Genomic DNA, 54,922 nt, shown 5'->3' with positions numbered 1-54,922 from the left:
GTTCACGGCATCACTATCATAGTCAAACATTTGCTTGCCTTGTAATAATCTAGTATTATTTCTTCAGCGAGAGTATGATTTATCATCTGATTTTTGGATAACCAAGATACTAGAATTGTTCACAAGACTTATCCCTTTTTGAAGAAACTCATTCACTCTATGCACACAAAAGAAATTTATGAGTTGGTTCCTGTAATCCGAAAGCTTGGATTACAATGGGATAGTCGTGTGACCAATTCCTATAATGCAAATAATTCCTGTGCAAATAATTTTGGGATAATGGTTGGGTTTGGGATTCCCATCTTGTAATCCAAAAGCTTGGGTCAATGCAAAGTGAAAACAGGCTCAGCCCTTCAACTCAGATTACATCAGTAATCAAAACATGAAAAAACATTTCTCATTTATTTACAATGAAACAAAGAAACAACTTCTATTTCAGAGTACATCCACCATCAAAACACACAAAATAAAAAGAAATTTATGAGTCTCAAACATAGCTTCCTAACTTAGAGCATATCCACCATCAAAACACATGAAATAACAATTCAAAAACACACAAAATATAGCTACCCATTTCAGAGTAACTTAAAATACATACACAAAATAACTTAAGACACTAGTCTGAAATCGCTTAGACAATAGAAAGTAACATGAGACAACAATGGCAACAGCCCAATACAGATTGAGTAGTGTGCATTTCTGCCTATTTTCAGCATCTTGTTTCCGAACCTCCTCGAGTATATTGCTTAACATCTTCTTGATCGCATCCGCTCGTTTTCAGAACTTAATCTTATCCATTTTCAGCTCTTCCTCCTTCCTTAATAGTTCATTTTTTATTTCTTGAATTTCTTGCTCTATGTCCAAAGTACCATCCGCCCACTTGAAGAACTTGCAATATGGTAAACCCTGCTCATTTTACACATTTAAAAAAATGTTAGATTTACTTACAAATAAACGTGGGACTATGATTACAGGTATTGAAACGTTTTACCTCATTGTTGTACTTTGGACAGCCTAAGAAGGGTCGTCCTGGATTTCTGGGAGTATTTGAGTATCTCAATGTGACCTCAACCTCACAGAAGCAAAATGGTTGACTCGAAGTACGTTTACCAATGGATGAAGAAGACGAAGGTGATGATGACATTCTAACATGAACCAGAACAAAAAAATTTATGAACCAAAGAGAATATCATGCAAATAATATCACTTCAATCTCATTTAAACATATTCAAATATATCCAAATGAGCTTATAAACAGAACAAAGTAATTTATGAACCAAAGAGAATATCATGCAAATAATATCACTTCAATCTCATTTAAACATATTCAAATCTATCCAAGTGAGCTTATAAACAGAACAAATAAAATTATGAACCAAAGAGAATATCATGGAAATAATATCACTTCAATCTCATTTAAACATATTCAAATCTATCCAAGTAAGCTTATAAACAGAACAAAGAAATTTATGAACCAAGGAGAAGAAAAAATAAAACTCAATGTCAGTTGGACACTTTGAACTGCATTCATTCTCAATGCTGCATAATTAAAAACCTACAGACGAAACAATGAAAGAATAAGATTCATTCACCAAAATAAATATCACTAATATCATGCAAATAAATAAATAAGATCTTTCCCCACATATCAAAGGGGGAGCTTACGTAGCTTGAATGGGTTCTCTGGCCAATTGCCCAGTGCCCAAATCCGAAGTCTAAAAGTTGGGGTTTTAGGGTTAGGGTTTGGGTTTCAGGAGTTAGGTGTAGGTTAGGGTTTCGGGAGTTAGGGTTAGGGTTTCGGGATCAACGATTTTGAGGAGGAACTAGATCTATAGATGAAACAATGTCTCTTCTCCTTGAGGAAGGAGAACAGACTTTTGCAGACAAAAACTGAGGAGGGAAAAGGGAAAAAATCTAACAAAACTTGTGAAATCGAAAATACTAGGGAAAACCCACACTGAGGGGAACCCAGACTTGCGAAATCTACAAAACTAAAAGAGAACCCAAACTTACGAAAGATAAAAATCAAGAAATCCAAAGGAGAACCCAAACTTGCGAAATGAAACCGAGGAACTGAAATCTTGGATCTATGAAAGAAATGAGAAAAAAAAAAAAAAAAAAAAAAAACAAGAAGGAAGCACCATTCCAACCCAGAGTAAGGAATCAAGTAAATCTTCGTGGGGATCGAAGGGTTAGGGTTAGGGTTCTTCGTGAGTATTAGAGGAGAGATGAGAGGGAAGGGTAGATGGAGAAGATGAGGGGAGACAAAAGGGTGAAGTGTTTGGACAGAAGTATCGGTTGTGAGCATTTTTCTTCATAATCGTGGGAATATACCACTTCAAATACGCATCGTTTCATTAATCGACTAAGCCACGCCTAGGTTCGTTTTCATTTCATGAAACGGTCATTTCATTAATGCCACGTTGGACCACGACCACGCCGCCGCTTCCCAAAGCGACTGTAAATGGCATTTTCCTGAGCGGTGACTGTAGAAGGACTCTAAAAAGGTGCAAGAGTGATTGTCTTGCCTGTACCATTCACCATTGCATAAACGACAGTACATATAGCCTGTATTTGACCTACCTAGCAATAGTGCACCTCAATTATGCAAATGTACAAGGTCATGTGTGCCCTGGAAATCATTTGCTAATATGAATATTGCCACCACTGACACCTCCCAACACAGCGTGCACGATAAAGACAAAAAGTACAGAAAATTTCAAAAATAAAAAATAAAAATAAAAAATAAAAAATAAAAATAAAAATAAGAATAAAAATAAAAATAAAAATAGAGAAAATATATTTGTACAAATAAATTGTGCAATCGCCGTATAATCGTAGTGAAAAAAAGTGAACAAAATATGAATTTAAATAAAAAAATTTAAATTTTTAAAAGTAAATTTTACTCTTTTTTAAAATAATTACGTGATATTTATATACTTCATAATTATATGTAGAATTATTAATAAAAATATATATCAAGAACCACAGTATTGAATTTTACTAACAACCATTTTTTCCCAAGACAAGACATGAATTACTCGTAAAAATATATATTAAGAACAAAGTATTGACTTTTACGAATTACTCGTAAAAATATATTGAGAAATACTAAATATACGAATGAAAAAGGTATAGATGCTTATGTACTGACATGACAAGTGCTTTGTCAGCTTTGTATTTGAACTCTTACTAAGGGTAAAAGTGTAACATCACTTTGAAAAAGTTCTCTCACGTCCTTCCCTCTCTCATTCTACATCCTCTTAATGAAAAAAGCCACTCTTCAGTGAGTCTTCTCCCATCTTTTGTTTTTGTTTTTTTGTTTTTTGTTTTTTTTTTTCCGAGAAGAAGTTGGACGTGGTGGCGGCTAGAACTTGGTAATGTTTTTTCTTCTCTACCCTTACAAAAAATTTTGGGTTCTTGAAACACTTTAGATGGATCTATGTAGTTTCAAAATTTTCTGAAAACCCTAGATCCATCTGTGTTTTATTTTTTGTTTGATTTCAAAAGTTTGGATTTTTGAAAAATTTGATCTATGTGATTTCAAAATTACTTCTTGTCAATAGTGGGAAAGCTCTTCTTTAATCAATAGTGGGAAATGAGATATGTTATTGTTCTTTAATCAATAGTTGGAAAGCTCTTCCTTAATAAATTTTTTCTTGTACTTCTTGTCATCCTTTTTACCTTGTGGTTTAATTTTCATTGATGTGCATGTATGTGGGTGCATGTTCTCAAGCACATGTAAATCAACTGCATCTTTCTGGGGTGGTGGATAGAAGATCAAGAGGAATGTCAAACTTGTACATGTGTGAGCTTCAAGATAATGTGTGGGATGACTTTGGTGAGAGTGACGATCATATAGTGCTCCATCATGGCAATGAATGTGAGGATCAAATTGCTGTACAGGGTGATAACTGAAGTGTGCTGCAGGGTGATAGCTTAAGTGTGCTGCAGTTGAGAAAAACTTGTACCGTTGTCCACTCAGTAACATATCCCTAACAGATAATGATCTCGGTTTTATTGGTAATGTAACTTGGTAAAGCTTAAATCGTGTACTTTGAGAATGTTAAAGCTTAAATCATTTAATGTTATGGTATATAGTTGATTTCCAAGTGAGAAGTATAACCTCAATTCCGTGTTCTTGAGTTTATTGTTGAAAACTGGATCCCTCCAGTGCATGATTTTGAGGTCCGTTTAACTCGATGCATTCTTTGCAATAATTTTGAGCTGAATGCATGTGTGTGTTCAAGTATAACGGTAGAAAGTGTATACCTTCCATCGGGAGAAAGAGTTGCATTGATCTTTGCCTTATATCCGAATCTCTCAATTGGTCTTGCCCTAAGAACATTAGAAGTGGTTGATTTAGCCGTGCCTTGATGTACACATGCGAGAGTGAAGTACCTTAATTTTCCATCATTTCCAAGTCTAGAACTTCTTTTTGACGCCCCAAACCCCTGAGTTTTTGCATATTTTTGTATAATATGCTCTAACCTCAGCTTCCGAGGCTAAGGTCATTTCGACCTTTGGTTCTTCAACCACTTCTTGTGTCCCAACATTAACACCACGATTCTCATCATCGGTGCAGGGATCATTTGAATTAACAAAATATTATAAATACCATATACCTCACTATAAATAATCATCAAATATGCATAAATAAAAAAATTGAAGCCTCCATGCCAACAAATTTAAAATTGAACTAGCAATTGACCCAACCGTCAGCAACTTAGCACACCTAGACTGGCAATGGCAAGAACAATGCTTAGAATATATATATATATATATATATATATATGTTATAAATGATTTCAGCTTTTACCATTTTAAATATATAAAATATTCATACCATCAACATAGATTTTGAGCTTCTTTTATTAGGAAGCACAGAAAATAGTTAGATTTTAATATTGTCACTATTAATCACTTCTAATCTAGGTTTTTATCATTGTTAATGGAGCTAGCTTGTGGGAATGGTCTGTAAATTCGTGGGGATAATTATATTTTACAAAGTATTATATACATGAATATGGTTATGGTCTTAATTAATATTACATATTATCTTTTCATGAATATTAGATTGTTTTTCATGTTCATAGTTGAAAAAAATTAGATTATTTTTCATTGACAACATAGAAAAAGGAAATACATAGAGTAATGAAACAAATGGTTCACCTGAAACAGAGAGCACCAAAAATATGGAGTCATGGAGAGCACCAATTACTTCAAGAAAAAGAAAAGAAAGCACCGATTACTTCAAGAAAAAGGAAGATAACCCTTGTTTTTCAAAAAGTAACACCAGAAAATGATGCTCAGAGCAAATAAAAGGATTTGGGTGAAATCCAATCTTCTCTCTCTGCACTAGGGTTTTGGCCGGGAAATAAAGAGCCGGCTATTGAAAAGGGGCTCTCTCTCGTCGTTTTCGTTTTGTTTTTATTTTATTTTATTTTATATAATAAGAATGACACAGCACGTTTTTGCTACGTACCGGTACCAGCTCTCAAAAATATATATCAAGAACCAAAGTATTGACTTTTACGTACAACCATTTTTTCCCAAGACAAGACATGAACCATCAAGGTTAAACTGGACGTTCTCCTCCAAATTTTACAAAGAGAAATGATATGTGATTGTAGAAGCGTAACATAATTATTTAAAATAAATAAATAAATAAATAATTTATAGAAAAAATTTAATTTTTTAATATTTAATTTTACTATCTTTTAAAGCAAATTTATTAATTTAACAATTATACATAATATTACTCCTTTTAAAAAAACAACCATTTTCACGGATTGCCTAATATCATGAAATTATTGGCAAACTTGGCCCTCCAACATTAAACTTTAATTAGGGATGAAAACGGTCCAGTTCGGTCGGGTTTGGTCCGGTCCGATTCGGTCTATTATTTTTCTCAGACCGGACTGGACCGAACATCTAGTCGGTCCGTTTGGTCCGGTCTGCATTCCGTCCAGTCTCGTTCGGTCGGTCCATTTGGTCTGATCAAAATTTTTTTTATTCTTTTTTTATTCTAAATAAATCAATTAAACATTTTATTTAAATTACTAAATTAAAATTAAGTAAATTATTAATATAGATTATGTAACTAACTCATTAAAAAAATATTTATATGGTCAATGATACATATTATAAATTATATATACATACATAATACATATTATAAATTATATTTATATATAAATTACAATATATATATACACTATATACATATATACATAATGGGGAATTGGTATTAGGTTAGTTAATTTATAATTTACCAATGCTTTATATTTACTTGCAACTTAGGTATTTTATAAAAAATTTATCTAATAACTTTAATTAAATATAGATGTAGATGTTAGTAATTAGTTAATGGTGAATTGGTTATAAGTTAATTGATAATATATACTACTTAATTAATATAATATTATTTTGTAATTACATATTTAAAATTTTATATTATAAATGGGAATAGATTAGATGAAAATTACATAATTATTATATAAAATAATATTATAAAATAAAAATATATATCTTTTTAATTAGGTCGGTTCGGTCCACTTCGGTCCGAGGAATCGTGGACCGTGGACCGGACCGAACTAGTTCGGTCCTAGGAATCATGGACCAAAACCGAACCCCACGTTTCTTAGTCCGGTCTAGACCGGACCAAACCAATAGGTCCTATCGGTTTTTTTGGTCCAGACTGACCGTTTTACAACCCTAACTTTAATAGAGAAAAGGTACAAAGGGCTGCGTTTATATGTTAAGTTAAGTAATAAATATTAATATTTTGTTGATTTTATTGAGATCGATTTAATTTTTTTAAGTTGAAATAAATATAATTTTTTAGGTTAAAATGTATCAAATAGGTTGAAATAAATTTAATTCTTTTATGAAAAGTTGAAAAAGTATTAGATATTATCAATGATTGATTTGAGATGAGTTTATTTTGATTCAACAATCAAATACAACTTTAAGGATCTGTTTTAGAACATAATTATTCTCAGATATTCTTATATTACTTTATTATTATATATAAATTATTTATTATTATTTTACTATTATTTATAAATTATTTTATTATTATTATTATTTATATTTGAAGTATTCTTTAGTCTCAAGAAAAAAGCTTAATTGCCATAACTAATAACTTATCTATTTTTAGAGAAGAGATGAGTTGAGATTAAAGATGAAAACTGAATAAAATATTATTAGAATATATTGTTTTGATATTATTTTTATATTGGAATTTGAAAAAATTGTATTGAGATGTAAAAAAGTTGAATTATTTATTTTATTTTATATAAAAATTTGAAAAAATTATAATGATAAGATAAGATAAGATGAGATGAGATAAGATAAAAATTTTTAAAAAAGAGAACGAGGCAGTCACTAATAAGTTAAATAGTTATAATTAGTTTCCCTATTGGCACTGTATTATTAGCGTAAAAAGAGAATGCATGGACTAAGGCCACCATATAATCCAGTATTGGAATCCACAATAATTTGTTTCTTTGAAGAAAATGTATCTGTGCCCAGTGGTATTTTGGTAGGCTCAACCCAAAACATGGGTCCGCTCCTGCATGTAAACATTCAATGAGATTAATGTATCTAACCATATTTGATTGAGAATTGATACATATATAAAAATAATTACATAAAAATAAATTTATAAGCTGATGTAGTTTCATAAAATTCTTTAAATTTTTATTAGATTTACTTTATAATAAAAATAATTTTATAATATAATGTAACGTACCAAATCTAATCAATTTATAACTTTATTTTTATATAATCTCATTATGTATAAAATATTTTCCTATTTTAAAAGCTAACGTGCGAACTACAGCCGTGTCCAAAATCCTTCACCTATCCGGCTCGATCCCAATATCGGTCATATCTAGGACGCAAATAATTAAAAATTTATTGAATGCCCGTTCTCATGTTTACCAATAAACTCCTTACTTCATGACTGAATTATTAATTGGACATATTTCCGATTTTAGGTTTAAAAAAATCATAAAAATAGTTTTGTAATAGAGGTTATTATGAATTTTGAAGCAGTGACAAACTCTTTTTTTTTTTATTTCTTTGGTGCAAGTCATTTATCTTGTCTGTACCATTCTACAATGCAAAACGAGTAGGACGTACAGCCTGTCTTCGATCGTGATGTTCCAATAGGCTTACTGGGAGTCAACTATATCAACCAAGAGGCCATAAATACGGTTTCACTTTATCCACTTCCTTCTTGAAGAAAAACATGGCTGATCCTGTATCTGGCCTCGCTGCTAGTCTCTTGCAGAAATTAGGCTCTCTAGTTTATCAAGAGTTCTGCTTGGCATGGGGCATCCAGAGCGACCTGCAAAAGCTTGAGAGCACGATTTCCGACATTAACATCAACGAGCTCTTGGATGCTGAATACAAGCAAGCAAGCAACCCCATGCTGAGGAACTGGCTTGGGAGGCTCAAAGTTGTCTTATCTGATGCAGAGGATGTGATAGATGAAATTGAGTACAAAGTTTTTAGGAAGCAAGCGATTAGAGCATACGGAAGCACTAGTTCAAAGGTACGACATTTCTTTTCTTCCTCCATGGCACTTTCATCCCGTTTAAAACTCTCTCACAAAATCAAGGACATTAGAGAGAGGTTAGATGCGATTAATGCTGGTAAGGATCAATTTAATTTTACTGAACGGCATGAAGACGTGCATGTCATGCCCGTATGGAGGGAAATGACCCATTCTGGTGTTGAATCATTGGTCATCGGTAGGCAAGGGGATAAAAAAAAAATCATAGAGCCTATGATGGAAGCCAATAAAAATGTTAATATCATTACCATAGTTGGAATAGGAGGTTTGGGGAAGACCACACTTGCCAAGTTGGTCTACAATGATGAAGTCGTAGTTAATCATTTTCAATTAAAAATGTGGGTTTGTATCTCTACAGATTTTAAAGTTACAGAATTGATGGAAAAAATCCTTAAATCTGCTTGCAAAGGAGTTGATAAGAATTCAAGTACTGAAGATACATTGCAGACTAGTTTGAAAGAACTTTTAAAAGATAAAAAGTTTCTACTGGTCTTGGATGATGTTTGGAATGTAAATAGAAATAAATGGGTTGAATTGATAGATTTGCTTAATGGAGGGTCCCATGGAAGTGTCGTTGTTGTAACGACACGTAGTCACAAGATTTCTTCCATTTTAGACCCTATTTACACACATTCTTTAGATGGTTTATCAAAAATAGAAAGTTTGTCTTTGTTTGTGAAATGGGCATTCAAGGAAGGAGAAGACAAACGACATCCAAACCTTTTATCAATTGCAGATGAAATAGTGGAAAAGTGTAAAGGGGTTCCATTGGCCGTAAAGAGTTTAGGTGGTCTACTTTATTCGAAAGTTGATGAAAGGGAGTGGAATTTGGTTAGAGATAACAATATTTGGGAATTAGAAGAAAATGAAGGAGGCATCTTACCTGCATTGCGATTGAGTTATAATCAAATTCCAATTCATCTGAAACGATGTCTTGTGTATTGTGTTAATTTTCCAAAGGATCATGAATTTTTTAATATCCGTTTAATTGGACAATGGGTGGCACATGGATTAATCCTCCGAATGCCAGTTAACAAAACACAAGACTTGGAAGATGTTGGAGACTTGTATATTAAAGAGTTAATGTCGAGATGTTTCTTTCAAGATTTTGAAGAACAGGAGTTGGGCCTGTATTCCTTCAAAATGCATGATCTTGTCCATGACCTTGTGCTCTCTATTGCCCATAAAGAGTGGTTGGAAATAGACTCTAACAACAAAAAAATTGCTCCGACAGTTCGTCATTTGTCAATTTCATACAATGGTCTACAAGTTTTAAAGTCTCTGAATAAGTTAACTAGTGTGCGGACCATCATGTACCGAACCAAACCCCATGTATTCTCAGTTGAATCATGCATAAAAAAATTCAAGTCTTTACGAGTGCTTGACATACATAATTCAGATTTTAAGAATTTGCCAAGTTCCATTGGTACTCAAAAGCATTTGAGATATCTCGACCTATCTAATACATCATTAATGAAGCTTCCTAATTCCATTTGCAAGCTACACAATTTGCAAACATTGATGCTCGGTGGATGTGTCAACCTTGAACGACTGTCCAAAGATATACGGAATTTGATCAACCTTAGGCTTCTTACAATAACAACAAAAGATACATGCCTGCTCGAGAATGGAGTATGTTGTTTTAATTCTCTTCGGAGTTTATTTGTGGCCTATTGTCTAAGACTCGAATGCTTGTTTCCACAAATGGACAGGTGCCTCACCAACCTTCGTATATTGGTTTTTGTGGGATGTGAAAGTTTGATCTCCTTGCCACCTATTATCAAGCACCTAACTTCCTTAGAGTCATTGTATATTAATTATTGTAACGAGATGGATTTGACAGGAGGAGGAGAAGATGCACAGGATTTCAATTTGAGACTCCAAATCTTGGAGATAGAAGGGTTGCCAAAGGTGGAGGTTTTACCGGAATGGCTCCTAGGATCTACAAACACTTTAAAGGAGCTATATATCAAGTGGTGTGGAAATCTCAAGGCCTTGCCAGAGTGGTTGCCAACTCTGAAATCACTTCAAACATTGGTGATCACTGATTGCGATGAGTTATCATCTGTGCCGGAGGGAATTAATCATATGAAAACATTAAGAAAATTGATGATTAAACATTGTGCTCAACTTGTTACTCGTTTAGAAGACTGGTCCAACATACCAGAGTTCGAAGTACTTGGTTGTATAAACGTTGAAGATGAAGAGGTTAGTTGATTTTGTTTTCTTATTTTGTATGAAAAGAATTAAAATTGAATGATTTGATTAGTGAATGATCTATTAAATTAATCAAATTTTATATATTTATATTTGTGCATTTGCAGCTTCCACCTTCCGTGAGCCACGAGTAGTCCCAATGCCAGATTGAACGTATGAATTAGCTTTGTTCGAATTTAGATACATATATGGCTCTTCCTTAAATTGCATTAAGATATGTAAAATACATAAATAAATACATGCAGTGACGTGTGTGTATAAAGTGTGTGCGATAGTTAGTTGGATTGGTGGATATATGTATTTGCTTCCATATATGTTATTATTGCTCTATCTATCTATCTATCTGTTCGGTAAATGCATGTGGGGAATAATTTTATTATTTCTTTAAAAAAAATCCAATTTCCATTGAAGAATTAATGTCCTGAATTGGTTTGTAACTTTTTTTTCTGAAAGATAAGTAATTTATATATGACTTAGATTAATAAGTAATTAATCCAATCTCAATTTGAAGCTTCTAGTAACAACTGCAACTCGGTGTAACAGAATTAAAGATAAATGCAGCAATAAATTTTTTCTGAATATACTTGAATTGAATTGTTTCTCAATGAATAGTACAAGGAGTCTCGGCTGCCTTTTATAGGCATATTTACAATGTAAATATTAAGGATAAAAATGTAAAATGAAATGGAAGTTTGTTACAACAGACTTTATATCAGAGAAAAAGGTAGAATCTTCTAGGCTTGCTGAGGTGGATCGGGAGGTTTTGGCAGCTTGACACGTGCGCATATTTTATCTTGCTGAGTAAGGTTGATACGCCCCCTCGAGTTGGTCGAGGTGTACAGTCAAACTCGTCCTTAGTGTAGAAAATCGATTAGACATTAAAGGTTTGGTAAAAATGTCTGCTAGTTGATCCTTGCCACTGCAGAATTTAACTTGAAGCATCTTAGCTGCCACTCTTTCTCTAACAAAGTGAAAATCAAGATCCATATGCTTTGTCTGAGAATGATAAACAAGATTAGCCGTGAGATAGGTAGCACTTAAATCATCACACCATAAAACAGGAGGCTGAAATAATGAGAAACCAAGTTCTTGTAATAAAGTATGTAACCAAATGAGTTCAGCAGTTATATTGGCCATAGATTTGTACTCTGCTTTAGTGCTGGAATGAGCCACAATGTGTTGTTTCTTGGAGCTCCAAGAAATTAAGTGATTACCCAAAAATATACAATATCCTCTAGTTGATCGTCTATCATCGGGATAACCTCCCCAATCACCATCAGAATAGGCATGAAGAATAGAACAAGACTTGTTTGTAAAAAATAAGCCATGATTAATGGTGAACTTTAGATATCTAAGGACTCTTTTGACTGCTGTCCAGTGAGATGCTTTCAATTCATGCATAAATTGACAGACTCTATTTACAGCAAAAAAAACATCTGGCCTTGTTAAAATTAAGTACTGAAGGCTGCCAACAACAATCTCATCTGTTACTACTTTCTTCATTGTTGCCAGGCACTCTTCAATTATGGTGGGGTAGGAGGTAGTAAACATATCCTTGAAAAACAACTGGAATATCTGACTAATTGTTCGGGGGTCCTTTGTTTCTTGGCCAGAGCTAGATAGGATCCTTGCTATGGTATTGGTCTTCCTTCTTTGGTTTGCACATTTGTAAAAAAAGGCTGTGTTTTTGTCACCTTCACTTAGCCATTCCTATTTGGCCCTCTGCTGCCATTTCAAGTTCTGATCATCCAAAATTGAGTTAATCTCTTGCTACATCTCTCTAATCTCCTCAGTTAGTGATCCATCATTATGTTCTTGTAGGTAGTTGAAGAGTTCAGTTTTTTTATTAAGTTCCTATTTTGGTTTTTGTATTTTAGGCTACTCCATGCTTCCAACTCCTTCCGACATATTTTGAGGCCTTGTAGGATGCTGTTTTGAGGCCCAGGCTGTGGAGTTGAGGAGCTCCATACTTTGTTGATGAGGGCTGAGCATTCCTCTTGCTTGGTCCATGATGACTCAAATCTGAAGGGCCTTTTCTTGGGTTGGGTTGGGGCTAGTGGTCTGGTTTGGACAATGAGAGGTCTATGGTCAGATTGTGTGCAAGAGAGATGGTTCACAACATAACTATCAAAGTGATTAAACCATGGGCAGTTACCACAAGGCCTATACAATCTTTCTTTTGTAAATTGACTCCCTTCTTGATTATTAGACCATGTGAAGCAATCACCAGTGTAGCCTAAGTCAAAAAGACCACATTCATTAAGTGCATCTCTGGAATTTAGTAGTTGATGGTATGGTCTAAAGGATGCCCCAAACTTCTCCCTTTGGTGAGTGATCTCATTGAAATCACCCAGACAGAGCCAAGGAATATTGCTCTCAGGTGTCAAAGCTTTGAGGAGTCTCCAACTTCCACTTCTTTCTGATGTCCTTGGGTGACCATAGAAGCCAGTGACTTGCCATGTTAAGTTCTCACTAGAGAGTTTTACAAGGGTTGAGATATGCCAGTTGGTATAGGTAAGAATTTCAACATCATAATCTGAGTTCTATAACAAGGCCAACCCGCCACTCCTCCCTTTACTGTCGACACAAAAACAGTTATCAAACCCCACTTTTTATTTGGTTTTTTCCATCTTAGTTTTGTTACACTTAGTTTCAATGAGGAAAACTAAGTTGGGATGCTTTGACCTCACCAATTGATGAAGCTCATGAACTGTTCAAGGGTTCCCAAGTCGTTGATAGTTCCAGCCCAAGCATATCATTGGGGTTGGTGGGATTGCAATGCAGTCTCCACCATGGATTCCTGTTTATGGCTCAAAACAGGTATGAGTTTGGGCTTGAGTTTCTTGTTGGTGTTACTGGATCAAGTAGTAACCATGTTTGTAGCTGGTCTCTTGACAAAGACTAGCAAAGGAGGGGGTAGTGTGTTGTTTGAGATATCAGAAAGGGCTGTGGCATGGCCTCTGGCTTTCCTTTTCCAATGGCCTTTTTGTCTAGAGTAAGTGTGTTTAGGGGCTGTATTGTCAACTACAGTAGGACCAGATAGATGGACAAGTTTCAAGGACTTTGGGAGGTCTTGTACTTGTGAAAGTTCAGACAGCTTTTTGTCCTTGTTGACAAGGACTAAACCAGATAAGGAAAGGGAACTAACCAGTTTGGTCATGCTAGCAGGAACTTTGAAAAAGCTGTTCTATGTCTTACTATGCAAATCAGCTAGGTGGCGTGTCACGAGGTCATTGGTAATAGAAGGACTATTTTCAGCAAGTTGGACCTGACATTTATGAAGTACACCACCTTTTCCAGCAAGTGCGGTGACATCCTGGTGTTCAACTGCTTTACTCGGTTCATGAGCCACTGTAGTGGCAGGTGGTGGGGGGTCACCACTCCTAGTGCTTCTGACATCTTCTTCCTCGAAGCTTCTTCTCCAAGAAGTTTTCTGGTGATTGGTTTCAGTTGAGCCACCATATTTCGTAAGGGTAAAGCTGTTGGAAATGGATGGTACAGCACGAAGCCAAAGTCCATATTGATGCTTGTCCTAAGTTTACTGCGGTGGAGCTGAGCAAGATTCCTTCCCATGCCTTAAAAGACCACACCTAAAGTAGAATATTGGCAAACACTCGTACTTAAAGTCTAGCCAATATTGCTGAGCACCAAGTCTGATGAAACACCATCTTGAGATAGGCTTTGTAATGTTGACCTCTACTCTTGTTCTTAGAAAGTTTCCCCAACCAAAACCTTCGGTATCTACCTCAATGTCTAGAACTCTTGCCAAGCCAGACGCGATGAGGTTCCCCACTTCCTTGTTCATCCTTGCAAAATGGAGGTTGTGGATTTGTATCCTGAAAGGCTCCACCTGGAGCTGCACCTCTGAAGGGGAGAGAGTGCCATTGAACTCACTTAAACAAATAAGACGACGATCGAAAGACCAAGGTCTTCCTTGCACCACCTTGACTTTTTTGGACAAGAGTTGGAACTCCATAAGAAACTTGTTCAAACCGAAATCTTTGAAGGTGAGCCACCCCTTGGGGTTCCATACCTCTTCCATGGTGGTTTTGAAAGCTTCTCTATTAACAGTCCTATCATTGAAAACCATGGCTAAGAGGCAGTGCTCGCCTTTGGAGCTTGTTGGGAAAGCTAACTCTTCATTGATGACTATCTCTTCTTACTCTGTTTCAGTGAGCTTTAGTGACTCCCACCTGTGGGAAAGGTCTTCATCCATTGTGTAAAATCGTGCAAAAACTCAGACACTCACCAGTAATGAGACACTAGCTTTGTCTCAGACAAAGCAAAAACCTCAAAAAGAGGAAGAAAACCTCACCCTGCTAGAAAGAAGAGGACATCGGTTTCCGCAGTACTAACCACGCTTTTTGTTGCTAGCTACCCAAGTTCAATATTTGACTTTAGGACAAAATTTACATGATGTATGTAAATTTTAGTAATTTTTGGAGTTAAGATGGAAAATCCTTAAGTTAGGGATAAAATTGTCATTTTTCTATATGAAGAGGGTAAAATGGTAATTTAGCTCAAATTTAGTATTTTTATGCATTTCTAATTATTAGTGATGAATTTCTAATCTTTAAAAATCACTATTTTCAGTCCCTCGTGATCGTGCTTGAAATTGCTTAGAAAATGCACAGATCAAGGTAAGTTAGCTTTTAACTTACTAGCAGTTTACTGTGTATAGGTGATAAGTAAAGAACTACAGTGTATTTGTCTATGTTATCGTCTATGCCATGCCATGCCAAGTTAGAAAATATTTGCCTATTACACAAAATTTATTCCGTCATGAGTTATTCATCTGTTACCCTATATTTTGTCACGTATTGCTTTACATTGCATGTATACATGTTAAGTACGCCATCTATTACATGTATGTCATGTCATGTAATATTCATTGTTGTAAGTATGTCATGTTAAGTATACCATTTGTTACATGTTTTTGTTATGTAACGAAATATTTTTATCTCAAGTAAGTCATATCTTTTGAGTTACATTCAAGTCATGTTACGTTATGTCAGGACTTCTGTCCTTTCGTATTCCAGTCACGTTTCATCTCGAGTACAGTGTGTGTATTTTGAGAACAATCAAGTCAAGTTATTCATTTCAATCTTGATCCTAAGTGCTAGGATGGGGTAATATCCTAGTGAAACTCATTTGTTCACGCTAGAGTGTTTAAATATGTGTGAAATTTCCTGAGTTGACGAAATACTGTCAACAGGTAGCGAGCGGGAACCTAACTACCTGGTCACCGGAGCGCGCCAGTTTCATGGGGTCCACAGTTAGGACTGTTCATCCGGGCCGGATTGCAAAACCCGGACCTATGCGGTCCGGACCCGGATAGAAAATCCGGGTTCCATATCCATAACCTGGATAACCGGGTTTCTATATAAAGGACCAAAAAAAAAAAAACCCTAAGTTCCTTCCCCTCCCCCCCGATTCTACGCCTCCTTCCCCTCCCTTCATCTGCTCTCTCTCTCAACCCTAGCTACGAAATCGTAGCCGCCGCTGCTGTAATGGTCTCAACCCCCCCTCTGTCTGTTTCTCCATTTCTCCTCTCGATAAGCTTCTCTCTCTCTCTCTCTCTCTCTCTCTCTCTCTCTCTCTCTCTCCATCTTTAGCATTTCGGTAAGCCTAAGTTTTTGAAATCTAATTTTTTTTTTTTAATTCCTTTAACTTGGGTCGTTTTCCACTACTCTGCCTAGATCTAGGAAGAACTCCTTTAGTCAGTATATCTTATATAGGAAGAAATCTGTTTGTTGATTTTGATTTTTTTTTTCTTTCTGTGCATTGGGTATTAGAGTAGAGTTAGCAATGGGAAATCGTGAGTATAGTCAGCAAGCAAGTTGTTTTGCTTAGAGAGAATAGCATAAGTTATTTATTAAGTAAGTTGACGAATTTTCTGGGCAAGAACATGACAGGTTGGTTCCGCGGTGGTTCTGTTGTGCCGCAGAACCAACCTAAGTTATCTTAAAAGTACTGCTTCTAGGTCTTTTTACACAAATGGGCATTGATTTTTTGTAGGTTCTTGACGAGGCTGACTGAATGCTTGACATGGGATTTGAGCAAGAAGTTCGCCGAATATTGGGTGAGACCTGTTATGGTATTTAACATATTAACAAAGTTTTTTTTTTGCTTCTCCAATTGAAGATATCCCTTCCTCAACGATAATAATACATGAACATCATAATCGTACAACAATGTGTAGAAAAATCACTTTGTAGACAAGAAGGGACTTTTTGAAAGTATACTGGATTTGTCTATGATTTTAAAGAAAGTTAACAGATGTTAAAAATCGATTTATAAACTGCCTGCACTTACATGTCTCATATGAAAGAAGCACAGAAATACATGAATATGGATAATAGGCCATGCTTTAAACTGGGTATTTACTTGACTATCTACCTCTCATATATGTTGGGCTTGGTGGAACATGGTAGGTGAGTCCCTCCATTTAACGGGCATCCATGTAAATCAAATTAACAAAGACTACTCCCTCCATTTAATGGGTATTTGCGTTAGTCAAATTAACACAGACTAGTCCCTTTATTTATAGGCATCCAAGGAAATGAAATTAACAGAAGTCTATGTTTTGCACTCATTTTTATGCATTTGATTAGGTTTTTGGATCTGTATTTTTGTGGAATTTGTTTGAATCTGTTCCAAGTCTTATGAATTACTTTCTAGCTTTTCTTTTGCTGATGAGTGATATTAAGTGTGCAGCTCGCCAAATGGTAATGTTCAGTGCTACATGGCCCTTGTTAGTTCATCAATTAGCACAGGAGTTCATGGACCCCAATCCAATTAAGGTTCAGCTTTGTAGACTTATGGGGATTTTGTAGACTTAGAGTGAAATCTGGGAAGAAATCAAAGTGAATTGGCCCATAGCAGAAATCTGGGAATAAATCAAAGTGAATTGTGAAAATTGCATTTTCTGGATTTGGTTTTTGTGTGACTTATTATGTTTTCTATTCAGATTCAAAGGGTGACTTGTTATGTTTTATATTCAGATTCAAAGGGTTGGTTTTGTGTAAGAGGTAGCTTAATGAGGTAAAAAAAATAACTTGGAATGAAGTAGCTATGGGGCAACAAACCAACCACAATCAATCAAACTTGGTAGACTAAAATCACCGCCAGTACCCTAACAAAAAAAAAAAGAATTTTTGGCATGAAGATGATCTTAATTTGGTTGATTCTTTCTACTTGGATGTCATCTATCAAAGAATCCAAAATCCAGGCCATAACTCTCTTCAATACAAGAGCATGTTAGAGGATTAGATGGACTGCAAAACAAAGAAGCCAACTTTTTTTTATTTCACTCATAAATTATGCTTGTTCAACCAACCATATCTTAGTCTACCCATGGATTTACTCAAGTTTTTGTTTTTTGCAGGATCTCTTTCGGTCCAATCACTTGAAGTTGCTATTTGGTGTGGAGATTAAATAATTGCTGGAAATGCATCTGATTTTGTAATTTATATATTGTAATTTTGTAATTTATATATTGTAATTTTGTATTTTGTAATGTATATATAGCAAATAATGGAATATTTAGTGGATTGCATTATGATGCATGCATGGATGAATATTGGGGTTTTTTTTTTTTTTAGATGCATCTAGTATTTTTAGAACACAAATATTATGCTTTGACTATGTTTTTATGAGTATTTTTTTTCTCTCTGTATTTGGTCATCTTTGACTATGTTTTGCATCAAACAAATGAACATGCATAGCTACATGTTTATTCTTTTGTTTTTCAACCTCTAAAGTACACAATCAAATTTATTCTTTTGATTTTTATAAAAAAAATTAGAGTTACATGTGAAAATATTGTATATACATTTAGGCTTTTATATGGGTTTAAAAAAAAAACCAGGTTTAATCCGGGACCCAGAATCTGAGTTTTGAAAAACCCAGATTCATCTGGGTTCCGGCCCGTTTATGACTCGGGCTAATCCGGTCCGGGTTTCGGCCCAGATTTGAAATCCGGGTTCTGGTTTGGGTCTGCCCGAATTGGAACCTGGATGAACAGGCTAATCCACAGTGATGTGACACACGAAGTATGAGGTCCCATAAATTGTGGCGCATACATTACGTGAGACACAGCAATTGTGACATATAGAATACATAGGGGCACAACAACTATGGAGTATGTATTAACGCACTCACAGCTGGTCTAAATACCTGTGTTGTGATGTGATAATCGACATGGATACATGGCTCTAGGGGACCCATATAGCACCCAAGAAGTTGAGTTTAATCAGTTAAAGAATAAGTTTCAGATTAAGTTCAAGTTAAGTCAAGTTTCAGAGCAAGTTCATGTTCTATCAAGTTTTAGAGCAAGTTCATGTTAAGTCAAGTTTCAAAGCAAGTTAATGTTAAGTCAAGCTGTAGATCAAGTTCATGTCAAGTCAAGTTCAGTTCAAATTTTAGTTTAAGTTATGTCCGTTATGTTATGTTGTATGTCAAGTTGTGTTGTGATTACTTATGAATTTGACTATGTATTCATGCTTTTACCACCATGCATGCATCATTAACCTGTGTAAGGGTTTTCTGTTAACTTGCTGAGATTTGTAATCAAATCTCATTGTGGTAGTCTCAACTACCATTCCCTCCGAATAGTAGATCTTGTTACAAGATCTGAAAGAGAATCAGAATCTGTCAAACTGAACATAATCTACTAAGTTACGGTGTGATGTCAATGATGGCATAGTAATTAATTTAGGTTCCTACATGTACTTATGGAGTTGTATATCCAGTACTCTTTTGATCAAAACTATTTTGGACTACTGTTGTGATCATGGCTGTTTAGTATGCCTTTATGTATGAAGAATGTTTCAAGTATTTGAGATATTTTTAGTTTGGTGCATAGTATTGCTAAAGAAAAAAATTATCTGTTACGAAAATTGCATAATGCTATATGCATGTTAGAAACATTGCATCTTATGTGTTGTGAATGGGGGTAGGTAAATTTGTGTTGCATGTCTCGACGCTTCAACTGTTCATCCAATCCCAAGCAGAATTTGGGGGCATAAAAAAAGATGTGAAATGAATGTTAAAGTTTGATCCTCTTCCTCAAGTTTAATATCAATATTTTCCAAATTCATGATAATCTTATTAAATTCATCTAACCGTTCAGAGATAGGAGTACCTTCCTTCATTTTGAGCGTGTATAACCGTTGCTTCATATACAAACGGTTGGTGAGAGATTTCTTCATATACAAACTCTCAAGCTTGGACCAAAGACCAGCAGTGATTGCCTCATCAACAAACTCCCTCAAAACTCCATCCGATAATGTTAACAAAATGCCACTATGTGCCTTCTCTTCATCTTCTCTTGCCGGTGCAGGAGAATCATTGGATACATTCCCTTCCAATACTTTTAACAAGCCTTGTTGTCGTAACAAAGCCTTCATCTTGATGTGCCATAAGCTAAAGTTGTTTTGACCTTCAAATTCCTCCACTTCAAACTTTGCCATAGCTAGTCCTCACGACTTTGCATAGAGCCTGGAGCTCTGATACCAGTTTGTTGAGAATAGACAGAATAAACAAAGGCTAAGTTGAAATAAAAAAAAATAACAACAAACATGCAAAGAACACCAACATTTAAGTGGTTTAGCTTAATGTGAGCCTACGTCCACTAGCGGGGTCGGTTTCAATGATTTCACTATCAACAAAAGATGGAGTACAAAGTATTGATTACAAAATCTTCTTCTAAAGTGTTAAAACACACTTGGAAATATCACAAAGAGGACCTCTCTTCTTTCACACAAATTTCGGCAGCCTCAAAGGTCAAAGATGTGAAATGAATGTTAAACCATTCATATTTATACTGTAGCAGCGGGCTTTGATTTATAGACATTCGCTTGAGCAAACGTTAGGGTTGCCATCCCTCTCGAGCGAATGTCAATTTGTAGAAAATATTTTAGTAACAATGTGGGCCACATACTATATATATCTTATTCAAATTGTAGAAAATATTTTAGTAACAATCTCTGTTGGCCATAACTTTATTCCAAAATGTCAATTTCTTTACAACAAATTTGCCAAATGAACCCATTTCAAAAATAGTAGGGCATTTCGATAGTATATCTCTATTGCCACATTTTCTTGTCTTGAATACATTTTTTTAAATCACTCTAGTCCTTCTAGATTTCTCTTATAATGTATTCAAAAATCTAAATACTTCTACAAGATATGATATATATAACACTTTCGTCTCATTTTTATCATGTTGTATTGATGTGGTATTGTCTATCGACCATTAAATCAACTCTTTCTTTTAAGAATAATAAATTTAGTTATTGATTGATTACGCCACATCTTCATTATTATCCTCTCACTTACGTATGCTTAGTAGCTAAAAGAAAAACCAAATAAAAAAAATCAATCTCACTCGGTCGAAGATAATAACTATATAAGTTAAACTTGACTTGAATGCATCTTTCTAGAGTGACAATTTTAGAGCCCGATATCTGAAATGATAACTTTGAAGGTGTTCTAGTTTTTTTTAGAAAGGTTTCCGTTTTGGACATAAGTGACAGACCCAAATAAATCCATTAGCGCCCAACATCTAGCAACGCCCAGCCCAAGTCCAAGATTAAGATAAGTGGACTTCTAGCCTATAAAAAAGTCCTTGAACTTCTACGAATAAAGTCCTTAAACTTTCACATGTGGGAAACTCAAAATCTTGCAGCCACCGTCGCCCTATCTAATTAAGTCATGTATGCCAAGCCCCGCTGCTCTCAATGTCTCATTAGGGAAAAAAAAGGATAATAGAAATGAAATTCTACTTTTCTTCTCTGCTTCTTTTCCTCTGTACTTTGTGCCCTGTTCTTTATCTTCTCTTTCAGTTCTTAAGATAACCTTCATTCGGTGCTCATGTTTTATCATGATAATAGAACAATACTTTCCACAATGGATCAAGATGTCAAATTTCTTGTAAAATTCTCTATCGTTTCTCTTCTCTTTCTTTACCCGTTCTTAATCTTTGTGATGGTCCTTCAATTTTTTATTAGTCATGGATAAAATTCAGGAGCTGTGGTAGTATTTCATTCAAGGAGGCAGTCAATGTCAATGGGAATTTATACTAAAAAAAGTCTGCTTACACTGAGCAAACCAATATAAGAGGACTATCCTCTGCGACATGCTTGGATCATCATGTAACGACATGGTATTACAGCTGAAATTTGGAAAGATTTGTCCGAAAGATTTGTATAAAGTTATAATTCTATCAATCAGTTTAAGAGCTTTTTAGTTCAGTTATTTAGATTACTTTAGCTAAAAAGTTTGACCTCAACAAGTTTCTAAAGGTCGAAAGAAGTATTTTTTTTTCCCTAAAAGGAACAATGTATTTGTTTATATCGATTACATCTTAGTGTATTCAAATGTTTTCTTTTTCTTAATTAAAATCTTAATTTTGGATGGAAATATTAATTTCTCTGTTGAAGAGAGACAATCATGCTTTATTGTTCATGATCTATTAACCATGATTTGGGTGAAAACTTGAAACAACTTGAATGCTTGAAGTATCCTTTTTGTATTGTTATACAAACCAATATCCATTATATTCAAAAACTTATTAATGGAAAAGAGGTTTCGACCCCAAAGAGAGATCATTTCTGGATCTGTCACTACTATATACACAACTCTGAAATGGGGTAATGCCACATCCCTCAAGGCACCCTAGATTCACGAAGAGAGTACAAAATCCAGTAAGGAGACTTGCCAAAGCTACCAAAACTAGGATTACCAAGATTCCTAACTTCAACCCCTTGCTTCTAAAATGTTAGGAGCATCTCTACACACAATGATAGATATGTTATCCGATCAACAGTAAAAAGGAGAAGAACTCCTGTCATTGTTCTTTGAGAATAGAAAAAAGGTTTGTTTGCCTTCATTTCTCTAATATTTGTGGACTTCTATTTGTGTGTATTGTAACAAGGTAATGGATCAAACAAGTCTCTTGAGAGCAATCCCAAGACTCATATATTATTTGGGCAACTTCAAAGATCCAAGATTTGTAAATAGGGAAATGCTTTTGGGAGCCAAAGTGTGTCCCGAATGTTGTGTTTTTTTTTTTTTTTTTTTACTTAGTGATTAAGTAAGTATTTTTAGTGATATTGTGAATTTTTTATTTTTTAAAAAATATTTAAGAATATAAAAAAAATGAATGGAAAAAAAAAACTTTGCATTATTCAGTAGGTATTCTCGGGGGATTTAGCAGTACCCTTGTAAATGATGTTGTAAATGAATCAAGTTGTTCGTGCATGCTCAACTTATGAACTTGTCTCGATTTCTGTTGTTTTAAGAAAAACATAAATTCAAACAAAAATTTAGGCTAGACTTATTATACAAGTCAAACTTGTATTTAAAGTAGTTATGACTTGTATGAACTCGTATAACTTCAAATTTATTTATTTTGTAGATATTATATTAAACTTTATGCTAAGCATTCGCAAGTATATAAAAATATAAAAGAGAATCATGTTCTTAGCATGATGATACGCTGGGTGTCATTTGATTCGATATGAATATTATAAATCATTATATTGATAAGTATTTATAATAACTATAATATTTATATTAATTCAAGGTTGTTTTGCTTAAGTTTGTAGATAGAGTTAAAATATTTTGTGTGTTCAAACGCACATACACATTTAATCTGTTTTCTTATAGAACCCATATAGCTTGTGAGAATGGAAAGATTTCCCAGTTTATTAATTTTATATATAGTTTACATATTCGCCAATTTAATTCATATAACCTTGACATAATTAAGTAATTATTTCTTTGAATTCTTGAAAATGTATAAGATTTTTTAATGAATCTTATTCATCTAGGAAAATAATAATTAATCAAACAATCCATAAACAAGCTCGAATAATTATGACAGATAAATAACGTACTGATTGTAGATTAAGCTGTAGCTTGATAATAAACTCTACTTGACTAGGATTGCAACCTCCGCTATAAAGAAACTTGATACTCAAATTACCCTCCATGATCATGTAGATACTTTAATTTGATCTTGTTGAGTCTAGCTAAAACATTTTTTATATCGATCCTCTGTTCAGACAAATCTGCACAACAATGCAAAGCCAAGCCCATAGTTGCTGATAAGCATGTCTCCATAGCAACATAGTCATTTTCATTGCTCAACAAATTGGCATCGATAACTTCAAGTATCGAAAGCGAAAATGATTCCTCAACTAAACGCTTTAAGCTCATTTCACCAATAATCATATCATCAGTGGGCTTCTTTCTTGTAAAAGTTTCCATCAATAATATTCCATAGCTATACACATCACCGCTTGTAGAAATAATTCCTTCAGATCCATACTCTACACATATTAAAACATATCATGAGAAAGATATTTCACATACGATGATCCAAATAAATTAAGTTTGAAGGTTGATCCATATGTTACCAAAATAGAACATTTATGTATCTATGCGAGACTAGAATGACAAAAATAGTAGCTGGCCTCACCTGGTGCCATATACCCAATTGTAGCCATGGTCATTGTTTGCGTGAGAGAGATTCCATCACTTAGGAGTTTGGCAATACCAAAATCAGCAACATGTCCAACCATATCTTCATCTAATAAGACATTACTTGGCTTCAAATCACAATGAACAATAGGTGTTGAATAACCAAGATGAAGGTATTCAAGTGCTGCTGCCACGTCAATCATTATATTAAGTCTTTGTAGCATATTCAAGCAATGGGTGCTAGAATACAACCACATCTCTAGGTTCCCTTTAGACATGTATTCCAAAACAAGTGCTTTGAAGTCAATGTTACTACAAACGCTAATGATTTTGACAAGATTTCGATGACGAACTTGTCGTAATATCTCACATTCTATATCAAAACTTTTGAATGCACCTTCTAGTTCCAAATTTAGAACTTTTATTGCAATGTATGTACCATCTAAGAGTGTCCCTCTATAAACTGAGCCGAAACTCCCTTCTCCAAGTAAGTTGTTTGCACTAAACCCTTCTGCTGCTTGTAAAAGTTGTTTGTGCGATATTCTTCTCCATGTTGATAAAGGTATTGAGTCTTTGTTGTTGGAAAGTTTTGCATTCTTCTTTCCATGGAGTTTTCTTGAGACTAGTACAACAGATACTACAAGTATCGTTAACCCCAATGTGGGCAGTACATATCTTAGTATACGCACCCTCATTGCCTTTCTTGGTCCAAGAGAAGCTTCTTTGCATGGAGGAACATTCAGTCTAATCACACCACAGAGTGCATCATTTGACATAAATGATTCAGCTGAGAAGTTAACAAATGGTCCCCGTGTTGGAATTTCTCCTCGTAGTTTATTGTAGGAGACATTTAGATATTTGAGGTACCTTAGCACTTCTAAGGACTTAGGTATCTCTCCAGATAAGTTGTTACCAACAAGATCTAACAACTCCAAGCTTACTAATCCGCCAAAAGATATAGGAATAGAGCCCTCTAATTGATTGACTGCCAAAGAGAGATTGACTAGGGATATGAGCCCACCCATTGTTTCTGGAATATGACCGGATAGTTGATTTCTTGATAAATTCAATATTGTCAGGACCTTCATATTTCCAATATCTAATGAAAGCGAGCCACTTAGGGAATTGGATGACAAGTCGACTGCTAAGAGATCTGTCTGCCTCCACAAGCTCGAAGGAATCCTTGAAGTTAATTGGTTGAAGGCTAAGTTGAGAAATCTTAATGAAGTCATATTAATTATGCTTTCAGGAATCTGCCCAGATAGCTTATTTCCAGCTAAATCTAAATCTCCCAATCTCCCTAAGTAACTGATATCCAATGGGATTGGACCTATTAGCCTATTATCAAAAAGGCCCAAACGTTCGAGCATGCTTAATCTTCCTATTGTAGTTGGAATAGGTCCGGAAATATCATTGTCGCCCAGGGACATATATGTCAATCTACTTAAATTGCCAATATCTATGGGAATGTTGCCCTTAATATTGCAACCAGTGAGATCAAGTTGTTCAAGAAAGATCGAGTGGTTTCCAATGGAATTAGGAAGGACTCCATTTAGTGGATTCATAGACAGATACAATTTTTTGAGATATGGATTGTTCGCAAAATATGAAAAGATACTCAATTCTGAAGATTCAATGGTCAGATTATTGAATCCGAGGTTGAGCACCTGGAGGAACCTTAAATTATCAAGTGTTTTTGGAATCAAACCCGAGAATGAGTTACTTTCCAATTCGACTGAAATGAGCTGTGAAACATTGGCAATAGTGGCTGGAATCGTTCCACTAAGTTCATTCCCCTCAAGAAAAATTCCCCTAAGATTTGGAAGCAAGAGGCCCATATTTGATGGAAGAGTGCCTGAGAGGTGATTTCCTAGTAAGATGAACAGTTGTATTGTTGAGATATTGAATATCTCCAGTGGAATTGTGCCAACAAAATTGTTAAGTCCCAGATCGAAATACTCTAGGTTCTGCAAATTACCAATTTCACTTCGTATTGCACCTGTCACAATAAATTAATTAAAAAAAGTTTTTATAACAAATAAAACGAACAAATAATTAATTGGTTAAGCCACCCTTGAGTTGATTGCAGTGGTGGATCAGAGTCACATGTACTCTAGTGGGTGCAGTTTTTACATAATCACATTTATTTTTTACTTGTCGCACTTACTAAAAGAATATATGTGGCAACCATTACGAGAATCCTTGTTAATGTTCCAACCATTAGAATATTTTGATCTTTTCATGAAAAAAGCATTTAGTTTTATTTACTTAAAATTAAATCCAATATCTCAAAAAAAAAAAAAATCATAATTAAAATCCATACACCTAATCATTTAGATTTATTTAATCGAGATTGCATGTATACTAATCATGAATGGTGATATATATCAAGACTGTACGTTAAAAGAATTTAGTTGTAGCCAAGGTATAATACTATAGGCCAGCATTATTAACTTATGGCTTATCCTTGTACATGAATTAAACAATTTTTAATGACAAATCCTAGGAAAAATCACTAACCAATTATTTTTTTCCTTACATTTGGAAGTACCTAATTAAAGAAGATTATATATAGAACATGCATATATACTAAATCAATGGTGGCACAGTGGCACCTTTATTTATATCAACTAATACAAGACGTGCATCACGTACCTTCGAAGTTGTTGTAGGCAAGATCTAAAAATATGAGCTTGGTTAAGTTCCCTATTTCGGGTGATAGTTTTCCTTTCAAATTATTAGACTCCAAGTTTAAATATTGCAGCTGTTTGCACTTGAACAAAGAGGATGGGAGCTGACTACCTGTGAAACATGCAATTACACTTTAGAAGCAAATATTGGAATTTACTTACTGATAATTAATGCATAACCTACCAATCAAGATTAAATATATATACCTTTGAAGTTGTTATTGGCAAGATTTAAATATGTAAGCATGGTTAAGTTCCCTACTTCTGGTGGTAGTGCACCAGATAGCGTATTATTGCTGAAATCAATATATTGCAGTGAAGACATGTTGAAGAAAATGGAGGGCATTGGACCTGAAAACTTGTTTTCTGCTAGAGAAATTACTTTCAAGGTAGACATGATCTCGAAGATAGAGGATGGTATAGAGCCCCAAAGTTGATTATCTTCAAGTACAATTTGTTGCAATGAAGATGTACTGTTAAATAGAGATGATGGGATAGTACCTTCGAAATTGTTGGTTACAAGAATTAAAACTTGAAGTTTGGTTAGCAACCCTATCCATGACGGGATTTCTCCACTGAATTCATTGTATCCAAAATGCAAGAATTTCAAGTGATAAAGATGAGACAATTCGTTTGGCATTGAGCCATGAAAACTATTGTTCCTGATGCTTAAGCTGACAAGAAATGAAAGGTTTCCTATATGTGGAGGAATGGTTCCTACAAGACCATTATTAGAAAGGTTCAAGGCTGTAACCCGATGATGTCTAGAACCACAGGTGACACCAACCCAATTGCAAACTGAAGTACTGGAGGACCAATTTGTTGTCAAAATATGGTGAGGGTCATAAGAAATATGAGCTTTCAAGGCAAGAAGAGCAGATTGATCTGTGGTAATATTGAAAATTTTTGCATCAGTACTTAAACGAGACATGAGAAGCAGTGCCAGAAAACGAAAGATGAGGAAACAAGTAGTTTGGTTGGCCATGAGTAGTCTATGTCGAATGAGGTACTGGGATTTGTGTTGTAGTCCAAGGAAGAACGATATCAGCGATATTTAAAGAAATTGCAGGTAGCATTCGGAAAAATAAGGTGTCATATTCTTAGTTGTCATATTCTTTCCACTTTGTACGCATCCACTGAGAGAATTTTAAAAGAATACAATGCACGGAAAGATTATTTGTTTATTAACTTTTATCTTTTTCTTCGAGTACACAGTGGACACAAATAAGGCATTAGTGTAAAATATTTGTCTCCGATGCATTAGATCATTGGAACCAATTAAGATTGTCTCATATGCAATAGACACATCAACTGAGACATGAATAATATACTATTTAATATTACGTCGTTCTTTCTCCCACTTGAGACTTTTAAATTCAAATAAGAACTTGAAATAAGGATATTGCTGTTACGTTGTCCGAAGCATGTGACCGAACAATACATTTGGCTATTTTTTCTTAAAAGTAGTAAAATAAATGCTTCGATCACCACTTTCAGGCATCCATGCATTTTCCTTGAAAGAATCTTTTTCCAACAGATTTCACATTGTTTTATATATACTTTGCCAGAAAAATATTGATTTATTTTTCCCCCTTACATGATTATTGTTTTATTAATGTGCTCCACCGGTACCTAACGGGCCCCCACAAGGAGAGAAAAATGCCGCATTGGCCCCAACTAGCTAGAAAATATATCCCCTCAATATATGCTATTTTAATGAAATGGACACGACTAGAAAGATCAAAGTCTTTAAAGCTGTATCCACACCGAATTTCCAGACTCTGTCCTCTTCCACACGTCTACTGATGAAATTGTAAAGGATTTCATATTTTCTTTCTACTTTGAAAACACAACGCAAGAGATAAAAGGAAATGTTTAACGCTAAAAGGAAGAAAACAATATTCGAGTTGCACAATATCATGCAAATTAAAAAACTTACGATACCCCCACAAGATGTTGAACTGTGATTTCCATTGGAGGTCATGTCTCAATATTCAATTTCAGAGTACCAAGAGGAATGTGGGGGGCTTCAAGAATGATAAATGATATTTATAATCATAAAGTGTAAGAATTTTGCAATTTAAAAAAAAAATGAATAAATATAAAATACACGTAAAAAAGTTAAATTTTTAATAATAAATCACACTCTTTTTCAAAAGAAATATAAGACTTGTACAATTCATAATTGTATTGAAAAATTGTTTCAACAAAATCAAAAGAGAAACAGGCAAATTTAGAAGCAAGAGATAAGTACTGCCACATTGTTGAATTCTATCGTCTATAGGGATACCCATATTATTGTCAACAACTTCAAGATAAATATAGAAATTTTAGTACGAAGAGCATGGTTCCAAAGAAAAGAGTGAAAGGATAGGGAATGAAACGAGTATAATGCATGAATGAAAAGGAGATGAAGATGAATGAAATGAAATGAGTAGAAACTATCTTGTTTGGATATTTTAGAGAAATGAATGGAAAGTATAAAATCTTGTCAAGGATTATTATAATAAAAATGAATAGAAATGAGTATTTCGTGACATTATTATTAATATGCGAAGCCAAAAAAAATCATCATTAATAAATTAATAAAATTTACTTTATTGAGATCAAATTTCACTTATCTTCTTCAATTGATAATCATTAAGATGGAATTTCAGATATAATTTTTTTTCGATGATTATATCAATATGCAATACTATTGCAACCAAAAAATATTAATTACTTTATTCTAAAATATATATATATATATATATATATATGTATATATAAGTTACAAGGGATTAGTAAATAACAGTTGCGTTATGTGTAGGCCTTTTATTGACTTAAATATTATAAATGTCAAATGTTTACAGCTAGTCTATGAAAAGGTTCCAGCTACGTGTCTACTGTACATGGAATTTATTTCATCTAAAAAATAATAATCAACTAAACAATTTTTTAACAATAAATTCAAGTTGGTTTAAAATAAATCATTTATGAATAAGAAATGATATTTATAATCGTGATTATACAAGTATTATATAATTTTTTTAAAAAAATAAATTAATACGTGACTTATATATAAAAAATTAATTTTTTTTAATTATAGACTCTACTCTTTTTTAAAATAATTACATAATATTTATATATTCTATAACTGTATATAGAATTACTTTAAATGAATATATGAAATAAAACTCAATTGCAATAATCTTACTCTCGATTGCCGCTTAAGCTGTCTTTTCTCGTCATTAAATGATAAAGGAAAAATTTAAATGTATTATAAAAAATTTAATTTCCATGCTAAAAGTTATAAAATTTGAAATTTAAAATTTGAATTTAAAAGAAAAATTAATAAAATAAATATTATAAATAAAAATGTAAATAAAATTATAAATACATATAATATTACTCAATGACTAATCCAAACAATTGAAGCCTTTGGAATTTTCATGAGTTTAATGCGACAGGTCAAAGAACTGCGAGCTGATGACTAATTTGTGAGACGAAGAGAGAAAAATCTAAGTTTTGATCCGTCTAATGTAATATTATATATCATATTTATTATCATTAAATAATAAAATAATATATAATAAATATATTATATCTTATTTAATATAATAAAAATAAAACAGCATTTACCAGGTCAACAGAGGGTCTAAAAATCCCAATTAAATTGCCATGCACCAATTAAAATCCCAAATTCCAAATGAAAATAAACTATGACTTTTAAAAATGGGCATGTCCTCTGCATTTACCAGGTCACCAGAGGGTCTAAAAATCAAGGACATTGAGGTAAAATATATACTATTTTAATGAAATGGACATGACTAGAAAGATCAAAGCTTTATCCACACCGAATTTCCAGACTGTCCTCTTCCACACGTCCACTGATGAAATTTTAAAGGATTTCATATTTTCTTTTTACTTTGTTTACTTTGACAACACAATGCAAGAGATAAAAGGAAATGTTTAACGCTAAATGTTGAGCATGCACATTAAAAAACTTAAGATACCCCCACAAGATGTTGAACTGTGATTACCTTTGGAGGTCATGTCTCAATATTTAATTTCAGGAGGAAAAATATAGTTGTAAGCATAATTGTACACTAATCTGTATACTAATGTGATGTGATTGGTCAGAAAATAAATTTTATTAAAAACAGTGTTAATTTAAATTTTAAGTATGAATAAATTAGTATTAGTACACAGATTAATGTGCGATTATACTTGTATGTAGCAAAACTCATTTCAGAATACCAAAAGGAATGTGGAGGGGCTTCAAGAATGATAAATGATATTTGTAATCATTGAGTGTGAAAAAGTTTCGTAATTCTTTAAAAAATAAAAAATAAATATAGAACACTCGTGAAAAAGTTAAATTTTTTATAGTAAATTACATTCTTTTTTAAAAGAAATATATGACTAGTACAATCTATAACTGTATTGAAATGAGTATAATGCATGAATAAAAAGGAGTTAAATGAATAGAAAGTATATAATCTTGTCAAGGATTATTATAATAAAAATGAATGGAAGTGAATATTTTGTAACATTATTATTAATATGCTAAGCATAAAAAATCATCATTAATAAATTAATAAATTTTACTTTATTGAGATCAAATTTCACATATCATCTTCAATTGATAATCATTAAGATGGAATTTCAAATATAATTTTCTTTCGATAATTATATCAATACGCAATACTATTGCAATCAAACAAAATAAGTTACTTTATTTAAAAAAAAAATATATATATATATATATATATAAGTTACATGAAGGAATTCATTTCGGTTATCTTTCTCGCTCTTCACACCATGGTTTTAAATATAGTACCGTTTTATTTTAATATTTTGACCCGTATGACATCCGGTACCTTATTTAAAACATGTTTAAACTCCAAACGAAATTCTAATGCAATGAAAGAGTTAAGAACTTAAGAGGGTGTACGCCTTTTATAATTTTATTGAATAATATATTATAAATGTCAAATGTTTACAGCTAGTCTATGAAGTGGTTCCAGCTACGAGTCTACTGTACATGGAATTTATTTCATCTAAAAAATAATAATCAACTAAACAATTTTTTAACAATAAATTCAAATTCGTTTAAAATAAATCATTTATGAATATATGAAATAAAACCAATTACAGTAATCCTACTAGGGGTGCTATCCGCATCATGCGGGGCGGGTACACCCCTTTCCCGCACCCCGCCCCCGCATATGCGGGGGATGAATATTTCATCCCGTACCCCACCCCCGTAAGGCGGGGGTGGGGCCCCCCACTCCAGTGCCGGGGGGGCGGGGCGAACACCCCATCCGCCCCGCCCCCCGCCCACTTCAAGAATCTCATATTTCAATGGGCTTAAAAAAAATTTTTGTATCTAAAAATATTATTTTTAGATCCAAATTATTATATAATTAAATCATAAATTAAAATTTATATATATAATAATAATTTAAAAACTAATAACATAAAATTATGTTACTAATTTTTAAATTTGTTAAACTTGTTCACAAGAATCACAAGAGAGTGAGACTTGTTCATCACAAGATTGCATATGCCATGGGCACCCTAGGCCTCATTTATATAGAACTCTAAGGCCATACAAGAGTCTTACTTGAGCAATGTGGGACTTACTGTTGTGATGAACAAGTCTCACTCTCTTATGATTCTTGTGAACAAGTTTAACAAATTGTAATATATTATATATATATATATATATATAATTTGTAAAATAAAAATATATATTTATAAATATAAATATAAAATGCGGGGCGGGGGAAAAGCAGGGCGGGGTTGAGCCCTGCCCGCCCCTGCTTAGTGTATTTCATGCGGGGTGGGGGACCCCGCCCCGGCATGTGATGTGCGGGGCACCCCGTCCGCCCATGCGGAGGCGGGGCGGGGTAGCGGGGGGCAGGCCCCCGCTGCCCACCCCTAAATCCTACACTCGATTGCAGCGTAAGCTTTCTTTCCTCATCGTTAAATGATAAAAGAAAATTTCAAATGTATTTAAAACAAAATTATAAAAAATTTATTTTTCATGCTAAAAGTTATAAATTTAAAAATTTAATTTAATTAAAAAAATTAATAAAATTAATTTTGTAAGTAAAAATATAAATAAAATTATAAATACATATAATTTTGACAAATCCAAATAGTTGAGGGCTTTGGAATTTTCCCTTAAAAATGAGTTTAATGGGTCAGGTCAAAGAATTGTGAGCTGATGACTAATTTTTGAGATGAGAGAAAAAAATCCAAGTTTTGATTCATTTAATATAATATTATACGTTACACTTTTATCTTATTTTTATCTTATTAAATAAGATGTGACATATTTATTATAATTAGTTAATAAAAAATATATAATAAATAATAATTTAATAATGATAAATATGTCATATCTTATTTAAAATGATAAAAATAAAAAATATTTAAAATGATAAAAATAAGATAAGAGTGTTCTTAAATTACCGTGCACCAATTAAAATTCCAAATGAAAATCAACTATGACTTTTAATTAATGGGCATGTCCTCTGCATTGACCAGGTCACCAGAGGGTTTAAAAATCAAGGATATTGAGCTAAAAATAAAGTCCTGATGAATTTGATAAAATGCAAAGTTAATGTCTTGTATGATACTCCTGCAAGCTATCACACAATCCGATCAACGGCCTTATTATTATCTAATTAAGAAGTTGTAACAACCTAATTTTTGCCTTTTTTGTCCCGCTGGATTCCAGTCCAAATGAAAAACGTATTCAATCCAACTGCCCATTTCTTTTTAATATTTTTTACGCACCATTATTCTTTTCCTTTTCCGAATTTTCCGGTTCTTTTTCAAAAGGCTTTGATTGTTGGCCGACACCATCTTCACCTAACATTGACTCTCACCCATCTACTCCTAAGTTCCTAACAACTACATTTGAATTTGAATTAGTCATATGAATGTATGAGAAGTTTTGAATTACAAGAAAAATATGAGGTCTTTCAAATTAGAAGAGTTACCATTCATCCATCAAATATGTATTTTATTTAAGTTTAATCGACAACGATATCTTCATTAGCTTTCTGGAGCATTTCTTCTAAAGTTCTTTTCTGCATACGCAACTCATTGACTTCTTTCAATGCTTTCATGGACTTTTTTCTCTTGCTCATCAAACTTTAGATGCCATTTCCACATAAATACTTCTCAACTCCTCGTGGAGATGCTCAACCATAATATACAAATTAAATTATGTTCTTTCATGATTAAGTATCAAATTAAATTATTAATATACATATAGTTAGTGTAATTGTAAAATATGAAAAAAAATTAAAAATATTATTATTAAAAAAATAATATCTATTTAGTTATATAAAAGCGAAGTTTAAAATTGATTACTTGGCATTTAGCCCGCACTATTAAGATTAACTGCAGGGTCAAGCTGTGGTTTGCAAAGTTGAGAATCGTTTATTTGCAAAGAGTGAAGGGTTGAAGGTTTTGGTGCCCGCACAATTCGGATTAACTACAGGTTCAAGCGTTGGTTTACAAAGTAGTGAACCGTTTCTTTGCAAAGAGTGAAGGGTTGCAAGTTTTGGTGCCCGCACTATTTGGATTAACTGCAGGTTCAAGTGTTGGTTTGCAAAGTTGCAAACCGTTTATTTGCAAAGAGTGCAGAGTTGCAGGTTTTGGTGAAACCCAGCACGGCATTGTAAAGGAGTTGTACAAGAATGGTAGTGGGGATTGTTTGGACTCTACAAAAACGTCATTTTATCGAGTCTGAACTACGCACTGTGCTCTATTAAAAATGGAACTTCTAGGTGAAGAACTTTCAGAGAGGAAGACAGGAAACTGAGAAAAAAGAATGCAAATATTCGGATTAACTGCAAGGTCAAGCGGTGGTTTGCAAAGTTGCAAACCGTTTATTTGCAGAGAGTGAAGAGCTGCAATTATTCAGCATATTTACAAAGTCTCAAGTGGTGCAATTAATGCTGCAACTCATATGAAAAACAAAAAGTCAGATTTTAAGCATTGATCCCACTACAAAAAAAAAAAAAAAAAAAAAAAAAAAAAAAAAAAAAAAAGCTCTCAGTTGTTATTCAGATTTAAAGCGGTGCAATTGGTCAAGAAAAAGAAAAAAAAAAAAAAACAAAAGAATCATCGTTTGTTTTTACACGCACATATATTGTTCCTAAATAACAGTTAGGACTCATAAAATATGTTGTGTTTCAGATGATGGTGGAAGTGTAAGCTCTGGAAAAGGTTCCGAAAGGACTAAGCAAATAATAACAATTGTTGACATTACGGTCGGTATAGTCAATCTACTATCAGGATTGTCTATCTGCTTTGTTTGGAAGTAGAACCAATTCCAAATGATACGGAAAGGAAAGACAGAGCCTGCAATTTAAAGCATGGAAGGTAAAGGCAGTGCATGGAAGGCTAATTTTCTCTTGGAGTATATCATCCTCTTGAAACTCACATAACCTTATATTTATTAGAAACAAAGAAACTCCTCTGTTTCGGTGGGTAATAAATAGAGCCTTCCACTTGCAGTAAGGATGCACTTCGTGGGAGGTAAAGGCCGAGTTACAACTGTTAAAGCCAACATTTTGTTTTTTTGCCAGTAAAAATAATGCATGTGCACAAAATGCAAGGCCAAATGACCGGAAACAAATTATTTAGCCAAAAATAGCTCCGACTTGCAGAAAACTCCACTTGATGCCTTCAAAAACAGTGCCTTATATTTTTGTTGTCACCCCAAATTCGTAATCAAGTCCTAAACTTTCATTCGCCTCTATTTGACATATTCTGGCCTCAACATCTCCAGAAACGACCTTGCTGCTTCTGTTCTTGAATTCGCCTACAAATTACATTACAGGATTGATTGGTTCATGCTTACTTCATCTTTTCATTATCACAGTTTGTGCATTTATGATCAAGAGCGACATATTTTTCAACCATCCATCCTCGGCTACACCATTAAACTGAGGCACACAATAATTAAAAGGAAGTTTGACGAGCCTGCAAAAGCTCTCTGCTCCAGTTAATGATGATGAATTGAAGGCCAGCCATGTTATGGTTGCCGATAATATAGTAAATCTTATAGGCACTTCGAGGGGCCTGGTCCTCCAAATTGTAATTGGTAGTTGTTAGAAAATTGTTCAATTCATTCATTACAGAAAGCAATATATATATATAAGGACTACAATTTAAACTTGGTGAACAATGACCCACGGACTAAACAGATAACTTCTCACTAATTAACTAACTGACACTTAATAACAAGCCACTACCCAACAGACTCTCTAAGCCCATCGTGGCCCACTATCCTACAGACTCAATATGTGCATAACAACAATTGAAATAATTGAAATGGACTGAGGTAGCCCAGCCCTTCCGACATCACCCTAGAACTTAGGTTTTTGTCTTACGCATCATAACATAACTCCCTCCTTCAGAAGACCTTGTCCTCAAAGTCAGGGAAGCGCCGCTGCAGTTCTTCGCGATCCTCCCATGTCGTGCTATCTTATGTCATTCCTTTCCACTAAACTAATATCTCCACTCCAGCCCTTCGTCCCTTCTTAAGCAACCTTCTATTTAGTATCTTTTCTGGCTCTAGTTCAAGGGTTCCTTCGCTTGTCACTCTCGGCATCTTGGTAAGAGGTTTTATTTGTTCCCCCCACCGTCTTTTTTAAGTAAGAAATATGAAAGGTTGGGTAGATCTGAGATTCCGGTGGTAGATCTAACCTGTAAGCGACCTTCCCGATCCTTTGCACCACTGTGTACGGCCCATAGTACCTTGGCGACAGCTTTAGGTTTCTTCTCAACACAACTGACATTTGACGGTAAGGCCAAAGCCGTAGGTAAACTTGATCTCCAACTTGGAACTCCCTGTCTGTTCTCCTTTTATCCGCATGGATCTTTATCTTTTCTTGTGCATCCTTCAAATTTTCTTGAACTAATTTGTTAATGAATGCTCTATTTCGGAGTTCCTCATCCACTGCTTGTACTCTTATGGACCCTGGCTCATATGGCAACATCCATGGGGGTGATTTCCCATACAACACCTCATATGGTGAAACCCTAGTTGAGGTATGCTCTGAAGTCTTATATGCATACTCAGCTAGTGATAGCCATTGTGCCCAGTCACGTGATGTATCTCTCGAGAAGCATCGCAGGTAAGCTTCTACTTCTTTGTTCATTACTTTTGTTTGGCCGTCCGTCTGTGGATGGTACGCAGAGCTAAGTAGTAGCTCAGTGCCACTGATTTGAAACAATTCCTTCCATAATTGAATTGTAAAAATCGGGTCTCTGTCACTGACAATGGTTAGTGGAAAACCATGTAATTTAAATATATTGTCAAGAAAAATACAAGTCACTACTACTGTTGTGTATGGATTTGAGAGAGCCATGAAATGAGCATATTTGCTCAATCTATCTATCACCACCATGATCACTGTACGCCCTCATAAAGGTGGTAGCCCTTTAATAAAATCCATGCTAATATCTTCCCAGTTCCTTGTTGGAATTGGTAGAGGCTGGAGTAGGCTTGTGGGCTGAATTGTTTCCACCTTATTTCTTTGACAAGTATCACATGCACGGATGAAAGCTCTAACATCCCTCCTCAAACTAGGCCAATAAAATTCCTTTTTTATTCCAGCATATGTTTTATATACACCTGTGTAGCCCCCTGATGGACTGCTATGGAATTGCTGCAGGATCTCTTGCTGGAATGGCACCAAGTTTCCAAGATACAGCCTACCCTTGTAAAGGAGTAGACCAATACGGATTTGGTAATGAGATGTGTCCAAGATCCCTTGATGGCAGTGGCTTAATAGCTCTTGCAACTGGGGAGCTTGGGGTTAAGTGTTTTTTAATTCTTCTATCCATTAGGTTTGCATGAGGCTTATGGCTTGGATTTTTGGTTGGCTTCTTTGGGTCTTATAGGGAGTGGAGGTTGGCTGTTTGTGTTCTGGTAGTATGGAACTGTTGAGATCTGAACTGGTGTTTGGGTTGGCTGTTGGTTCTGTTTCCTCAATTAAGGGTAACCTAGATAATGTATCTGCTACCTTCTTTGTCTTCCCAATCTTGTACTCCACAGAAAAATCATACCCCCATAACTTTGAGACCCACTTCTGCTATGCAGTGCTATGCAGGGACTCCAACCCATTGTTCGAATAGATATTTTAAGGCCTGTTGATCAGTGCGGACCTTGAAATTCTGTCCCACCAAGTAATGCCTCCATTTCCTTATGGCCATCACCAAGGCCAACAATTCCTTTCCATATGTAGACAGCATAAGACTCCTTCCTTTCGACCCTTAACTTAGATAAGCAATAGGTTTGTCTTCTTGCATTAATACAGCTCCCAACCCTTCACCTGAAGCATCACACTCCACCACAAAAGCCTTAGTAAAATCAGGTAATTTTAAGACAGGGGGACTAACCATTCCCTCCTTGAGTCTTTCAAAGGCTGCTTGAGCTTTGTCAGGCCAGATGAAGGAATTTTTCTTGAGTAAAGTTGTTAGGGTGCTGCTATTGCACCATTACCTTGCACAAACTTACGGTAATAGCCAGTGAGACCCAAAAATCCCCTTAAGGCCTTCAAATTTTTGGGCCGTGGCCAACTTTGCATTGTTGTAATTTTATGGGGGTCAGCCTTTACACCTTCCTTACTAATCAAGTACCCGAGATACTCCACCTCACTACTGCCAAATACACATTTAGACTGCTTTCCAAATAGCTGATGAGACCTTAATATTTCCATCACAGCCTTCAAGTGATGCAAATGATCCTCTACTGACTTGTTGTAAATTAATATATCATCAAAGAACACCAAAACAAACTTTCTTAGATAGGGTATAAATATTTTATTCATCAACCCTTGAAACATAGAGGGTGCATTGGTGAGCTCAAAGGGCAAAACCAAAAACTCGTAGCGATCCTCATGGGTCATAAAAGCTGGCTTGGGTATATCTTCCTTTTACATTCTAATTTGGTGATAACCAAAGCGCAAGTCTAACTTAGAAAATATTTCAGCCCCATAGAGTTCATCTAATAACTCATCGATGTTAGGGATAGGGTACTTATCTTTTACCTTGTCTTTGTTGAGAGCACGATAATCTACACACATTCTCTAGCTCTCATCTGCTTTTCTAACCAGCAACACCGGGGATGAATAATGGCTTTGAACTTCCCTTATAATGCCACTCCTTAACATCTCAGCCACCAAATGCTCTATTTCTGCTTTTTGATAATATGGATACCTGTAAGGCTAAACACAAGTTGGTTTTGAGCCCTCCTGTAGCTCAATCTTATGGTCATGACTCTAAGGTGGGGGTAGACCATGAGGTTAAAAAAAAACTACTCCAAAGTCTTTCACTATCCTCAAAACAACAGGCACACCATCCCCTTTCAGTTCCCTCACTTCTCCTCCAAGTAAATGCAGCCAGATCCCTTTTATAGATCCCTTGTTTAGCTTAGGTTCATGCCCTTTGTCCTCTAAGGCCTCTTGGGATGGTTGCAGCCCCTATAATTTAATCTCCACTCCCCTGAAATTAAATTGCATGGTTAAATCAGTAAAATCCCATAGAATGGACCCGAGACCTCTTAGCCAATCAACCCCTAACACAACATCACAACATCTCAAAATCAATAAATACATATTAGCTTTAACCCTTAAATTATGTAGTTGGATAGGAACTGCCATACAGTAACCTTGGCAAGGAAGGCTATCTCCATTAGCCACTTTAACTGTCAACTGGCTTTCTCCCACTGGCAGCTTTGATCTCCTTGCTACATATGGATCCACAAAACTATATGTGCTTCCTGTGTCAACAATAATTAAAACCTTTTGATGATTAATAAAACCCTCAACCCTCATGGTCTTAGGTGATAGTGAACCTGCCATGGCATACAGTGATATGCCTAGCAATTCCCCTAACTCCTTCTCTTCCTCAACAAGATCATCTAACTGAATAAGGGCCAGCTTCCCTTCACTGGTGTCGGCTTCCTTCTCTTCTTCCTCCTCTAATCCTTCCAACAGAAAAATCCTAGGCCGGCTACACTTGTGATTAAAATTGAATTTCTCATCACAATAGTAATAAAGCACATTCTCTCTTCTTTCGTGTGTTTGAGCAGGAGAGATTCTTTTTATGGGAAAGGTGGGTTTTCGGTTTGGGTTGTAGGTGGTGGGATGATTTGGGTTGGATTTAGGTTTCTACTGGTTCCTCCTTTTCTTCTAGCAATTTCTTCCTCTTACAATTTAGCTAACCCAAAAGCAACTGAAATAGAGTTAGGCTAAAGCATGGTCACCATTATCTTCAAATAATCCCTTAACCCACTAATAAAAGTGCTAATACAAAATTCCTCCGTTAATCTACTGATTTTATTAGATGGGTACTCAAATTCTATTTGACATTCTTCAACAGTAGCAGTTTGTCTCAACTTAGTGAACAGCCCTATTGGATCCTCATAGGTTGAGGGTCCAAAACACACTTTATGTGCAGAAACAAACTCTTCCCAAACCCCAATAGTTCTTGAATCCACCAACCAACAATACCAAGAAAGAGCCTTTCCTTCCATACAGAAAAAGGCTATCTACAGTTTTTGGTCCTCAGGAGTATTAAAATAAGCATAGAATTGTTGTGCCTTTAAGATTCATTCCATGGGTTCAGACCCATTGAATTTTGGGAAATCCAACCTTAAGATTCTAGCATGAATGCCCCCATTCCCTTTAAATAAAGGATTATTACTAACCTGATTTTCTTTTGGTGGATTACCTACTGTTGCTGCTAACTTTTCATATGAAACTGCCAAATTATTCAGTTGTTGTAACACTGCTTCTAGCATATGTTTTTGTTGGTTTTGTTCTTCTCGTAGGTTCACGGTTTCTCCTTTCAGCATGGACACTGCTTCCACCAACTAAGCATGGTGTGTACCCTCAGCCATGTCGCAGGAACGAGGCTGTTATACCACTGTTATGGTTGCTGATAATGTAGTAAATCTTGTAGGCACTTCAAGGGGCCTAGTCCTCCAAATTGTAATTCGTAGTTGCTGGAAAATTGTTCAATTCATTCATAACAAAAAGAAATATTTATAAGGACTACAATTTAGACTTGGTAAAAAATGGCCTGCGGACTAAATAGATAACTTCCCACTAATTAACTAACTGACCCATAACACTTAATAACAACCCACTACCCAATAGACTCTCTAAGCCCATCGTGGCCCACTATCCTATGGACTCAATACGTGCATAACAACAATTGAATTAATTGAAATGGACTGAGGCAGCCCAACCCTTTAGACATCACCCTAGAACTTAGGGTCTTTGCCTTACGCATCATAACAAGCCATCAGATGTTAATGAATCGGTTATCTGAGATATGTAAAGCCAGTGATGAGTCAAGATATTCCTATGTAATTGCAATGATCAGGGGCCTGCGTTTTGTCCTAAAGCATATTCAGGTGTGTTTTCATGCCTTTGCTTCTATTGGTTTTGCACCTTTGTCTTCCCAATGTTTTACTAGCATACGATAACTTTAGATGTGTTTGAGCAACAGACTATGAAGAAACTCATAAACCAAAGACTATTCTCTTCTTTTGTTTATCGTCAAAAACAATAGTCTTTTCATTAAAATCATTTTACAATTTTCAAGGTAAGTGCGCAGAAGGTGTTTAGTTAAATGTTTGAATTAGATGTTAATATTGTAAATTGATCATGAATATTTATGGGTAAAATGAATTCTTTTATAAATGCATTCTCCATTTTATAAATATTTGATATACATTCTATTAATAGTTGTGGTAGTAATTATGTATAATAAGCTATTTAGATTTATACAATTCAACATAAATAACGGTCTACACATTATGCGGGTTATAAGCTCGTTATATTATTATTTTGATAAATCCAATAGCTAATCCAATATAGGATTATGAATAGGAAGGTTTTGGATTTATGAAAAATATATACTTTTCATCAAATTTTAAAGATATGTTTGATGAAGCCTATATGGATGTTCTGATTCTTTATCTTCTACACGAATTAGCAGCACGCTAGCACCCCAAGTCAAGCCAACCACCATGTCTTCCCCATGACCTTGACTTTGTCACAGCCACCACCACCTTAAACACACCCCATGGCAAGACCCCCACTGCTTAGCCTATGTGCAACCTCAACATGCCTCCACATCGTGAGCTTTCCCTCCATCTCCACACTGCCTATTCCTCCCTCTCAGCTCAACAAATGCTACCCTTAAGCCTCCAACTTGTGTTCCTCCCCTTCGACGCCGTAAGCCATTGTCCAGCAACTGTAGCACGTCCTCACTTCTCCACCACCAAGCATGAACCATCGTAGCCCAACCCCTACCTCCTCCACGGTCAAACCAACAACAGAAATAAACCTCTGTTTCTGGAACCCAAAACAAAGCATGTGTGTGCTCTCAACCTCGAAGCCACGATGGAACAGCTGTGAATCTCCAAAACAGAAATGAAATGATGATGTTTATGTTTTATGTTATGAAATGATGCTTTATAAAATGAAATGGACTGATGAATGAAAATAATGAAAAGGAAATGAATAAAAGGAAAGGAAATGACTGAAAAGAAAATAATGTTTTAATGTATAAAGCTACGTAATGGCCATGACTGAATGAATGATGGTACCAAAGGAATGGGCATATTGCAATGCTGGATCGGTCCCATTAGTAGTGCACCCAGTGGCACCATCCTGATTGAGGGATTCCCTACCCATAATCACGGGTGTAGTTAGGTTCAAAAAACTGCTAACCCCAACCCACGGGGTGTAACATTGTGTACCAGCGAAAGGAAAATCATAATAGTAGAAATGAATATTGTGGAGTCATTTAGCTCTTTAAAAAGTACAAGGTGTGGGAATATTTTATGAGAAAGGAAAACCTTTTTAAATAAAAACCCCACCTTGTGATGTTTTAAAAATGAAATGCATGTATTATGTATGGTACGTATCTGAATGTGAATGCATGATTGAAAACTTATGTTAGTATATTTTGACTGTATGAAGTAATGTTTATTGAGTATTCGACTCATTTTAATTTTATTTCATGTTTTTAAACCACCTAGGTCAAAATGATGATCAGCACGAGCAAGTGGGTCAAGTTTAGAAGAACCAGACTGTGAACTTAGTATTTCCAATTCAGTAATTTTAAGGATTTGGTTATGATTTCTTAAGACAACTTTTTTTTTTTTTATAAACTTTTTTAAGTGATGAACAAGGTATTAATACAATTTGCAAATTATGCATGTCTCTTACCTGGCTTTATGTAAGTAAGCAAGTGACATTTCTGACCTACGGGAAAGGGTTGTTACAGGATTACACTCAAGCAGTCATGACTACAACATGATTTTTTCTATAATTTTATGACTCAAATATTTTAAAAGATTCATAAAGAATAGATAATATGTAGGTAACAATAATATTCTGAATATTAGTACTCATGAGTAATATGAATTTCAGCATTATATACCGTATGGTTCCACATAGTATATCTATCTCGATTCAAATTATAGAAAATATTTGAGAAACAAATCTCAATCGCCTTGACTTTATTTGAAAATTAGAACCATCCCGAAAATAGTAGTGCATTTTCACAGTATTTATTGTGGCGCCCTTGTTCCCCGCTTGTGTTTTAGTGGCAGTTGCGATGCCGAGATGTTGGCCGCTTAGGTCACACACCCCTAGCACACTGTGGAAGCAAGTGTGTGCAAGCATGCAATATAATAGTGTGCAGTTAATTAGCAATGGTAAAAAGAAAAAGGACAGTTAGGAATGCTATCAGTACCAAAATTTAAAATTACATCACCAACAAAAACCATAAGTCACCAGTCTCCCAAACACCGACATTTTAGAAAAAATAATACAGTTATCCAATTAAATTAAACCAACTAATCAACAACTATAAACCAGACCAAAGCTATCGATCTGGTCGGTCCAATAGGTCCGATTCGGTCCATTAATATCTTTTTCCTATTTTCTTTTTTTGACAAAAAATTAATACAAAAAATTAATTAAATTAGAAAAATTAAAATTGAGCTCTTTAATGTGGATTATGTAACTAACTTATTAAAAAAATAATTAATTATAATTATATTTATGATATTAATAGTTACCAACTTAGTACTTTAGTATTCATAATGGCCTATATTAAAATTCTAACATTTTATATATGGTTAATGAATATTAAATAATTTTATTATCTATAGATTATTCATGCGTACTTGCAATTTAGGTATTGTTGCCCAGATGGCTAACACAAGAGGGGGGTGAATTGAGTTGTATTAAAAAAAATAACAATTATAAATCAAATATACAATATAAAATATAAAAAAAATATGAAATAGCAATAAATATAAAGAGTAAGGGTAAGAGAGAAGCAAACTCAGTATGTTAACGAGGTTCGGCCCCACTGCCTATGTAACAGCCCGCTAGAAATTCAATTGTAGAATTTCTATTGACTTTAGGAATCTCGTGAAGATTCTATAAGCTTTCACGAATCCACTAATCGCATAGATTTTAGCCTGTCAACATAGTTAGTGTTATCACTCACTATAGTGCCAGAAATGCGATTTTAATTATTTGAGATAGTTAGAAGTGTCAGAATACATTATAGTCTACACCACTAGGCTTAATTGAATATTTAGGATTTTTCAGTACTAAGTTTATTACGTTTATTTTTGGAGTGAATAGTAACCTCAGTAAACGTACTAAGCGCTGTGTTTTCAAAATCACAGTGTGAAATGTCCAAATTAGGTTAGCGAAATTTTATTTGGACACTTGGTAAGATCTTAACCACACATAATGAATAGTATTAGATACTTGGCACAAAGAGAAACCATTAGATGGAATTGTGAAGGAAATCAAGGTGTGAGATCATGACACCTAAGCAAAATACACATTTGGAAAATATCTTAAGAACAGAGATTTAAAATACACATGGAAAGATTTTAGCCAACTTACTCTTCCAAGTCTACTCCACATTTGGAAAATATTTTAAGCTGATTTTTGTAGATATTATTGGATAGAATATTTTGAGATAATCTTTTATAGATATTTTGGGTAGGAGAAAACTACACTCAACTCTCAACTCCAGCCTTATCATCTTCCTTATCTCCTCCATAAGCATCTCCAGCCATCACCCACGAACTTATCTTCATTTACACGTTCCTTTAAAAGAATATCAAACACTTTCTCTCGGACAGCTTTTAGGAGTTTTTTTGCACGCCCATTTCGAAGCTTTTGTAAGTGTTTTATCATAAAGTCTCCTTCATATAAGTTGTTCCTTTTTTAGTCTAGTTTACGTGAATATCTTATTTGTCCCATTTAAAGATCATTTGGTCAGTCAGATATTGTATAAACTATATAGAGGTCATTCTGGGAGATAAACTGGAGAATATGTTATAGTTTGGAGTTTTTGACCAAGCTAATGGATAGATATTGGTCTGAAATTTTTATGGAGTATTGTTAACATGTGTATATGATTATTTGTTAAGGATTTTTTCATGATTAAAGGTTTTGATGAAAGATTTTCTTAGATTTAGAAACTTAGAAACTGGAAGAGGAAAAACAGTTTCTGTTGTGAGAAAGTTTAACTCTTTGGTGGTCTAAATCTATTCCAATGACTTTGATAATTTTATTGGAGGATCCTAAGCATCTTATATACATGTTATATTATTATTTTAAAGATATTTGATGTTAGTTTCAAAGATATGAAATTTTATGCAAAGAGATATTCAAAAGGTTTGGTTTTAGGACATCTTTTTAAACCATGTGATGGTTTGATTTGAAGATCACATATTTATAAGTCATAGATCAAAAGGTTGATCAAAACAAGTTGGAAACAAAAATCAATGGAAATAGCATATGGGAATTTCGGCTCTATGGAGTTTTAATAGTTGTGATTAGTTTTAAATTTTTCTAAATTGATATTTGAGTTGAGGATAAAATTTACATGAGGCATGTAAATTTTGGTGACTTTTGGAGTTAGTATGCAAAATCCTTAAGTTATGGGTAAAAAGGTCATTTTCCTACATGCAGAGAGTAAAATGGAAATTTTACTCTTTAAGTTAGTATTTTTCATATTTTAATTTATTAGTGATTTAATGCTAACTTTTAGAATCACTAATTACAGTTCCTCGTGATCGCGCTTAAGGTTTTATAAGAAACGCGGAGATTGAGGTAAGTTAGCTTTTAACTTACTAGCAGTCTACTGTGTATGTGTGCTAAGTAAAAGAACTACAGTGTATGTATGTATGTTATCATATATGTCATGTCATGCCAAGTTATCACGTAATTGTCTATTATACAGAATTTATTCTGTCATCAATTTTTATATGTTACATAATATATTCTGTTATGTATTACTGTACATTACAAGTACGTTATGCTAAGTATGCCATCTATTACATGTATGTCAAGTCATGTAATATTCACTGTTGCAAGTATGTCATGTTAAATATGTTGTCTATTATATGTTATGCCATGTTACGAAATGTTTCTATCTCAAGTTGGTCATGTATTTCAAGTTATGTTCAAGTCATGTTATGTTACGTCAGGGCTTCAGTCATTTCGTATTCCAGCCACGTTTCATCTTGATTACTTATGTATGGGGTCACAGCAATTGTAACGCATACACTACGTGAGACACAGCAATTGTGACACGTAGAATACATGGGGCCACAACAACTGTGGAGTATGTATTTAAGCAGTTAAAGAATAAGTTTCCGTATAATACATGGGGCCACAACAACTGTGGAGTATGTATTTACACGTAGAATACATGGGGCCACAACAACTGTGGAGTATGTATTTTTCATGTTAAGTCAAGTTTGTGTAAAATACATGGGGCTACAACAACTGTGGAGTATGTATTTACACGTAGAATACATGGGGCCACAACAACTGTAGAGTATGTATTTTTCATGTTAAGTCAAGTTTCAGAACAAGTTCATGATAAGTCAAGTTTCAGATCAAGTTCATGTCAAGTCAAGTTCAGTTCATGTTTCAATTTAAGTTATGTCAATTATGTTATGTTATATGCCAAGTTATACTTTAATTACTTATGAATTTGATTATGCATTTATGCTTTTACTGTCATCCATGCATCATTAGCCTGTGTGGAAGTTTTTTGTTAACTTGCTGAGATTTGTAATCAAATCTCACTGTGGTAGTCCCAACTACCATTCCCCCCGAATGGTAGATCTTGTTACAGGACCTGAAGGAGAATCAGGAGCTGACCAACTAGACACAGTTGACTGAGCGACGATGCGACATCAATGTTAATATAGTAGTTAACGTAAATTACTACTTGTACAATGGAGTTGTATCTCCAGTACTTTTTGGATCATAATCATTTTGGACTAGTGTTATGATCTTAGTTGTTCAATGAGTCTTTATATATCAAGTATGTTTTAAGCATTTGGGATATTTTCAATTTGGTGCATAGTATTGCTAAAGAAAAAAAAAATTTATCCGCTGCGAATATTGCATAATGTTAGATGCATGTTAGGAACATTGCATCTTATATGTCATGAACGGGGGCAGGTAACCTTGTGTTACGTGTCTCGACGCTTCAAATGTCCGTCCAATCCCAAACGGAATTTGGGGGCGTCACAGCCTACGTCCTCGCCTCAAGCTACCCCTTGAGGATTCCCAAATTCACTATTCAACCTCCTTCAGGTGGAGATAGAAACCTATTACACCTTTGAACAACACCGCTACAAAAGATCCGTGTAGAACACCTTCTACATTTGCAATCACCTTACACGTGGTGATTCAACTATTCCCCGTGTAGAATACTTTCTACACGCTCAAGGGTTATACACACCTTTTTTCTGATACAAAAGCTGATAGTGGGTAGGTTATCAGAAAACACTCCTCAATGAGTGAAATAAGAACAATACAGCGCAAACTATATCTCTCAAAATGAACAAGAATTAAGGCTCAATGCTTAGAGAAGAGAGAATGAAAGCTTTGAATAAATGTTGTATGCTCTGGATGTTGTAAATGTGAAGCTCTCAAATGATCTATTTATAGGCATATGAGACTTCATATTCAAATTTAAAAAGATTCACATGTCAAAGACAACATCATTCACTTTTTCAAAAAAATCAAACCTAATCTTTTACTTTTGGCATATGACAAAAGGAGCACACTTTCCTTTTCAAAAAATTCAAACCTAATCTTTTACTTTTTGCATATGACAAAAGGAGCACACTTTCTTTTTCAAAAAATTCAAACCTAATCTTTTACTTTTTGTATATGACAAAAGGAGCACACTTTACTTTTCAAAAAATTCAAACAAAATCATCTACCTTTTGTATAAGTCTAAAAAAGCATCAATCACTTTTGAAAATATTCAAATAAAACATGCACATGTGAAAGATGACAATCAATCATCTTTAATATTTTCAAAATTCAACCCTTTAATCAAGGCATGCACATGTAAAAGATGACAATCAATCATCTTTCAAAATTTTCAAATTTAATTGTCGAAAATATTCATGCACATGTGGAAAATGTATTTTAATGCTTTATGATAAAATATTAATTTTGAGCATTAATCCTAATTTCGAATTTTGAAGAGATTTACAACATTACTCTATAACTTTAATGTGAACTTGTTCCCTTCTTGCTCATGCTTGTTTCCTTAATGTGCTTGACTCCATTGTGTAGACAACTTGAGTTTGAGACGTCTTTATTCTTTGAATTCATTTGTTATCATCAAAATTCATGTGTAGATATATAATTACACAAAACTTGAAACCTTGGGTTCAACAGGTATCTTAAAAAAAAAAATTTCTCTACATATAATAACATATATTATCATATGATTTATTATTTAATTGATAACATATATTATTTTATATTTTATATAATCAATGGTGATGGACTAGATGAAAATTATATAATTAATTTATACAATTACTATTTAAAATAATATATTATATATAAAAAAAATTTAAAAATTAATATCTAGGCATTTCTGTCCGATCCGGTCTAAAAAAATACACCCTGGGATCAGACCATAAATTGAATTTTTGATACACCATGGACGATCAACTTGATTTTCAGTCTGTCTCAGTCCAATCCATTCGGTTTTTCTGATCATTGAAAATCTTGCTCTAGAATGACAACTTTAGAGCCCCCAATATCCTAAATGACAACTCGGAAGATGTTTTAATTTTTTAAGATGCGTTTTTGTTTCGGACAACAGCGACAGACCTAAATAAATCCACTAGGCCCAACATCTGGCAATCCCCAGCCCAAGTCCAAGAGTAACATAAGTGGACAACTTGTAAGCTTCTAAGTTATTGAACCTCTTGCCTATATTAGTAATGTAAAAAAGTCATTTAACTTCTATGAATAAAGGAGTGTGTTTTTTTTATTTTTTTATTTTTTATTTTTATTATTGTTCTTTTCTACTCTAGATCAATTACCCAAGTAAATGAAAGATAAATCCATGCTCAAAATAGGATTTGATATTTCAGTTATTGGTAATTTTGTATTTATACCTACATGACGTGTAGAAATAATTACAATGTGCCATATTTATTTAATCTTAAATCTGAAATGAAACAACTCATTATAAGTCATATACTCTTTTATAGGAAACTAGTTAACTTAAATAAAACATACCAATTAAAATTAAAAATTCGTGTAAAGCTTTTGTTATCAAGCAATAAGCCATTTAAAATGCACCATTTTAAGTTGTCCGTGATAGCCATCATCGCATCATGCTTTTGCACAAACTCGAACATCTTACTAATTGATTTGATAATTCCACTAACCCATCTCCATTCAGCCATCATTAACACACAGTTGCACAAAGCTCCTCGAGTGCACAAAATGATATATAAAACATCAACATGATCAAATTACAATTTATTTATCAATCTCCTTGTCTGGTTGAAGCACCCATAATCAAAACCTAGCCACTAAAAATAGCCACATCGCATGTAAAATTGTTCTCCTCACATGATCCAATCACTGAAAGAGGGGAAGGGGTGTAAGGGATAGGAGAATTCAAACATATGTGAAAACGTTAGCTCAGTAAATAGAATTCAGAATTTCCTAGTAGATCACTTTGTGGAAATGAACATCTTGACATCTCAGACAATATTGGGTCATTTCATTTTCTTATATCCTAGCTACCGATCGATAGGATGGTCCCAATTCAAGATTGAGGCATGTTAGCATGATAGGGATTTTCAAACATGAGTTGGAGGTTCATGATAGTTGAAACAAATGGTTCTGGTAGCATTCAAATTGGATAGCTATGTAATATCCAACTCAAACACAAGTTATATCTAGAGAATGGCCACAAATTAGATCAACATAGTCAGGGTTCTTCCCTATGTACCACCTTTTTTTTTTTTGAAAATGTGAATCCATTCATCATAACAAAGTTACAAATGTGACTTATCAATACAGAAAAATCTAAACTATAAGCCAACCTACGCATCTGCTCTGGAGCACCCCCGCACACGAAGTAGCGGACATTGTCTTAACTTCTCAACCTCTCCGAAGAGAGAAAGCACTCTGTACAAAACAGAATGACCAGCCCCTCTGACTTTCTAAGAAGGTGGATTAAGGGACATCACTACTTTGGACACTAAGTCCAAAAGCTTACTCCTAAGCTATTACTAACAGAAAACATAAAAACTACACTACGAAACAAAACCAGACCACCACAGAAATCGAGCAGCAGCGAGAGCCCGGTGGCACACCCACCCCAAACGACGGCCTCAGGAGCCTAAGCACAGCACGAGTACCCAACTCGCGTGCGGACCACAGAACCTCCATTAGAGGTTGGCCGTACGTCCACTGGCCATAACACCGACTACCTTTCTCCAAAGCACAAGCCCCAGGTTGTGTCCGGTCAAAAAACTGAAAAAAATAGACAGACGAAAACAAAACAAACCAGTGGTGCGTGCAACGCAACCACTCTTAAAGGTGATTCGACAGTCGTTCGATGATCACCCGGAGACTTAGGACCCAGAAAAACCAGGTTTTGAGTCGGCAGGTGGCTCCTCGGTGGCGCGTGACAGCCACACCCTGGTTCCATCCGAGACTCCGTCCCGCGCTTGCGGGCTACGCTCCCTCCCTTTTGGTGCCGCGTTCGGTGGTCTTGAAGATTGGCAGCTGGCCAACGTTCTGGTGGGTTACGTGTTGATGGTCGGCGGCTGGAAACGATCTAGTCGGAACCCCCCTCCTTTATTTACCTGAAAACACACACAACAACCCAACACAAAAGGAAAAACGAACACAGAAAAAATAGAAAATAGAGAGAAAAGAAGGGGGGAGGGAGGAGGGGGGGAGGAGCCGAAGCTCCCACCCCCGTCGGACGCTCTAGTCTGTTAGGGTTTTTTTGGAGAGAGAACGGAGGGTCGCTCTGGAGAGAGAAATGAGACTTCCTTCCCTACGTACCACTGATTCTTGCTTTATTATATATAATTTGAATATAAGATTTGCATTGTGTTTAGAGTTAAAACTCAAGAATTCTGTTATGATATATATCATCTTAAATTACCACTTATTCATTTCTGCAGGCTCAGCGCTTTGGGCCAAGTTTTAAGGAACAGCTGTGTAAATATGGTAAAGGAGAGGTACCTGTGAAAGATATGCTTAAGATGCTAATGAGAGACACAGTGAAAGCAAATGAAAGCAAATTACCTCATATCCGTTCCCTTGACTGGGAGTTCAACTTTTGTTAAAGTTAGAAGAGGAAAATCAAACACCTACAAGGCCTCCAGATTGACGTATTATGAAGAATATAATTCCATTTGATGAGCTGTAAATACATTTTGTTTATTCATTATTTTGTTATTTGATTCTTTGTAGCTATAAATAGCACATGTACATGAAAGATCAATACAAGAAATCCATTTCACAAATTATTCCCACGTTCTCTACATTCTGTTATTTGCTTTTCTTGTACATGCCCAAGGCAGTTACGCCTTCTTCTTCCTTGCGATTCTGCCATTATAGACATGGTACTAGAGCTGGAGGGACCATTCCAACCGGAGGGCCCTGGAGCATATTAAAAAAGTTCATAATAAATTAAACACTAAGAAGCCCAGAGTATGGGCCCAGTATGAGCCCAAAAGTCACGAAGGGATAGTCAAGAGGAATTCAAAAATAGATATACATGACGCCACCTTTAACGGAAGGATAAAAACAGCAAGATATGATAGGATTATTCAAAATCCTAAGCCTTCATCTGTTCCGATAAATCCTGGATGAGATATGTACAACAAACGAGCCTACATATACAGGTAATCTTTGAGATTTGAATACAATCACCTCTTAACTGACTTTAGCATCAGAGTGTTTGCAGGAGGAGCCCCCTTGAGTTCATGAACGAAGAACGGTTGAGCAGTGGAAGATTGGAAGTAAGACATGTCCCTAACATTTGGCGCCATCTATGGGATCTTTGTGATTCAGCATGGTTCTCACATGCCAATTGTAACACGCTCAGTAGCAAGCCAAACGATGGACGCCAGACTGTCATCTATGGAAGCGCGGCTAGCAATAGCAGAGGAGAAGTTGAAACAAGTTCTGGAGGCCATGGGAGTTTTGCAAAAAGAGAACGACGACTTGAGACGAAAGAACGCCAATTCTAATAATGACGATATGCTCGCCCACAGTGAGCAAGGTAAGCAAGATGCACATTGCAAGGTTGAAAAGGATGCTGAATGCAAAGAGAAGGAAAGGATGCATGATGAGCGGAAGGATTTAGCAGGAAAATATGAAGAGATGGCAAAAACGATGGGCAGTTCTTCCTCGGTGGAAAGTCTGCTCCACCAAACAGACCTGCCGTACAGTGCCCGTATTATGGTTGTACCGCTCCCGCCAAAGTTTAAAGTTCCCCAAATAGATATGTACGATGGGTCCAAGGACCCAGTAGACCATTTGGAAAACTTTAAAGCTCACATCACGCTTCACGGTTTCCAAGGGAAGATTGCAGGCCGAGCCTTCCCTCTGACCCTGAAAGGGACCGCTCGCAGATGGTTTGGGACCCTTAGACCAAGGTCGATAGACAACTTTGAGGAACTAGCAAAGCAGTTCTTGACTCAGTTCATGCCTAGCCGAAGGCGTCGGCACCCAGCCGCCTACCTGTTAACGGTTAAGCAAAGGGAAGACGAGAATTTAAAAGCCTACTTGGCTCATTTTAACAAGGAGCGCTTAACGAGGAATGACCAATATGAGAAGATCACTTTGGCCGCCCTCTTAGAAGGGGTATGGCCGCACAGTCCTTTCATGGCGGAGTTGGCTAGAAGGACTCCTTCCACCCTCAGGGAGTTCATGGACAGGGCTGATGATTTCGTCAATGCAGAAGATACTCTGCAGGCTTTGGTGAACCCTTGTAAAGAAGATACTCAGGTTGAGCGGAGAAACAAGTGGGCTAATAAGAAGAGTAATCCCAGTAGGCAAGAAAAAGCGAGAGAAGGGCGATCAGAACGTAACCTCAGATTGGTACACAATAATCTGGACGTGCAGGAAGGAGAAAAAGAAAAGGAAAGCCGCCGCTCTGTCAAAACAGACGGTCGGTACTGCAAGTACCATCAGATGAGATCGCACTGGACTGAGGACTACAAGACTATGAGAAAGAGAGTCGATGAGTTAGCAGGAACCGGCGAGTTGGAGCGAATGGTCGCAGAGCGGTCAAAGCCTAAAAGGCGTCAGGAGGCTAGGCAAAAAGTAAAGCGAAGTTTCAATCCGAAAAGAAGGCGCCATGCCAGTAACCGCCAGGACAGGAGGGCGAGGTCGCCCACAAGAGGCGATCGGAACAGGGCGCCCATAGGGGAAATAAAGACCATAGCGGGAGGTTTGCTAGGGTTGGTATTTCCATGTCCAGTCGAAAAGCGTATGCACGGAAGGCAAGATATGAAGAGGTGTTCGTGGCAGATAGAGCACACAAAAAACCAAAGCTTAGCAATGAGCGAATGGTGATATCCTTCGAAGAGGCGGACAGAGAAGGAGTTATATATCCACATGACGATGCTCTGGTAATAACCCTTGTGATAGCCAATTATACAACAAGGCGGGTACTGGTAGACAATGGGAGCTCGGCTAATATACTGTTCTGGGAGGCGTTTTTCAAAATGGGGATTGATGTTGGAAGATTGAGGCTCTCCCCTACGCCGTTAAAGGGTTTCTCAGGGGATACCATCTAGCTAGTGGGGGCAATCATGCTTCCAGTGACTGCAGGCAAGGGGGCACGGATAGCAACCATGATGACTGACTTCTTAGTAGTGAAAGCTCCTTCCTCCTAGAATGCCATATTGGGCAGACCGACACTCAACCATTTAAGGGTGGTAACGTCCACCTACCACCTCAAGATGAAGTTCCCAATAGATGGCGACGTGGGAGAGGCGAGAGGCGAGCAAGCCTTGGCTCGAGAATGTTATGTGCATGAATTAAAGAAAGTCAAGAAGGAAGTCTGCATAGTCGCAGGACAGGATGGGGCCTTACCGCCCCTGCCCCCACCTATAGCGGTAACTTACAAGCTAGATATAGAGGTCAGAGATGATCGGGTTCAACAACATGTGGAAGTCAACGAACCTTTGGAACTCATGACATTGTACGCTGATCACCCCGGGACCACTACCCAAATCGGGACACAAGTCCCACCAACAGATAGAGAAGCCCTGATACAGTTGTTGATAGAACACAGGGATGTCTTCACAGGGAGCCAAGAAGAAATGCCCGGTATAGACAACGACATCATTGAGCATTGCTTGGGCGTAGACCCAGCGCACAAGGCAGTGAGACAGAAGAGGAGATCATTCAGCGCAGAGAAGTGCGCCGCCATTAATGAAGAAGTTGAAAGGTTGCTTGCGGCCGGCTTCAGCAGAGAGGCCCACTACCTAGAGTGGTTATCTAACGTTGTCATGGTGAAAAAGGCAATGGGAAGTGGAAAATGTGCGTAGACT

At 35.3% G+C, this 54,922-nt stretch overlaps 3 protein-coding genes across 3 annotated transcripts; 2 read left to right on the top strand and 1 right to left on the bottom strand.

The window, feature by feature from the left end:
* Positions 1–8,250: 8,250 nt before the first annotated feature.
* LOC122278819 (putative disease resistance protein RGA1) lies at positions 8,251–11,107 on the top strand. Its single transcript, XM_043089022.1, has 2 exons — positions 8,251–10,792; positions 10,909–11,107. The coding sequence occupies exons 1-2, from the start codon at positions 8,258–8,260 to the stop codon at positions 10,933–10,935; spliced, it is 2,562 nt and encodes an 853-aa protein (XP_042944956.1). The 5' UTR covers positions 8,251–8,257; the 3' UTR covers positions 10,936–11,107.
* A 12,545-nt stretch (positions 11,108–23,652) lies between these two features.
* On the bottom strand, positions 23,653–27,987 carry LOC122278926 (probable LRR receptor-like serine/threonine-protein kinase At3g47570). Its single transcript, XM_043089133.1, has 4 exons — positions 27,187–27,987; positions 26,945–27,091; positions 24,288–26,288; positions 23,653–24,138 (listed from the first exon to the last, which is right to left on the bottom strand). The coding sequence occupies exons 1-4, from the start codon at positions 27,962–27,964 to the stop codon at positions 23,789–23,791; spliced, it is 3,276 nt and encodes a 1,091-aa protein (XP_042945067.1). The 5' UTR covers positions 27,965–27,987; the 3' UTR covers positions 23,653–23,788.
* Positions 27,988–52,385: 24,398 nt separating this feature from the next.
* On the top strand, positions 52,386–54,163 carry LOC122278456. The gene is made up of 2 exons (XM_043088645.1): positions 52,386–53,752; positions 53,845–54,163. Exons 1-2 carry the CDS (start codon positions 52,386–52,388, stop codon positions 54,161–54,163), a joined length of 1,686 nt encoding a protein of 561 aa, XP_042944579.1.
* Positions 54,164–54,922: the final 759 nt, after the last annotated feature.

Source organism: Carya illinoinensis, chromosome 10, assembly GCF_018687715.1.
Source record: "Carya illinoinensis cultivar Pawnee chromosome 10, C.illinoinensisPawnee_v1, whole genome shotgun sequence".
In the NCBI taxonomy this organism is placed as follows: Eukaryota; Viridiplantae; Streptophyta; class Magnoliopsida; order Fagales; family Juglandaceae; genus Carya; species Carya illinoinensis.
This window is presented reverse-complemented; position numbering and strand designations above follow the sequence as displayed.

Bases quoted from the DNA above. Each gene is read 5' to 3' on its own strand.
- LOC122278456 (XM_043088645.1), top strand. From the start codon at position 52,386: ATGTCCCTAACATTTGGCGCCATCTATGGGATCTTTGTGATTCAGCAT. The intron at 53,753-53,844 runs GTCGCCCACAAG...TTCCATGTCCAG, and splicing joins CGCCAGGACAGGAGGGCGAG to TCGAAAAGCGTATGCACGGA.
- LOC122278926 (XM_043089133.1), bottom strand. From the start codon at position 27,964: ATGGCCAACCAAACTACTTGTTTCCTCATCTTTCGTTTTCTGGCACTG. The intron at 26,289-26,944 runs GTACGTGATGCA...TTATTGTGACAG, and splicing joins TGCCTACAACAACTTCGAAG to GTGCAATACGAAGTGAAATT. The intron at 24,139-24,287 runs GTGAGGCCAGCT...TAATATGTGTAG, and splicing joins AATTGGGTATATGGCACCAG to AGTATGGATCTGAAGGAATT.
- LOC122278819 (XM_043089022.1), top strand. From the start codon at position 8,258: ATGGCTGATCCTGTATCTGGCCTCGCTGCTAGTCTCTTGCAGAAATTA. The intron at 10,793-10,908 runs GTTAGTTGATTT...GTGCATTTGCAG, and splicing joins TAAACGTTGAAGATGAAGAG to CTTCCACCTTCCGTGAGCCA.